The sequence below is a fragment of the Triticum aestivum genome, chromosome 6D (genome assembly GCF_018294505.1).
Source record: "Triticum aestivum cultivar Chinese Spring chromosome 6D, IWGSC CS RefSeq v2.1, whole genome shotgun sequence".
Taxonomy (NCBI): domain Eukaryota; kingdom Viridiplantae; phylum Streptophyta; class Magnoliopsida; order Poales; family Poaceae; genus Triticum; species Triticum aestivum.
The window spans coordinates 10,391,626-10,462,971 of record NC_057811.1 but is presented as its reverse complement, the minus strand read 5'-3'; the positions used below and the strand labels follow the sequence as shown (position 1 = coordinate 10,462,971).

The window sequence follows — 71,346 nt, the reverse complement described above, 5'->3', positions numbered from 1 at the left end:
ACCATGTACTGAGTAGTATCTGTGGTGTGTCCTATTCCTCGCGTAGGTCGCTGGATAGTGACCATGTACTTGTGTCACCAAGGAGGAGAGCCACTTGGCAAAGCTAGTGGTTGGTTTCATCCTAGGCGTGTGTGTGCATGTGTGTGTGAGTGTTTTCTTGAGATAAGAAGATAGAGAGAAACCACAAGAGAGTTGTGAGGGTAGAAGAGGAGCGGCACTGCGAGAGGTGCCGCCAACAACGAGTGCAGCTGGTATAGTAAAGATGGTTGAGATCTCGAGGGAGAGGAATCTGCAATGAACGATACATATAGAGGGTAGCACGTAGCTCGAGCCTGAAAACCCACACTCAATCTACAGGTCTTCGGAGGTCATGTATAGGTTGAGCCACCCCTTGGGGGGGGGGGGGGGGGGCATTGGCCCCCTTACCCCTAATGAAGCTCCACAAGTTCTCCAAGTGCATCAAATCATAAAGGCCGTAATTGAGATGGAGTTCTCGTCTTAGTGGCTAACAACTGTCCGTCAAACTAGAAGAACAAATATTTGTGCTTTCAATCATAATCCGTACAGCCCAGACGCATGTTTCCAAGTCGTGGACAATAAGCTTGTCCACTAACACAATATCTGCAGCAATCCAATTGTTAATCCAAAACGACAAGATTCGGTCATGCATTTTAGTTGTTAAGACAACAGCTGCAATATATTTTTATGGAATTTGATGATCAAATATGGCAACTGAGCAACAAATCCTATACTAAGAGTTGCTTTACTATACCTCCAAGTATTGTTACTTGTCTTCTCGTGTTCCTAATCGCTTGCAATGCAAAGCACAGACAACTCACCCTATAAATGGAGGTCTAGAAACTTTTAACCGGATAGGAAACCACAAGGTAATTAAACACGGCTGCAAGATCGGGATCTGCGATGGATCCTCGTCGTAAGGTGCTGGCTTAGGTACACCGCAGTGCTAATTAGCTCTACATACTCCACATAGATCTTGTGTAGCCCATCTGCTACGCCCCGCACCGCGGAGAGGAATCCGAGAGGTGGCATGCCCGCTTAGGGCATCTAAACTTTCATGCTTTGCGCAAGCTCGCGTCCCACAATATAGTTCGCAGCCTGCTGCACATTTCTTAGGTGGATCAATTGTGTGACGCATGCCTCGCCGGTAAGCAGCGCCGTACACCATTTTCCAAGGAGGCGAAGTGGCGTGATCCAAAGGTGCAGGACCTGGTACATGCTGATTTTTGCGGCCTGGTCACGCCACCGATACCCAGTGGGAAAAAGATGTTTCTCCACCTCGTCAATGATCACAGCCTCTTCACGTGGTTGCTGATGCTCGGGGCAAAAGACGAAGCTGCGATGGCCATTCGTGTAGATTCAAGGTTGGCATAAGAAGATGAAGCTACGCGCCCTGTGCACCGACCGAGGCGGCGAGTTCAACTCCAATGACTTCGCGGCCTATTGTGTGGAGACGGGTGTCAAGCGGCAACTCTATGTGCTCTACTCGCCACAGTACAACGGCAACGGCATTGGGGTGGCGGAACAAGACGATCATCTCCATGGCCCGGAGTAGGCTTAAACCCATGTCAATGCCGCCGTGTATCCGGTGTGAAGCAGTCGCTACGGTTTTCTCTTGAGCCGATCACCGACGAAAGCGCTCGACGGGCTAACATGGCATGAGGAGAAGCCGCCCGTCCACTTCCTGCGGGTCTTCGGTTACGTCGCCCACATGAATATCACAAAGCCACATGCCAAGAAGCTTGATGGTAGAAGCGTTCTGATGGTGTTTCTTGGGTATGAGGACAGCGGCAAGATTCCCCCGCGTCGACTGGAAAAACTGCTCTCCCTGCCCCCACGTCGCCTAACCTAGGCGACACGCGGGGGGGGGGGGGGGGGGGGGGGGCAGTCTGCAGCCGCCGGCCCCAAAGGCCTCCTCCCTCGTCCTCTCTCCCCTGCCGCCGCCGGAGGCCACACCCGTAGCCTAGCCAGTGATGGCGGCGGCGGGGCTCTCCCCCTCGCGTGGTAGCTGCGTCTTCCCCTGGCGGCGGCGGCACACGGAACTGCGAGGCACCGGCGGCGTGGAGCGGCGGGTTTCCGGCAGCGACTGTGACAGCGGCGGCAGCGCAGGCGCGATACCGCGGCAGAGGAGCCCCTGTGGCGGCGGCCCAGATCGCGGATCTAGCCGTACCCAGATGGGCTTCGGCGGGCCGACGGATCTGGTGAGCGTCTACAGGTGGGCCTGGTGACACCGGCCTAGGCACCATGGTGGGGGGGGCAATCTGCAGCCGCCGGCCCAAAGGCCTCCTCCCTCGTCCTCTCTCCCCTGCCGCCGCCGGAGGCCACACCCGTAGCCTAGCCAGTGATGGCGGCGGCGGGGCTCTCCCCCTCGTGTGGTGGCTGCGTCTTCCCCTGGCGGCGGCGGCACACGGAACTGCGGGGCACCGGCGGCGTGGAGCGGCGGGTTTCCGGCGGCGACTGTGACAGCGGCGTCAGCGCAGGCGCGATACCGCGGCAGAGGAGCCCCTGTGGCGGCGGCCCAGATCGCGGATCTAGCCGCCCAGATGGGCTTCGGCGGGCCGACGGATCTGGTGAGCGTCTACAGGTGGGCCTGGTGACACCGGCCTAGGCACCATGGTGGTGCCATAGCTGGTCAGGCGGCGGCGGCGGCCTGGATTCTCCATCCAGTCCCTAGCAGTGATGGCAGCGGTTCGTGTACAAGTTGCTTGATGGAGGTCCTCTGTTCAGACCCGGGTGAAAACCTAGCCAAGGCCGGCGGTGACGGCGCTGTGAGGCGGGCCAAGGAGAAGTTCAAGACAGCTATCTGCTATCTCCGGGGGAAACCCTAGATCAGTAGATCGGATGACGGCGGCGCTCTTGTGTCGTTTCCCCCTTGGGAGCGTCGTTCTTGGAGGTGTGCACGGGCTCGAGGGACCAATGAACCGCATCTTTGGTGGAGCGGTGCTTCATCCTACACATTGATGGCGACGGATCTCGACAGCGTGGCGCAGTGTAGATTCGGCGTCCGATGTGCAAGGATGGACTCGTGCAGGAGGACGACGCTGTCTGCTGTCATGGTGGCGTCGATGGCAGAGAGACCTAGCACGGTAGATGCAACAGTACAACGCTGAAGATGGTTTGGTGGCAAGTGGCTGCGGCGGCCTCATACCCGGCAAGCGTCCTGGTTGAGGAGTGCGCCGAACTGGTAGGTGGCCTATACCTGGCAGGCGTCCTGGTTGGGACCTAAGGTCTTAGATGTTTAGGTTTGGCTGCGAGGTCTGTTTGGTATTAGGCCCAGACTATCAGCATCCCTTCATCAACTGGATAGGAGTAGCGACATGTGTTGGCTAGACGGTGACTTTAGTCTTACTGTTGTATGACTTTATAAACTCTTGTGTGAACAGAGACCGGGGGTCCTCCTCCATTTCAAAAAATAAAAATGAGGACAGCGGCAAGATGTACAAGGTATTCGAGAACGTGTACGTGACAAGGGACGTCATCTTCGACGAAGAGCAGAGCTGGGACTAGGGCGCCTACGCGTACCACGACGTTTCGGGTGTGCTGGCAGTCTGGCACCTACACATGAGGTAGGAGGACATGGCATGCCGGCCATGCTGGTGACGCCACCTGCACCGGCCACGCTTGTCATGCCGCAGATGGTGTCCAGGCCAGTCGAAGCCTCTCGCTTCGTCAGGTGTAGAATTTGTCACTCCACCACCAGACGCCTCACGAACACCACCCGGAGACGCCTCGTCGGTAATCACTGGCGAATCTGTTTGACAACAGTGGCGAGGTGGAGCTCGAGGCTGGCAAACTCTACCTGGCGGTTGGCGACGAGCCGGTTAACTTCGCGGAGGCGGAGCCGCCTGATAGATGGTGGCGCGCGACTCTCAAGGAAATGACCTCGGTCAAGGAGTACTAGATCATGATGGACACGCGTTGCTGTGCCCGTCTATTTGTACGGTAATATAATATGAGTTTCCATAAATATATCAATGCATGAAAAATAAAAATTGATTTTAGGAAAAATTGTCCAAATATTTTTCACTATTACAAAACATAGATCATACAAATGTGATACTACAACATCTAAATGATAGCTTTTGCGTGTTATTTGTTATGACAGGAAACCATATATAAAACTGAAGAAGGAAAGTTATTTCTTAGTCGCCCTTCCATCATGGAAATATTTGCATATAAGGATGGCAACAACTAAGTGGTATTTAACATAGGATTAATGCGATAAATTGCAAACTAATTTAGAATAATAAAGATTCTTATATGGCAAAGGTGTGCAACTGGAAAATTACAAGGAAAAGGAGAAAAAGGAGGCTTGGAAAATCTTCACTTTGACTTGTCACTCTTGCTCATTCAAAGCTAACATTGCAGACGCCCCTTGAACAAAATTCGTTCTCACAACTTTTAAACGACGGTTTTGCTTTGGCTCAAATAATTTGAACTGTGGATGGCACTGAAAAGAATAGGAAAAAAACCAAGAGAGTCGTAACAGTGCCAAGACCATGCCAAAGCAAACAACCTGTGCATGTTGGAGATGGAGCTCACTGCTGATTAGCATGAACGATTCATCTGCATTGCCACCCACTGCAGTATACAGTGGATAAGAAGATTGGGTACTTAAATAATCAAAATAAAACAGTTAAACAAAGGCATGAACAGCTAAGAGCACACAGATAACTGTTGGTAAATAAACAAAGAGACTGATTCCCCATTGCATACAAAGGAAAGTACTGCAAGAATCTCTGTTGCAAAAATAAATCAGTAATATGTTGAGTAATATAGGAGGGTATTAAGTATTGAAGACTACAAATCATGTAGCTTGGGTTAGTAGCTTCCCAATATAACAAAACACATCAACTTGTTTTTTTTCCTTTGAAGGATCTTTTGCATAGAACATATGAGTACATCTAACTTGTGCGTTACAAAAAGAGGGTACAGTGGAAAACAATACCTGAACAAAAGTATCATGAAGAATAAAAATATAAACAACTTGTAAGACGTAGGTTTGGGAAACTGCTCGACACCCTAAACGGGGTGTGGCTATCTCATTATATAGAGGTACCAAGAGGTACAATACAATGTTACAACAGGTATACAGAGGCTACGTATATATACAGTCTAACACCCTCCCTCAATCTTAACTATGACCTGAAGTACAAAGCAAGTTAAGATTGCGCCTACAGCCTACAAACTGTGGTTGTGGAAAAGGCTTCGTGAAGATGTCAGCAAGTTGATCCTTTGACGAGATGAACTTGATACAAAGTAGCTTCTGTGCAACACGTTCCCGAACAAAATGATAGTCAACCTCAATGTGCTTCGTCCGAGCATGGAACACCGGATTAGATGAGAGATATGTAGCACCGATGTTATCACACCACAGAACTGGAGGACGGGCTGGAGAGACTCTCAGTTCCTTCAAGAGAGACTGTACCCATATGATCTCAGCAGTCGCATCAGCAACCGCTTTGTACTCAGCCTCAGTACTACTGCGAGACACCGTTGCTTGCTTGCGAGCATTCCAGGCGATCAAGTTAGAACCCAGGAATACCGCATAACCCCCCGTGGATCGCCTGTCATCAGGATTACCAGCCCAATCTGCATCTGAAAAAGCAGAGAGCTCACCAGATGGTGCAGGCTGAAGGAGCAAAACCATAGGAGGCAGTAAGACAGATGTACCGCAAAATACGCTTCACGGCTGACCAATGAGATGTCCTGGGTGCATGAAGGTACTGACACACACGGTTAACTGCATAGGAGATATCAGGCCTGGTAATAGTAAGATATTGCAGACCACCAACGAGACTGCGATACTCAGTAGCATCATCAGGTGAAAGAGATTCTCCATCAAGAGCAGACAATCGATCAGTGGCAGACATCGGAGTGATAGCATGTTTGCACTTCAGCATGCCAGCCCGACGTAACAAGTCCAAGGAGTACTTCTTCTGAGTAAGAGTCAACCCAGCAGAAGACCGTGAAACATCCAGACCAAGGAAAAAATGCAGAGCACCTAGGTCCTTGACAGCAAAATCACCACTCAATGCAGTCACAAGACGACCAGCAGTAGCATCAGAGGAACTGATGAGAATGATATCATCAACATAAACCAGGAGATACATCGTAACCTCGGGACGCTGAAGAAGAAACAGCGACGTGTCCGCGGTGGAGGGAGTAAACCCAAGTGCTCGAAGAACAGAGCCGAGGCGGGCATGCCATGCACGAGGAGCTTGTTTGAGTCCATACAGTGCCTTAACCAGACGACAGAGATGATGAGGACGTGCAGGATCAACAAAACCAGGTGGCTGACGCATATAAACCTCCTCCTCCAGAACTCCATGTAGGAAAGCATTCTGCACATCGAGCTGACGAAGAAACCATCCTCGAGTGACAGCAAGAGATAGCAGCAAACGAATAGTAGTAGGCTTGATGACGGGACTGAACGTGTCTTCATAATCAAGACCATACCTCTGTTTGAAGCCCTTGGCGACTAGGCGTGCTTTGTAGCGTTCTATAGAACCATCAGCATGTCTCTTGACTTTAAAAACCCACTTGGAATCAATGACGTTGACGCCAGACACTGGAGGAACAAGTTGCCAAGTATCATTTTTTTGTAGAGCCTGAAACTCATGTTCCATTGCAGCACGCCAATGAGGAATACTGAGCACGGCCTGAAAGTGACGAGGTTCTGCAGTGGGATCAGCAGCAGCATGAGCCATGCGACAGTCCCATCTTTGCGTTCCTTCAGACAAAAAATGCCAGATTGACTTCGTGTGCGAGGACGCAAGGTGATAGCAGGCTGTGCTGGTAACACCAAAGTGACAGGTGACGGTGATGAGGCCGAGGCACCCGACGAGCTCTCACCAGGACTCCCTGGCGTCAGAGAAGCAGGCGATGGCGCGTCGAGCGAAGGCAGCCCATCGGAGGCCGAAGCAAGGTCCGCTGGGGTTGCTGGGCCGGGCGAAGCTGCAGCCAGCCCAGTCGGAGTGGCCGCCAGGTCGGGCGAGACCACCACCGGGCCGGATGAGGCGGCAACTGGCCCAGGCGAGATGACCGCCAGGTCGGGCGACGCCGGAGTCCGCGGGCTAGGTGAGACCAGCGCTAGGGCGAGCGAGGCCGCCGTTGGCGGGCCGGACGAAGCCAGCGTCAGGGTGGGTGAGGCCGGCGCCCGCGCCTCGGCGAAGCAGCAGCGGGTTGGCGGGTGCCACCCGGTATGCATGGCCCATGCACGTGGGAGACGTCCCGATCGCGAGCGATATCCGGCGCTTGTTCCTCAAGGATCTCAAGACGTGCATCGCGTCCAATACCTGCAACATGATTAGGAAGCAACGTAGGGGCATATGCAACATCCACAAATTGATCAGGCGAAGGTATAGACATGTGCACCGGTGGCGTGAGAGTGGTAGAGTTTGTTGGAAGTGCACGAAAGGGAAACACATTTTCATCAAACACAACGTCACGAGATATGTAGACGCGATTTGTAGGAACATGTAGGCATTTGTACCCTTTGTGAAGAGAACTATACCAGAGAAAAACACACTTCTTAGACCTAAACTCTAGCTTACGCTTGTTATACGGATGTAAGTGAGGCCAACACGCACACCCAAACACCTTGAAGAATGTGTAGTCTGGAATTTCATTGAGCAAGAGTTCAAGCAGAGTTTGCATCTTCAGAAGTCGTGAGGGGAACCTATTTATCAAAAAACAGGCTGTGGAGAAAGCATCACTCCAGAACCGAAACGGAACGGATGCATGAGCTAGCAAAGTTAGGCCAGTTTCTACAAGATGACGATGCTTACGTTCGGCAGTTCCATTCTGCTGATGTGTATGAGGGCAAGACACACGATGCGAAATCCCAAGTTTGTTAAAATACGAGTTGAGGTTGTGGTATTCACCCCCCCCCCCAGTCGGATTGAACATGGATAATTTTATGCTTAAGGAGACGCTCAACATGTGCTTGAAACTGAATGAAAACATCAAACACATCAGACTTGCGCTTAATAAGATATAGCCAAGTAAACCGACTATAAGCATCAATAAAACTGACATAATAATTGTGGCCACTAAAAGATGTTTGGGCATGACCCCACACATCAGACAACACAAGCTCAAGAGGATGTTTCACAACACGACTAGACTCTGAAAACGGAAGTTGATGACTCTTGCCCTGCTGACAGGCATCACAGATAGTTTCAGCAGTTTTATTGGACAGAACTGGTAGTTCATGACGATGCAACACATGGTGAACTATAGGAGCTACAGGGTGACCAAGGCGCGCATGCCAGTGCGTAGGCGACACACGAACACCACTGAACGCCTGAGGAGAAAACTGCATGGGAGGGGTGCGCGGCGCGTCAAGTGCATATAGGCCATGGCGTAGACGACCGCTAAGCAGAACGGCCCTCGTCTCCCGATCCTTGATAAAGAAACGAAAAGGGTGAAATTCAGCAAGGACATTATTATCACGAGTAAGTTGAGAAATGGACAACAAACTACGCGTAGCAGAGGGAACTCAAAGGACACTGGAAAGATGCAGTTTGCGAAAATTGTGTGCAAGAAGAGAAGCATGACCAACATGTGAGATGCGCATACCTGCTCCACTGGCGGTGTGCACCTGATCATGACCACGATATGGCTCCTGAGTAGAAAGCTTGCCCATATCTCCGGTGAGGTGATTGGTAGCTCCGGTGTCCATATACCACGTAGGATCAATGGAGTAGGATGGAGTGCGGCCATGCTCATGACTCGTCACCGCGGCGGCAGCTTGCTTATCATTCCCTTTGCCATTGTTGCCCAGGCCCAGAAAGTCTTGCTTGAAGCGACGATGACAGCGGGAGGCAATGTGACGCTCAATGCCACATAGCTGGCAGGCCTGCTGAGCACCGCAGCAGGGACAGCAAGCAATGGGCTGGCTACCGCCAGTGATGGAGGGCGCCGCACCCCATGGAGCTGACTGAGACGAGGCCGCCGCTTTCCCACCAAGCGGCGCCGACTTCTGAGACTTGTCGCGAGGTTCGGCGTTGGCGGAGACAAACCCTGGAGAGGCTCGGCGCGCCTTGATGCGCTGTTCGCGGCCAAGGAGGCGCGCGTAGAGCTCGCGGGGTGGCAGTGGGGCCTCGCGACCATGCACATTCTCGATGAGGTTATCATAGTCATCATCCAGGCCGTTGAGTACTTGGGTGGTGAAATCTTCATCACCAAGCGGCTGACCGATTGAGGCCAACGTGTCTGCGAGACCAGTCATCTTGTTGAAGTAGTCCGTGATGCTGAGGCCATCAAGCTTGGTCTCCCCCAACTCGGTGCGTATAGAGTGAGCACGCGCCTGAGACTGAGAGGCAAAGCTGTTGTGAAGCGACGACCAAGCATCCTTAGACGTCGCGGCGAAGATGACTAGCGACGACATGCTCGGGGTCAGCGACGACTGTATGGCGGAGAGGATTGCCTGATCCTGGGCCACCCACACATGATAAGCCGGATGGTACGGCGGCGGGCACGGGATGGAGCTGTCGACGTAGCCCTCCAGGTAGCGGCTGCGGAGGATAGGAAGCACCTGAGCCCGCCATGACAGGTAATTCTCCGGCATGAGCTTCACCGGAAGGAGATGTGAGAAGTAGAACGGCGACGGCGGCGTAGCACGATCCTGTGTCGGTGGCGCGTAGAGACCCATAGACGGATCCGTCTCCTGAGGCGGCGCGATCGCCAAGGGTGCGCCATAGCCGGGGATAGCACCAGCATGTGGCGACGCCGGGTCCCCTGGTGACGGAGGAGGTGCGGCCTCGTAGGGCAGCGAAGGGGGCAGCGCCGCGTATGGTTGAAGACGCGTCGGCGCCGCATAGGGCTGCGGGGGCAGCGCGCGTAGGGGTGCATCGGCCAGGCGGACGGCGGTGGTGACGGGGCACCCTGAGTGGATGCAGGGGAGCCATACCACGGGGGGCCATAGGCCGGACCCGAAGCACCGTACGGGTGCAGGGTGGCGTACGGCGAGGCAGTGGCGGCGCCATAGGTCGGGGCAGGGGCGGTGCCGTACGCCGGCGGCTGACCCTGGAAGGACGGCGGCGCCGGCAGAGCACCCGTGGTGGTCGAGGGCGACGGGCCGCCAGAAGACGGCGGCGGAGGCAGGTCGCCGCGGCCGGCTCCCGATCCGATCTGGGAGCCCACGGGCGGTTGGGTGGTCCACCAGGCCGAGGCCGCGGCCAGGGGCTGGGAGGCCAGAAACGACGACGAGGGAGCGACGGCAGGGGCCGGCGCAGGGGGCGGCGCAGCAACGGTGGCGGCGGCGGCAGGGGCCGGCGCGACCGAGGCGGCGGGTGCAGCGGAAGACATCGTAACCCTAAACTGATACCATGTAAGACATAGGTTTGGGAAACTGCTCGACACCCTAAATGGGGTGTGGCTATCTTATTATATAGATGTACCAAGAGGTACAATACAACGTTACAACAGGTATACAGAGGCTACGTATATATACAGTCTAACACAACTAAGAGTTGGCAAACATGCTTTAAAAAAATAAGTTGACAAACATTAGATTGGAATAGACAGACAACAGGGCAGTTGTTCTCAACAAAATACAACACTTTCACTGTACAAAGCATCTAGAGAAATCTTAATATGAAATGATGAGGAAGTTAATAGAAGATATGTACAAGCAATAAAAACTATAGAGAAAATAGTATTCATCTGAACTTAAAGCATTAGCAAAAGTCTTCATTTCATCCCTATATCACCTAAAACAGTTAGTTCACAGTTAAAATGTCCTGACCATTCTGTGCCGCTCAGGTTCCTTGGTCCCTAGTCAGAAGACCAGCATCTGGTACAACATATACAACTCCAGAAGCGATAGAGTCAGAATCTAGCATACACGAGACTCAAGGACATTTTTCCTTCCTACTACCTGCCAATTCAGCTCTGTTAGTTCTGCTCTCTCAAAAAAGTGATCAAATTGGTTCGTAAAAAAGGTGCAATAAAAGCTAGATGTTTGACTGGCTTGATACAATGTTGTATCAGCAAACCAAGTAGAACCTAGCTTGAATTTATCCTCCTAAAGCACATGCATTCAGTTCAAGCTATATTAGTACATGACACACCTGCTCATATCAATCAGAAATACACAACAATCATACACTTTTTAAATACAGAAGCTAAATAACCATGGCTACTTTGTGAAAGAATATTGGAGCAAACAAGTAATCTCACACTATAGCTCCTTGAGCAACTCCACGATGTTGGTATTCAAGCATTGTACTCTTGGGCAACAAAATATTAAAGGTGAAAGCAGTTCATCACCTTCTAATGTAGCAGTAGCCAACCCAGTGAAACCACGGTCCACCCGGAGCTACAGAACCTGCATTCATTTGGGAGGGGCAAAGAAGTGCATCAGTACAAAAATAATCTATAAATCGTTGCAGAACTGTTGGGTAGGAAGGAGAGAACACTGCCTAAAGGGGAAGACGAATTAGTGACATCCGTGTCAACCATGGCCGCCCAAGGGAGTTTTGCGGAAGTAAGGAGAAGCTAGGCGATGGAGGTTATATATAAGCGCGTCGTAAAGGAGGAGCATGAATCGCAAGTGTAAATGACCTTCAGTTACCGGCGACTGGCGCACATCGATTACCATCAATGACTTGTAGCAATCGGGATTTACTTCTGAAACCGCCGGTGAAAGGAATTGAAACGATAGGGCACGATTCACTGCCCGCGCAACCCTGTCGCGGTGCTTCAGTCGGACACGACCTAGGTCGTCGTAGGTGTCAGACAAAGAGTAGGGAGGCGGAATGGCGGCAGCGGCGGTGGCGGTGGCAGATCAGGGAGAGGAGGACGGAGGAGTGCGATGCTGGAGGGGGATCACAGGGAAAGGAGGCCAGGCTAGCGATTGGGACTCGGTTATATACTGTCCTTAATTTGCACTGGTGGCGCGCTTGGAGTCTGCCCGTCTGTTGATCGTGCACACACACGCGCGCACACGTCCGAGCCCGCCGTGGCTAATTGCCCAACACACACCCTAAGCCACGGCCTAGAGGAGGCCGGGGGCCTCGGCGTCGACGTCCGAGCCTGCTCCGCCACCGCCTTCCGCGGCCTTGTGCAGTCGTGGCGAAAATGACCATGCTGCCCACAGTTGTAGCAGCGGCCGCGCCGGTTCTTGCCGTTGCCTGACGTCGTGCTGTTGCTGTCGTCATTGTCTAGTGCGACGCCATGCTGCCGCTCCCGCGCTGCCCACTGCGCCGCTGTCAGGAGCAACTGATCACCCCCGCGCTCGCCTCCGTCTTGCCCACGACGTCGCATCCGCTCATTGAACGCCCTCAGCCGCCTGAGCACCTCGTCGAACGCCATATCGTCGACGTTGCAGAACTGCTCGATCCCGGCGACGGCGGGGTACATGCAATCAGGGACGGTGTCCAAGATCTTCTTCATGAGCGTCGCGTCATCGAGCGTCGCCCCCAAGCTCGCGTAGAGCGTCGTCACCACACCCAATCTCCCGGCGTAGCTGTCCAGAGCCTCGCCGTCCACCATCCTCAGGCAGTCGAAGTCATGGTGCAGCGTTGCGAGCCGAGCCGCCCGCACCCGATCGGCGCCGATGAAACGCATCTTCAGGGATTCCCATACATCCCTGGCGGTGGGCTTCGTCGCCATCTGCAACAGAACATCCTTCGACAGCGCGCCGAGGACCATGGTGCGCGCCATCTTGCTCTTCCTTCCGTCGACTGCCGCATCGTCCGCATGGCCTATGCCTTGATCGCCCACACTGTATAGTTGTCCGGTGTGAGCATCGGCATCGCCATCGACATGGAGCTCCCGCCTGCGCCGTGCAGGACGATCGCCATGGCCGCCGGCACGATCCCTCTCACCTCGCTCTAATACCACTTGTTGGCGCAGCTGGACCTAGCACTCGACGACGATCACCGGAGACACGACCGGAGAGGGAGAAGACCAACACGGAGGATTTCCGGGCGCACAAACACCCTGCCACACAGACGGCTTTACTGTTTTTTCTCCTCAAGCACGAACTCGATCCGGGCAATGAATACACAGGAGGGGGAGGGGTATTATACCCCCCGCGCACTGACATGTCAGGCCGCGCTTCGACGCACCCTCTCACCCACTTGCCACGTCCCACGCGCGCCCGTCGCGCACGCACGCGATCGCCGCGGCCGATCCCTATGCCCGACGCGGTCACCTCTCCCTAGTCTTTCGCCAACTAACCCACGCACGCTCGCACACACCAGAGCCTACCACGAGCCGGACCCGACGCGCCCAGCGCGCGCACACACACGTGCACGCGTGCGAAACTGCCGTGGCTTATTGCCTAACAAATCCGAGCATGCTGTCTCTGTCCGGGGAGAGACAGCCTTGCTAATGGTTGGAGTAGATGTCAATCATTTGTTGATTATAAGCGCTCATCAAGGCGACGTTGATCGGTTCAAGCAGGAGATGCTCATGCTCTTCAAGATCCTCGGCAGGCTAAGCTTTTACGTTGGCATCAAGGTTCATCTAAGGCAATGGCTTCATCACCATGCATCAGGCTGTGTACGCTGCCAAGATCGTTCTAATTAAGGACAACGATGGAGGACTGCAACCCTGCCATACTCCCATGGAGGTGCGCTTGAAGCTCCACAGGTCAATCACCAGCCCGCCAGCAGATGCGGCGCTTTCCCGGAGCCTTGTTGGCATGCTCCACTACCTGGTGCGCACCCAGCCGGATATAGCATTCATGGTCGGGTACGTGGCAGGCACCCGCTTCCATGGCTGCCGGTACAAGGAGGCCAAGGCGAAGCCGAAGCTTCGTGGATTCAGTTCAGTGATGCAGATATGGGAGGAGACATAGATGACAGCAAGAGCACATCGGGAATGTTGTTCTTCTGCGGTTCCTCCCCAATCAGCTGGCAGCCAAACAGTTTGAGTACTCTCATGGTGCGACTCGGGGTTCATAGCTGTAGTGACCGCTGCGGCGTGTTTGGTTGCCTGCATGAGGCCAAACCGTGCCCGCGCAGGAAAGAAACAGGTTGTTTGGTTGGCTGCATACACTGTTGAGCCTGCATAGCACGGAACTTAAAGCATCTCTGGGCCTGGCTCGCTGGAAACGGTTAGATCCGCAGTTTTTTGCGAGCCAGGCCGAGGCGAGCGCAAGCGAGCGGGCCCTTGCACAAGTGGAGACGGGAGGGATGCGAGGTGATTACGTGAGGTCTTCTTCATCAGCTTCTCTCTAATCTCCTCTCTTCCTTGGCCCTTTGATCTACACAACGGTGCTTCGATTCGAGGTAAGCTCTACACGAAAAAGATGCACATCAATGCTACGGTTCCCTCCAGGCTCCGTTCGTAGTTTCGTCGGCCGGAAGTTCTTTATTTCGTGTTCCCGTTTGGAGCTATTCTGGACGAATTTTGTCAGATTCGTCGCGCACGATCGATCGTTTGAAATTTCCTTTGACCAGCAGCCTAATCTCGCAGTTCCGCACAACATTCGTGTTGTAAGTTTTTGGTTTCGACAATCGTAGCTTCATCTCTCCTTGAACAGCAGTCTAGTGCACTCGCGCCGCCATGTCAAGCTCCTCTGTCCTCTGCTCAGAGCCCTCCTATTTGTCCCTCTCGACGCCGACGCCCTTCCCCTTGATCTCCTTGCCCGCGTCCTACTACACTAGAGCCATTTCCGGCGTCGCTCATCTCGGCCTACTCTCTGTCGTCCTCCTACTACACTGACGCTGCAATGGCGCGCACACTGCTTTCTTGTGTCCTCTGCCTCCGTGCACATTGCCGTTCGCCACGCCGCCGACGAGGTCGATCATCTCGGCCTCCTCTCTCTCGTCCCACTACACTGGAGTCGTTTTCGGCGTCGATCATCTCGGCCTCCTCTCTCGTCCTACTGCATGGACGATACAATGGCGCGACCACTGCATTCTCCTCCTCTGTCCACTATCTTTGCGCGAGCACCGCAACTAGTTCACCGACGACGTCGCTCGCCATGCCGCCGACGGGGTCGCTCGCCCACGACTCCATGCTCGTCATGCCAGACACGGCACCACGGCCACTATCCACCGCAGTCGCCATGGTCCGACGCACGCTGCATTTCTTCTCCCCCTTCCTCTGCTAGCTCTTAACCCTGTGTGCTAAGTGCAAGTGCTAGCTCTTAATCATACCTCACGCGGGCAACCAAACAGCATGTACTTGTATGCGTCGAGACAATGCAGGCAACCAAACAACGTGCCAAAGTTGATCCCCTAATACAGAAAGTCCATATGCAGGCAACCAAACAACTTGCAGATGTCGCATATGAGGCTGTTTTTCCAGAGCCAGGCTGAGTGGAGAAGGGTATGCAACGCATGTATTGTAGCCGAAGGCAACCAAACACGCCCTTAGGGAGTTTGGATCGGCCGTCTTCTCGGTGATCTATTGAAGGAGGACCCTCTCTAGGCTAAACTTCGCGTCCACAACAAATCTGCCATACAACTTTGCAATAATCATTCAATAGATCACCGAGAAGATGGCCGATCCAATCCTCAAGTATATAATAGTGCATTTTTGGGAATATATAAAGTATATAAAGCATTTTTTTGACAGAATTTGCACACAATTTACAAAAAAACATGCTTTTCTATATTATGCAAGAATAGGTATATAATAGTGTATTTTTCGGGAAAAAGATGTTTCCTAAGAAAGAATGAATTAGTGGCATTGGTATTAGTAAACTTAAAAATGAATTAAATTTTTTACACATAATAAAAATAATTAAGTTTTGTAAGGAAGAATGAATGAGGGGCACTGGTATTACCCTTTAAGAGAAAACAAAACTTGTACATAACTTTGCATTGAAACTATACCTTTTGTATATGCAAAGAATAAGCATATAATTGCATTTTTACACTCTAGTATAATTTACACACATATTGTATTGTACTTGAGTGTATATATTCACACTCACCCAACATTCAAAAAATACCAACATAGAAGAAGAAAACCGAATGGAAAAGAAAACATAAACAAAAGAAAAACTAATACAAATAGAAAAAATAGGGAAGTAACGGGCTTCAAGGCCAATAGAGAAATCTTCAGCCATGGAAGCCATGAAAATTGACAAAAAAAAACAGCCCAAATCTTGACAAAAAATCAACGGTTAAAAAATTGACTTGCCCAATAAATTTCAGGCAACTTACATAGTATTCTTCTGAGATGTGCACAATATAGCAAAAAGAAACTACTGATCCAATCCTCAATGTTCTAGACTCCTAATTTTAATTTTATTTCATATTATATTTTTTGTGAAAGAGTAAAGTAAAAAATAGCAATATGTTCTTGGTCTTTTTCGGCTCTCATTACATGAAATACTTACAACTCCAAAAATCAAAACTGTACCCTGCAAGCCACTCAAAAAATGTAAAACAGCTCAGCGCTGCTGGGAACTTGGAGAGATTGCTATTAGTGCAACAACAAGCAGCTCCAGGTCCATCTCAGCGACAATTGCATGCCAGCGATGGGATCGTGTAAACAATTTTTTTCCTCGGCCTTTTCCTACACCGTACCCATTATTTCAATATATCATAGTGCACTCTGAAACCCATAAATCTTACAACAAAGGCACAATATCTATGCATACAACAATAGTGATTGCAATCTGAAAAGTAGGTAATCAAGCATACATCCAACATACTCCATTGTAGTCTTATATAGCATGATCCCATTTAAACTTGTTTTTGCGCAAGTGCTGGGACAAGAATAAGATTTTCCTTGCGACCCACTGTGACGCCGAAGGACTCTGTCATATTGATTTTTACTGTCCCTGCCGGTAGATCCCAGTTGAAGTGGAACATGAGGTTTGCCAACATTATCTCAACAGTGGCCATTCCAAAGTTCATACCTGGGCACACCCTTCGTCCAGTCCCAAAAGGCAAATAATGAAAATTGTTTCCCATGTAGTCAGGAATCATGGTGCTTCCAACATTTTCCATGAAGCGCTCGGGCATGAACTTCTCTGCGCTCTCCCAGTAGGCAGGGTCCCTTGCTAGAGCCCATCCATTGATGATCACACGGGTACCAGATGGTATGGTGTATCCCTCTATGTCGCAGTCGGCCATCGAGAGGTGAGGCACGAAGAGCGGCACAGGACTGTGTAGCCGGAGCGTCTCTTTGATAACACCCTTCAGGTAGATCATGCCACTCAGATCCTCTTCTTTAACCATTTCCTTCCCCTCTGCTACGCTCCTCACCTCAGCTTGGAGCTTGGTCAACACCTCTGGATTTTGGATTAGCTCAGCCATTGCACAATCCAGCACTATGAATGATGTGTCCGTCCCACCTATGAACATGTCCTGCAAAAATAGAGACCACCATTTTTACATGTCAGTATATCAGTTATGTTTAATTTATATGTATCCAAATATGCGGTTATTTAGTATGACATGCATACCACCAACACGGCCTTGACGTTTTCTCTCGTGAGGTTGTACTCTTGTTGAATGGAGAGCAACACATCGATGAAATCTGTCTCTCCGCCTTGTTTGATTTCATGGTCCAACATCGTGTTCTTGGCATGGTCGTTGATGATCTCATCAAGCAAGTCATCCCATTTCTTTTTTATTCTCTCCGCCCTAGCACACACCATCCTCCTTACCACGTCCAGCCTTGCCAACTTGGGGAAGTAATCCTCCAGGTTGAACCCACCTATGAGCATCGAGCTAGTCTCTACCAGCTCACGGAATAACTCGTTTCGACCGCCACCTCTGAAGGACTTGCCCGACACAGCATGGCAAACAATATCAGTGATGAACGAGCTAAGCAGCTTACTAAGGTCCACTTCAGCGCTCCTGGTGGCTGCCTCGCGGATCCTCGCCATGGCGTGTTGTACCTGTCGATCATTCAACCATGGATGAGTGGACGATCAATAGGGGTCAACGTATACCATGAATTGTGCTGCTTCCGCCCTAGCACCTATCGTTGGTTGTATCGGATGGTTGCTTTGTAATACAAAGCGGGGGAAACTCTTTTTCGTAGTAAAACGTATACCATGAATTGCAAATTTCCATACCGAAAAACGAAGTCAACACTACTTGGAGCTCAGTAACCACTAACCACCACAAGGTTTGCTAGTAGTAGCCTCTCTAGTCGACAATATATCAACGCGGAGTCAAACTTCTCTATGTTTGACAATTAATATATTGAAAACTCGCGACATATTGCAGAAAACTCGCGACATATTGCAGAAAACTCGCGACAATATATCAGCGCGGAGTCAAAACTCGTTATTAGTTTGTCTTGGAAGAAAAATACTTTCACGATATAAAAAATTTCTATCCATATTAATAGAAAAATCTTGTTCTTGGTGACATATTGCAGAAACTACTACTCAGAAACCAATTACCTCTTTTTCACGGGCGAGACGGTGGGAGCCAACTTTCTTGGAACTGAGAAGATGTGTTGCAACGATCTTTCTTATCTGGCGCCAGTGATCCCCGTATGGGGAGAAGGCCATATCAGTTGATCCATAGAAGAGGATGTCAGTCATGGCGGACTGTACCCGGGACGCAAACGCATGGTCGTGCGTGCGAAGAACTGCCATGGCTGCACGAGCGGACGACACAACGAGGCTGGGGACGGCGCCAAGGCGTAGAAGCATGACATCGGGGCCATGCTTCTCGGCGAGACTGCGGAGGGAAATGTGGGGCAGTGAGCCCACAAGGTGGAGGTGGCCGATGAGAGGGAGCTTGTAGGGAGGCGATGGGAGTCTGTGGAGCAGCTTGTCTGCTCTCCTTGTGGTTGTCGTGGACGTGGCAAACCGAAGGATGAGGAGGAGGAGGACAAGAGGGCATACGATGAGCACAAGGACTTCATGCTCATGGAAGCTGCGAAGAACTTGAGCCATGGCTAACTAGCCTGTTTAATGTATTGAGCAAACTTTCTAGCTAGCTAGTGCGATGGCTTGGTGTTTGATTTTCCCGGTAATTTATAGCCCAAGTGCTGCTACTATTTTATAGTTTTTCTTGAGAATTCGTAAAGTATCATTTCTGTTGTCCTCTGTGATGATTTCTCTAGTGGACGGGAACATCTCCTCTGTGATAAATTATAGCCCAAGTGATGCTACTATTTCTATAGTTTTTCTTGGTGTTTGATTTTGAGATAGACGAAGTGTCACACAGGCGTCTCGTAGTGGACTGGAACATCTTCTCCCACTGAACGGGCATCGTCGGAAAGTCTGAAATAAATTCAAAAAATATAAGCACCAATGTTAAGCCTAGAATTCAAACTCTGATGGGTTAGGGATACCGCTGTCCTCCTAATCTTTCAATCACGGATTAGCTCGCGAAATCAATTTGGAGTTGATTCCCTCCTTGTGCGTCACAGATTAATCCAATTTATGTATCGCACATGCGACGTCAGATCAGATGGTCTACCATTGATTGAATGCCTGGATGGAATCACAAAACATCGGATGCTTGAACATAGCTTTTTTTTTCTTTAGTGTACCACGTCTGTACTTCTGAGCTTCTTCCTTTGGATGCTTAGGTGCCCCAAAAAACAAATGAAGTCACAAGAAAGAACCTCTTCGCTCTAGCTTGTGCCCCAATCTGACTTCTCTTCCATCGGGCTAGCTCACCAAGACCGGCCATAGGCCCTGTTTGAATACTCTAACTTAACTAAAGATTAGAGTTAGTTTCTAACTCATGACTAACCCTAAACTAACTCTAGCCAAATAGGTGTTTGGATGATAGGGTTAGATTGACAATAAATGCAAAAAAAAAAACTAGCTCTAATTAGCACCACTCGGGTGGGATAGTTTTTTGGGTGGGATAGTTTTTTGGGTGGGATAGTTTTTTGCGTGGAGCCAACGAGAAACGCATGGCAGGTAGTGATCGCCGGCGAGGGCGGTGACTGGTGTCACGGGCGGCGAACCGGCGGTGTTGGAGGCGGTGCTTCGAGGTTGCACGTTCGCTCATTCATGGTGGGTGCCGGCGGGTCACCGCTCTCTTTTCCAGCTGGCACCGTCAGTTTTGTTTTTGAGAGATAAAACGACATGAGAAGCCCCGATCCAACGGCCATACGTGCATGCATCCAACGCCTGTGCGATGACGGGCCCAAATTTGGCCCGGCCGACAGGCGGCTAGCAATGGCATGTTAACAAACAATTCGTAACATGCTACTCCAAAACTAATGCAAACCATCGACCTTTCGACACTGCATGTTGTACGAGGATAGTGGCAGGGGAGGAGGCCATGCATAGTCTCAAACAAATTGATAAAATTTGATCGGTACCAGAAGCAGGCGTTAAGTTCCTATCAGCTACCTGCTACCTCGTCCACGAGTCAACGGTTGTCCAGCTCCAAATATACTACTCCTTCCATTTCACAATGTAATGCGTCCGCGTTTTTCGAGATTCAAGTTTGACCGTAAATTTAACTATCGAGACCGACTGCGGCGGGAGCAAAAATTATCCCACTGAATTCGTATTTTCCTATTTTCAATATGAACTCAGTGATTTTTTTCCTTCCGCCGCAGTCAGTCTCGTTGGTTAAATTTACGGTCAAACTTGAATCTTGGGAAGCGCAGGCACCCTATATTATGGAACAGGGGGAGTACTACGCTCCCCGTACGAATCTTTCGTGATATAGCTATATAACAAAGAGCGTATTAATGATGTAGCTATAATAATCTGTGCTCTGTTGTACGGGGAGATTCTTGTGCAAACCTTTACAAAATTCCTAGTACTAGACTACTAGTTTATACTAGACCTAGATGGCTACTGTGTCCACATGGTGGCCGATCAAATGCAGATCTCAAGAGACATGGGAGAATGCGTACATGATTTATGAGATCCACTCGGCATTATTTTATGCATGATTAAGTACACTAACATGTTACATGCATGTGTGGGGTGAGTATTAAGGATGGTTACATTAGACATTTGAAATGATAATGTCGACTGATAAATGATGTATGGAGTACTTGTTTCGTCATAGGTAATTTAATAAATTGATACGCTAATCTACCCAGTCAGTGTCATGGTTACTTAGCCAACTACTAAAACAAAAATACAAATTAATACATCCCTTGAAATATAATAGAAGGTGCCTTGGACATTAACATGGTCTACAAGGTTGTGTTTTGAACATTAGTTCTTACGGAAGTATGTTACATCAAATCAAAGTAAGTATGGACGGAGCTTTCTCGGGGGCAGATGGCTCAGCAGCGGCGGGGATGGTGCTGCGAAGAAGTGACGGTAGTGTCATCTTTGCAGCGTATCAGTGTATTTTTAACTGCAATGACGCCCTAGAAGCCGAACTACATGCTCTAATGCAAGGAATGGCCCTTGCTAATCAGCATTGTGAGGGGCCTGTCATTGTTCAAACCGACTCATCAGAAGCAATGTTGGCAATGAAGGGGGACAGTCTTTGTTTTTCTGCTTATGGATATTTGGTGGCTGAAATTCAGCATCATATGGGTGTAAGAGAGTTTATTCCGTCGAAAATTAAGCGTGAGCAAAATAGGGTAGCAGATCGATTGGCTTTGTATAGTCGTACGGAGAGTACTACTGCTGCATGGCTAGGTAGAGGTCCACCATGTGAGGAGGAACTTTTGCCTCTGGATTGTAACCCTGTGATTTTGGAATAAAATCCCTTTTACCCTTGCAAAAAAAAAAGTAAGCACAATAGCACATTAATCTTAGGTACCACTTCATTCGTGACTGTGTGAAGAATGGTATGATTGCAGTTGATTATATCAGTACACAGGAGCAGCCTCACAAAATCGTTCGGACATGCGTGCTTCTAGGAGCTGCACACGCAAATTGGCATCGTCGAGATCATGCAGTTTCACTGTTAAGTTTTAGTAACTCTAGCTGGTCATCTACTTTCGAGTCGAGTTTTCAGTTAAGTTCAATCAACCATCACGAGCTGACAGTCCTTCATCCGTAAATCACAGCTCACCTTGTCCAATCGTGTGTTCTTCTTCAGCACAGATGCCGGCTGCATTCAAAATTTTGCTCTTATAGTATCCAGTACACAACAAACATTAATACAGAAAAGAACTGAAAGTCCGTTCAATTTTTAAAAATATTCAAGAACAGCGGCACATCAGTAACGTGATTACATACTAATCACAGATTTCACATATTGCCTAGCTAGGTCTGTCTTTTCTCCGTTCAATGGACTAAACTATGGTAGTATAGAGAGGTTAACTATTTCTACACATATAAAACTGCAAGGAAAAACATGAGTGTATTATACTCCATATAAAGTATGTACACCATTTGTTTTGCGGTTGCGTAGTGTCATTGATCTGCCCACTTAGCTAGGAATCCATGCACTCGATGTCAGGGTGGACTGTACAAATCGGTCGAAATCAGGATATACATATGTATTAGAGGTAAAATAAGAAGATCATTTCGATTCTAAGAAGTAATTATGGGATTTTCAGTTATCCACATGTTTTTTTCTTCAAACTATTATGTTTCTTTGATACCATTTGTTGAATTCAAACCTATTATGTTTGTTTCACCATGTTGGTCACCAGCTCACCATGTGCACGAAAAAAGAAAATCAATTGTAAAAACAATAGCCTGATGTGAAACCTGCCCCTAACTAACACACATGGATCTAGGGCGACTTACATATCCGATTTTCGTTAGCAAAGTTCAGAATCTGGCAACATAAATTCTTTGTGACCAGCACATCCATTTTTCTGCTGTAAAATCAACAAGCTTGTGGATGTAAATGCAAGGGGAGAAACTATCTTCCTTCTCTTCTTTGAAAAATTAGCTACATAGTGTGATATCTAATCATGGGTAAATCTCGAGTTGACTTTGTTTGGATGTGAAGCTGGGAATGACAACGATAATCTACCTAAGACCGAGTAATTTAATCACTCTATGTCTTCAAATAAGGCTGGCATCTATGGAAGCCAAATTTTTAATTATTTTGAAGATTGTTAAACAATACTTACCGATAATTACTGTATCAAAACCAATCGATCTGTCATGACATATATTCTTTTAGCCCATACTTACTTTGATTTGATGTAGCATACTTCCCTAAGAATTAATGTTCAAAACACCCTTGTAGACCATGTTAATGTCCAAGGCACCTTATATAATATTTCAAGGGATGTATTAATTTGTATTTTTGTTTTAGTAGTTGTGCTAAGTAGCCATGACACTGACTGGGTAGATTAGTGTATCAATTTATTAAAATTACCTATGACGAAACAAGTACTCCATACATCAGTGGACATTATCATTTCACATGTATAATGTAAGCATTCTTAATACTCACCCAACACGTGCATGTAACATGTTAGTTTACTCAATCGTGCATAAAATAATGCCGAGTGGATTTCATAAACCATGTACGCATTCTCCAATGCCTCTTGAGATTTGCATTTGATCGGCCACCATGTGTACACAGTAGCCATCTAGGTCAAGATCAAATAGAACTAGTATAAACCAGTAGTCTAGCACTAGGAATTTTGTAAAGGTTTGCACAAGAATCTCCCCGTACAGCAGAGCACAGATTATTAATTATAGCTACATCACTAATAGGTTCTTTGTTATATAGCTATATCATACGAAAGATTCGTACGGGAGCTTGTAGTAGTATATTTGGAGCTGGCCAACTTTTGATTCCTGGACGAGGTAGCAGGTAGCTGATAGGAACTTAACGCTGTCTTCTGGTACCGATCAAATTTTATCAATTTGTTTGAGACTATGGCCTCCTCCCCTGCCAAAGGTTATCCTCGTACAACATGTGGTGTCGAAAGGTCTATGGTTTGCATTAGTTTTGGAGTAGCATGTTATGAATTGTTTCTTAATAGCCAGTGCTAGCCAACAGTCGGCCGGCCCAAATTTGTGCAGGTCACTGAGCAGGCATTGCATGCGTGCACGTATGGCGGGGTTTCTCATGTCGTTGTCTCTCCCAAAAACAAATCCGAGGACGCCATGGAGAAAAGGAGCAGCGGGGCCGCCGGCACTTGCCATGGACGACCGAACGACCAACCTCGAGGGACCGCTGGTTCGCCTGCCCGCGACACCGGTCACCGCCCTCGCAGGCGATCACTGCCTCCCATGTGTTTCTCGTTGGTTTCACGCATGCAACACCGAGCGCCAGCATGTTGCAGTCAATATGGCGACGGTCGCAACTCCGGTTAACGACGGGGCGCAGCTCTGATGGCGGTGGTCACCGGCCGCAGCACACATGGACGAGCTTGTAGTGTACCTCCCTCGGTTGCTGGTCGCAACAAAACCGTCTGCCGCTCGTAGCAAACACCGACAACGGTTGCAGCAAAAGGAGTCGTCATCGTTGGCCACCGCTCACCGCCTCAGCAACTCGGCTTGCCGGTTCCAGTAAAAAATCTCCTTCGTTGCTGAGCCACCAACACATGCTCTCTAAAAAAAACACGACACGTAGCCAGCCAGCCAGACCGTAGGATCTGCCTACATCCTACAGCGAGCGCTCAGCCGGCCGAAGCTTCGGCCGGCCAGCCGTATTTTGTCGTTTGCCTTCTTAACAAAACGATGGCCGGCCTTGGTGAGCTTTTTTGATAAAGGGCGATTTTATTATCTCATAATGTAGCATTAAGGGGATACAAAACATTATGAGTAACACCCGGCCTCTGCATAACTAAGATGCACATAGCCAAATTCAAAAGTCTGACAAAAAACATGAAATATAAACCGACATATCGGCAACAGTAGAGTCCTATAGACCGACACTATGCCTATGTCGAAGGTTGTGGTGGATCGATCCGGAGGTTATGCTGCCACCCATGTTGGGAAAAACCTCCGTAGCCACCTGCTCCAACCGCGTACACACCGTCTTGAACAGCGATTGGTGCTCCGATCGTTGTAGCATAGACCACGTATGAAACGAGTGCGTACAACGGAAAATAACATGCAGAGGAGAAGCATTTTCTCCATTAAAAACCAAATCGTTTCTACATAGCCAGAGCGACCAAATTAAGGCGTACGCTCCCATCCTTATAACCGCTTTAAACCTATTTGAAATACCGTCCCATCAGCGATCAAATATATTGGCAACACTTGTGGGCGGATATAAATTTGACGCTATTTGGATGATTGACCACGTAGAACGTGCAAACTTGCATTGGAAAAAGAGGTGTTTGATTGTCTCGTCGTGAGTACAAAAACAACACTTCTTACTCCCTGGCCAGTTGCGTCGTGCGAGGTTGTCTTTGGTCAACACAACTCCCTTACGAAGATACCACATGAAAATTTTCACTTTTAGTGGAATCTTGGACTTCCAAATTTTCTTGTTATTACTCACTGGTACCTCAGAATGTGTGAGCGCACGGTACATAGAGTCTACTGTAAAAGACCCTGATGTAGTAAGGTTCCAGCGAAACACATCCCGACCTTGTGTCAGGTTAATCGAATCCAACCGGGACAAAAGATTATGCCATGACAGAAGTCTGGGGCCAATCAAATCCCGCCTAAACGAAATGTTCGGCGGGGATGAACTGAGCACGTGCGCAATAGTGTTGTTCTTATCGCGAGCAATGTTATATAAGGCTGGATATTGTTCTCTGAGACTGGCATTGCCTAGCCAGATGTCTTCCCAGAATCGAATCTCCGACCCGTCTTTTATCGCGAAAGACCCAAAGCGAAAGAGATGTTTCTTTGCCGCCATTAGGCCAGCCCAGAAGTGCGAGTCACCAGGTTTCCAATATGCCTGGGACACCGCCTTTTGGCCTAGATACTTGTTGCGCAACATGGTTTGCCAAACACCATCCTCAGTAAGAAGTTTGAACAACCATTTACTGAGCAAGGCCTCATTCTTGACCTGTAGGTCATGAATTCCAAGGCCGCCTTGGTCTTTTGGCCTACAAACCATGCTCCATTTGGCCAACCGATATTTTTTCTTTTCTCCATCTCCTTGCCAAAAAAATCTGGATCTAAAATAATCCAATCTTTGCAGGACCCCTTTTGGGAGTTGGAAGAAAGAAAGCATATAGAGAACCATATTTGTGAGAACGGAGTTAATCAAAACCAGCCGTCCTCCAACTGAGAGCAGCTTGCCTTTCCAACTGCTCAATCGTTTCTCTAGACGCTCCTCTACATGCTTCCACTCTGTAATGGTGAGACGCCGATAGTGGATCGGTATTCCCAAATATTTAATCGGGAATTGGCCATGTGCGCAACCAAAGAGGTCAGCATAATCGGCAGCCGCCTCAACGGCTTCTCCAAAGCAGAAAAGTTCACTTTTATGGAAGTTAATTTTGAGACCCGACATTTGCTCAAACGCTGAGAGCAAGAGTTTTAGGTTTCGAGCCTTGTCTAGGTCATGTTCCATAAAAAGAATTGTGTCATCGGCGTATTGCAGAATAGAGAGGCCACCATCCACAAGATGTGGCACTACTCCTTCTATCTGGCCGTCCTGCTTAGCACGCTCAATCAGAATAGCCAACATGTCAGCAACAATGTTAAATAACATTGGAGACATGGAGTCACCCTGTCGTAGTCCTTTTTTTGTCTGAAAGTAATGGCCTACATCATCATTGACTTTGATGGCCACACTACCTCCAGTTACAAAATTTTGGATCCACTGACGCCATTTATCGGAGAAACCTTTCATTCTTAGGGCTTGTTGGAGGAAAGACCATTTGACCTTGTCATAGGCTTTTTCAAAGTCAATTTTGAAAACTACTCCACTCATGTTTTTCCGGTGCATCTCGTGAACGGTCTCATGCAAAATTACTACGCCATCGAGTATATTCCTTCCTTGCATGAACGCCGTTTGAGATGGCCGAACAACATGATCAGCTACCGAGTTTAACCTATTTGTGGCCACTTTGGTGAAAATCTTGAAGCTAACATTAAGGAGGCATATGGGTCTGAACTGTTGGATCCGTTCGGCCTCCTTAATCTTGGGCAACAAGACAATCTCGCCAAAATTAAGTCTAAATAGGTCTAGTCGGTCGGCATGAAGACAATTGAACAAATCCAAAAGGTCGGTCTTGATGATATCCCAAAAATTCTGATAGAATTCTGCGGGGAAACCATCTGGCCCTGGAGCTTTGTTATGTTCCATTTGGAACACCGCCGCTCTCACCTCCTCTTCCGAGAATGGTGCCGTTAGGATATCATTTTCTTCTGCCGTGACTTGTGGAATATCATCCGTTCGGGTCTCGTCAAGGGTGAAGTTCCCTTCAACTGACGCTCCAAACAGAGATTTGTAGTATTTGGTGATATACTTCTTGAGCTCCTCCTGTCCTTCGATCCGCCCCTCATCTTGTTGGAGACTGTAAATACATTTTTTCCTATGCCGCCCATTGGCGATCAATTGGAAGTATTTTGTATTACTATCACCCATCAAGATGAAGTCAGCTTTGGATCTCTGGTAGTATTTGATCTCCTCTTCTCGCAAAAGACGTGCAACCTTCTCGTTAGATTGATTTTTCAGCTCAATCTCTTGTTGAGATAAGGTGCGCGTCTCTGCAATTTTGTCGAGGTCATCAATAATGGTAGAGAGTCTTTGTTTTTCTTTTTTATATATCCCGTTGATGTGTTTCGCCCATCCAGTGAGGTGTTTCCTCATGGCCCTTATTTTAAAGTTCCATCTCTGAATAGGCGTACGACCAACAGCGGGCTTCTCCCAAACATTCTTGATTATGTCTACAAATCCATCCCGATGCAGCCATCCCAATTCAAATTTGAAAGGGCGACGGACGTTTGGCTTCGTAGAGTTAGAATCCAGAATTATGGGTGCATGATCCGATAACGCCTCGATACGCTCTAGGGCTCGCACGGTTACCAGAGGAAATTTTAGTTCCCATTCGGTGTCCATGAGTACCCTATCGAGTTTCTCGTATGTCGGCACAGATCGGTTATTAGCCCAGGTGAACTGCCGCCCCGACATACTGGCCTCCCGAAGATTCAAACTGTCTATCACAGCATTGAATATGAAAGGCCAATGAGTGTCGAAGCGGTCATTATTTTTCTCTTGCTGGTACCTAAGGATATTAAAGTCCCCTCCAATAAGCATTGGATATGGGTTATCCTTAACCAGGTTCACCAATTCACGAAGGAAGGCCGATTTATGCTCATCTTGGGCAGCCCCATAGACTGCGACCAGGCTCCATGTAAAATTATCAGCTCTGTTTCGTAAGTGAAATTTCATATGAAATTCACCAGTCGAAAAAGCCAACAAGTCCATGGTGGTGGTCTGTATCCCAAGAAGGATTCCTCCAGACCTTCCACGAGCTGGCAGACTATGCCACGTGTAGTCGAAACCACCTGATAGGTGATCAGGGACATGCGGGCGGAAGTCACATTTACCAGCCTCCGAAATTGCCACAAAATCCAACCCATGTTCGTGCACACAATCACCAACGTGTTTATGTTTAGCCAAGTCTGAGAGACCTCTGCTATTCCAAAACATGCCTCTCATGTGGAAACTCGGGTCGGTGTTGAACATTTCGCCTTCTTGGGCTGTTTTTGTTTCTTTTTAGAGGAATGCGATTTAGATTTTCGCGAAGACGCTGTGAAGTCACAGAACATGGACCTAGGTCTTGCGTCATCCAAACCAACCTCGGTAACCTCACCAACCAAGTGGGAGACAAGCGGACCATTATATTTGGCATCCGCTTCATCCTCATCCTCGGTTTCGGGGTTAGGTAGGGCGCTATTACACTTTGGAGAAACCTTTAGACGGTCAATCTCCATATGTTTAAGTGCTCCAACCGAAAGATTAATTTCATTATCATTCTTTCCCATGGATATACCAACATTTTTAAGGCTACAGGAAATGTTAGTAGTAATCTTGACATGCATAGATTGTTAGCCGCATGCATACAGGAGCGTGGATCACGGTCAGTTAGCCGGGCCATATTCAGTTGGTTGGCTGGCTTGATGTGTTCAGGTTGTTGGCTAGCTTTGTGCATGAAATTGTGAGTGGACTCGGTCATTAGAGGATAACCACCACGATGGAGTAGTGGCCGGTGTGTTGGCCGGATCGTGCGTGCATGGATGCATGCAAGTTAGTTGGATTAGTAGGAGTTAGCAGCCGAGTGGCGGCTGGCCAGTGCGTGTGTGACTCTTTTGTACTGGTATTTAAAGTGATCAGGTGAATGAGAAAGAGCGGCCGTGAGGGCTGGAGAAACAATGTAGCCACTGTGTGATCACCAAGGGAGCCTCTTGGCAAAGCTTGTGAGTTCTTCCTTGGTGCATGTGTGCGTGGGTGTGTGTGGAGTTTCTCCTTGTGTGAGGCAAGAGGTAGAAGAAGAGCGGCGTCGATGGAGGCGGCGCCAACAGGAAATACGAGTATCCAAAAATGAAAGAAAAGATTTAGCGGGCGAGATACCTGGCGTGGAGTCCAAATTCCTCGAGGCTTGGCGTCGCATTGCCTTAGCTAGTGAATGTTCATCTGTCGAAGAGGAACCATCTGCGGAGACGGCGTGACGGTTACTACGCCGAAGCGGCGAAGCCAGCCCTCCAGACATAGTACCCATCGGTGTCTTCGGTCGAGCCGTTGGTGTTGGTTGCTGCGAAATCGGCGGGCTCTGATCTGTCCCTAAGGTCGGTGAAGAGGGACGTGCCGCAGGTCCCACCGGCACGATCGCCACGGGTGCCGGGGCCGAGCCAATCGGACAATCCGCTAATGGACCGAGAGGAACCACGCCAACCGGAGCAGGAGCTGAAGAAGCCTCCACGGGTGACATCTTGGAACCTTGCGCGCGGACCGGAGCAGGATCGTCAACATGCACTGCTGGCGGTGCGCCCGTACCCACGACCGGCTGCACGAGCGCGGAAGATGCAGCACCGGCTGGCTGCACTACTGACGGTGCTCCCTCAACCATGGCCGGCAGCACTGCATGCAGGCCACTGTGCGCATGCACACATGCAGCCACACCTGGGTGTGCAGCCGCATCAAGCAGCAAGAGTGCTTCAATTCCCGTAATGGATGTAGTATCTCCCTGTTGGTCAACTCCAGTACCAGCCGCCACGGTGGTGTCCACATCGAGGTCAGCTCCTGCATCAGTCTACGAAGGAGCGTCCGATGCGTTCACAAAGCGATTATTGGACTGAGCAGCAGATGACGTATTGGACTGGGCAGCACCCCTTTCAGAATTTTTCCCATTTTTGTTCGCATCTTGATCAGGCAAAACATCATCTCGGTTAGCCCCGTGGTCTGGACCGTCATCATCGTGCTCCCAGATGCGAGGGATGAAATCATCTTCGGGTATGAAATCGTCCTCCTCAAGCACCAACCGAAGATTGTACCCGTTAAGCTTGACATAAACCCCAGCCGAGACCGAGGCAAGACCTGCACCATCTTCTTTTTTAAACATGTTTAAATTCAGAACCGCCACCTGGATGCGCACAATGCCACGACGGCGCAAGCATACCAAGTCAACATCCTGAGTAGCACCGATGACGGATCCCACTGCCCACAAACCAAGAAAGTGACGAAGTGGCGGTGGAACACCAGTTACATGTACCCAAACTGGCTTTAGCGGATTATAAGATGGTCTGACATCTGATTCTGATTTTCATTCACTGATAGCAATTACCACATCATGAGACTTGACTTTGAACTGAAAAGCAGCAGCTCTCTCTAGAACCTCCATAGATGGGAAAGCAACCAGGAATGCATCATTGCCATGGGGAACGGCCTCCCACTTCCAAGGAGTTAGGATCGAGGAAATTTTTGCAATCTCAGTCTCCACAACAGCAGCTGTGACCGAACCTCCAGATATCTTTACCAGACCAGTCGGTGAGGATGGTGGTGCAAGGTGTTCCCTGAAAACCGAGTCCGGCAGGTGCACAAACATAGCCTCATTAAGACCAACACCCCTGAAAGATGCCATTGGCTTCGGCTGCTTCAACACAGAACAACGATGCAGAGTGTGCTTATAGTTATTACAAATATAACAGTGGTGCGTAATGGTGCAATCTTTTGAGAGATGATCATCATTCCTGCACCTATAACACCACAAATTTGCTTTCTTTGCTACACGACCCAGCTCGGAAGTGTCCGCCTGAGACGCCGCCGCAACGGGGTTGTGCTGCATAGGCGGCACAGGTGCGGCGCTCGAAGGCGGAGCGAAGATCGGAGGCCCTGAGGTTGGCGGAGAACGAACCCTGTTACTCTTTCTCTTTTTCTTTTTCGTACGGCTGGACGAAGGTACAACAACCTGCTGCAGGGGCACTCCGAAGGCAAACGGCCCCGAGGAAACTGAGAGCAAGGCGGCCTGCCCGACCGCGATAGCCGAGCCTCCCACCTGCGGCGGCCCAGCCGAGCGGCCGAATCCGGCGAAACGCTGCTGAGGGTCCAGTGCGGCTGTGGCGTTAGGGTTCTGCGGAGGCACCTTGACAGGAGGCGGCCCTGAAGGCTGGCCGCCCTTGTGAGACGGAGATGGCCCAGAAGGCTGGCCACCCTTGGATGGCGGACGAGCCTGGCCGGCCATGGAGGCGGAGGTCGGGGCGCAGAGAACAGACGCGTACGAAGGCCTTGGCGGCGGACGGGAGCAGCGATCTGGAGGCGACTCGGAGACAGCAAGATGGTCCCATGCACCAACGGAGCCCGATCTATGGGAAAAGTCAGCACAACGGGGCCACTCCAGCTTCCTCATGGGACCACCTGTCATGGACGCATCCTGCATGGCCCTGGTTGTCGACGCCGTGATCGCGGCCTCCTTCGAAGAATGCGGATCGCGATCCGCCTCCGCAATCTCCTCCACCACGGCCGGAGAAGAGGCCACCGCCGGGATGAACGCACCCAGCGCGACGGGCTGCACCACGCGAGGGCGCGGGAGTGGCCCCTTCCAAGGCCTAATGTGCACCCCGCGGGCAGCCGTTCGAGGTGTCCCCGCCGTCGAGCCAGGTGCTTGGCGTTCCGGCGAACTTCTGCATGCAAACGACACACCATTACGTGAAACGGAACTGCCGCTCACCTGGTCATTAGATGCCTTCGGCGGTGAAGATCCACGCTGCTCCCAGACGCGCGAGGCCTGGGTCGGGAAGCCCACGTCCACCCAAAATTCCTGGACCAACTCTTCCTTCGTCTTCCTCCGTCTCGGCTGTACCGTAGACCAAGTGCCATCAGAATCTACGTTCTTCTCTCCGGCAAGAACTTCGTTCGCCGCCTGCACCGCGACGGGGCAGTCACCCGGCTGCACCGCGTCCTCGTTGACGGCAAGCATCTCGAAACGCGATCCAGATCCCGGGGATGCAATGGATAGCTCACCAGGTGCCAATGTTAGCCGCCGCTGCTTCGGGAACACGCGGTGGCCGACACGAACGACGCAATCCACCAGCACCATCTCGATCCCGAGCGAAATCCACTCCCCGCTGCGCAAGAGCCGCCCTTCTTCGATCTTACCATCAACATTTCTTAGGAAGAAAAAGTTGTGAGGTCGATCTAGGAAGAGAGAGCCAGGACGCCAATCAGATCTGCCGTCGAGGAACGCCGAGGAAAACGACGCCGGCCACTGTAGCGGAGGGGGCGCTTCCGGCGACCTGCGCGACATGGAGCCCACCCTATCGTCTTGCATGCTGGCTGCATGGGAATAACTTTGAACTAATTCCTCTCTCGGCCTTGGTGAGCTAACTAATTAACTTTTCTTTGAGCGGTAGCTAATTAATTAGATTGTAGGGACAAAGGTGCACAAGAGCGAATAGGTTCTTTCTTGTGGCTTTATTTGTTTTGGGGGCACGTAAGACATCGAAAGAAAGAAGCTAAAAGTTACATACTTGGTACACTAATTTTTTTTTACAGGCTAGGTTATCTTGTAAACTTGATTTCTCCCCATGTATGTTCAAGCATCCGATGTTTTGTGATGCCATCCAAGCATTCAATCAATGATAGACCATCTGATGTGATGTCGCATGTGCGATACATAAATTGAATTTCTGTGCACAAGGAGGGAATCAACTGTGAACAGATTTCATGAACCAAACTGTGGTTGGATAGTTAGGAGAACAGTGTTATCCCCAACCCATCAAAGTTCGAGTCCTAAACTTGACGTTGGTGCTTGCATTTTTCTGAATTTATTTCAGACTTTCCCGCGATGTTCGTTCAGTAGGAGGAGATGTCCCGTCGACTACGAGGCGTCTGTACTGACTTCGTCTATCTCAAGATGCTATGTCAGCTCAACCTCTCGGAGATGCTCATAGGGGTAGGGTGTGCGTGCGTGCATTCATAAAAATAAGTGTATGCTCGTATGTGTGAGCGATTTTAATTACTGTGTAAAAAAAACTCCAAACCGTTTCCACTAGAGAAATCATCACAGAGGACAACAGGAATGATATTTTGGGCTATAAATTACGAGGAAAATAGAACACCAAGCCATCGCACTAGGAAGTTTGCTCAATACATTGAACAAGCTAGTTAGCCATGGCTCAAGTTCTTCACAGCTTCCATGAGCATGCGTCTCCCCAAGTCCTTGTGCTCATCGTATGCCCTCTTGTCCTCCTCCTCCTCATCGTTCGGTTTGCCACATCCACGACAACCACAAGGAGAGCACACAAGCTGCTCGACAGACTCCCATCGCCTCCCTACAAGCTCCCTCTTATCGGCCACCTCCACCTCGTCGGCTCACTGCCCCACATTTCCCTCCGCAATCTCGCCGAGAAGCATGGCCCCGATGTCATGCTTCTACGCCTTGGCGCCGTCCCCAGCCTCGTTGTGTCGTCCGCTCACGCAGCCATGGCAGTTCTTCACACGCACGACCATGTGTGTGCGTCCCGGGTGCAGTCCGACGTGACTGATGTCATCTTCTATGGGTCAACTGATATGGCCTTCTCCCCATACGGGGATCACTGGCGCCAGATTAGAAAGATCGTCGCAACACATCTTCTTGGTTCGAAGAAAGTTGGCTCCTACCGTCTCGCCCGTGAAAAAGAGGTAATTGGTTTCTGAGTACTAATTTCTGCAATATGTCACTAAGAACAATATTTTTCTATTAATATGGACAGAAAAAGATTATATCATGAAAGTATTTTTTTTCAAGGCAAACTAATAACTAGTTTTGAATATATTAATCGTCAAATATAGAGAAGAAGTTTGTCTCCGGCTGGGGCTGATATATTGTGGCTAGTACTAACAAACTTTGTCTTTCTGTATGAAAATTTGTAATTCATGGTATACGATGATCCCTATTGATCGTCCACTCATCCATGGCTGAATGATCGACAGGTACAACATGTTATGGCGAGGATCCGCGAGGCAGCCACCAGGAGCACTGCAGTGGACCTTAGTAAGCTGCTTAGCTCATTCACCACTGATATTGTTTGCCATGCTGTGTCGGGCAAGTCCTTCAGAGGCGGCGCTCGAAACGAGTTGTTCCGCGAGCTGGTAGAGACTAGCTCGATGCTCATAGGTGGGTTCAACCTGGAGGACTACTTCCCCAAGTTGGCAAGGCTGGAGGTGGTAAGGAGGATGGTGTGTGCTAGGGCGGAGAGAATAAAGAAGAAATGGGATGACTTGCTTGATGAGATCATCAACGACCACGCCAAGAACACGATGTTGGACCATGAAATCAACCAAGACAGAGAGACAGATTTCATCGATGTTAGCTACTCTAGTCGCTGTAGTTTTTTCAGTTAGTTTGTTTTCGTCAGAAATAACGTAGCTAGGCGCACGAGCTCGCGAGTCGTTGTGCGAGCCGCGCATGTAGGCGATCTGGGCACGATCGTTGCCCGATCGATCGGGGTGGTCAGCCACGAAACCCACTCGTGGGATGGCGCGAGTTTTAGGGATCGTGGCACTAGGACCGGGCCACTCTTTCTCTTTGTAACAGAATAAGTAGAGGATATCAAGAAACAGAAAAAGGTTACAAGGTTGAACGTGACGCAAAACCTCCGGTCTCTCCTCTCTGTGTTTAGCGAGTTGTGAGAGATCGAGCGACCCTGACAATTGGCATCAGAGCCTGTTTCCGGCGATCCTGACGCCATGGCTGACACCGGAGTTCAGCCGGACCAGACGGCGGCGGCACCCCGCAACGACGGCGGGGATGGGAGCCGCTCGCGCACTCCACCACGGGGGCGCAGCCGTGGACGGAGCCGCGTACGGAGGGAGCAGCAGGTGGTGATCCACCAGGCGGCGGCCACGGAGCGCGCGCCGCTCGTGCCCAGCGCGGGCACCACGTTCCCGACGCTGACGTCCACGAACTACATCGAGTGGTCCCTCGTGATGAAGGTGCATCTGGAGTCTTGGGGGCTCTGGGACGCGATCCAGGGCAACGCACAACACGTGCGTGACGACAAGACGGCGCTCGACGTTCTGTTCCGGGCCGTCCCCCCGGAGATGCTCGGCGTCCTCGTCGTCAAGGAAACGGCGAAGGAGGCCTGGGACACGATCAAGGTCATGCGCATGGGGGTGCACCGTGTGCGCGAGGCGACCGCGCAGCGACTGCGCACGGAGTTCGAGCAGATCACCTTCCACGACGGCGAGACTCTCGACTCCTTCGGCATGCGGATCACAGCCCTTGTCAACCAGTTGCGTACGCTGGGGGACAACGTCGATGAGGTGCGTGATCCAGAAGATCCTTCGTGTCGTCCCCGCCCGCTACGCCCAGATCGCAGTCGCGATCAAGACGCTCCTTGACCTGACCACAATCTCGGTCGAGGAGCTGATCGGTCGACTGCGCACCGCAGAGGAGCGCTGTGGTGGCAGGGCGGCTCAGGCCAGCGGAGGCGGCCAGTTGGTCATGACGGAGCAGCACTGGGACGCGCGGCGCCGGGAGCGCGAGCAGGGCCAGGGGTCCGGCTCGAACGGCACCGGCAACGGGAACGGCAACGGGGGTGGCGGCAACCGCCGCCGTGGCAAGCCGCAGAACCAGAGGCGCGGCAACGACGCTCAAGGCCAAGGCGGCGGCAGCGGCCATGACAGCACCGGCAACGGCGGGCGCGACATGTCTAAGGTGAAGTGTTACAATTGCAATAAAAATGGCCACTTCTCCCGTGATTGCACCGAGCCCCGGCGGGAACGAAAGGAGCAGGCTCACCTGGCGCAAGGTGGGGCAGAGGAGAGCTCGCTCCTGCTCGCGACTGCGGACGTGTGGACCGTGGCCGAACCCACGCCGGAGCACGTACTGCTCAACGAAGAGCACTCCCAGGCGCGCGCAGCGGCAGACGGCCAACGCTGCGACCTAGCCTGGTACCTTGACACGGGTGCGAGCAACCACATGTCGGGCCGGCGAGAGATTTTCTCGGCGCTGGACACCGGCGTCCGCGGCGCCGTGAAACTTGTGGACGGCTCGGCGGTCCAGATCGAGGGGAGAGGGACGATCCTCTTCCAATGCCAGAACGGTGAGCACTTGGTACTATCTGATGTGTATTACATCCCAAAGCTCTGCAGCAACATCGTCAGCATCGGACAGTTGGACGAGATCGCCTACGAGACCCATATAAGTCTCGGCGTGCTCCAACTCCGTGATCCTGGTGGGCGTCTCCTCGCGCGAGTGCATCGGAACCAGGGGAGGTTGTACGTGCTGCAGCTCACGCCAGCCCAGCCAGTGTGCTTTGCGGCGCACGCTGGAGAGGACGCATGGCGTTGGCATGCGCGCTACGGCCACGTGAATTTCCGGGCTCTACGTCAACTTGCCCGGAACGAGCTGGTGCGCGGCCTCCCGCTATTCGACGAGGCGGATCGTGTCTGCGAAGCGTGCCTCGCCGGCAAGCAGCGCCGGGCACCCTTCCCTCAGCAGGCTCTCCGCAGGGCCGGCGAGGTCCTTGAGCCGGTGCACGCGGATCTTTGTGGTCCGATCTCCCCTCCAACGCCGGGAGGGAAGCGGTACTTCTTGTTGCTGGTAGATGATAAGAGCAGGCACATGTGGCTGTACCTGCTCGCGACCAAGGATGAGGCGCAGCCCGCTCTGAAGCAGTTCCAGGCCATGGCGGAGCTCGAGTCCGGGCGGCAGCTCAAGTCGCTGCGCAGGACCGCGGCGGGGAGTTCACCTCCGCCAGCCTCGGTGAGTACTACGCCGACCAGGGAGTCAAGCGCCAGCTCACGGCGCCCTACACGCCTCAGCAGAACGGCGTAGTCAAGCGCCGGAACCAGACCATCGTGGGCATGGCGCGCAGCCTGCTGAAGACAAAGGGCGTGCCGGCGCGGTTCTGGGGGGAGGCCGTAACGACGGCGGTCTACCTCCTGAACAGGTCTACAACCAAGAGCGTGGCGGGGTCGACCCCGCACGAGGCCTGGTGCGGGCGGCGCCCAAACGTCGAGCACCTGCGCGTGTTCGGGAGCGTCGCGCATGTCAAGGTGACATGTCCAAACCTGTCGAAACTTGATGACAGGTGCACCCATGGTATTCCTCGGCTATGAGCCAGGATCGGCGGCCTATCGCGTCTACCACCCGCCGTCAAACCGTGTCCTGGCCTCGAGGGATGTCGTGTTCGACGAGGAGGCTGCGTGGGACTGGTCTCAGGTCGCGGCGACAAGCAAGGAGCCGCAGTGGGACACCTTCTCCGTCGAGCTTTAACCGATGCCCTCCGAGGTGACCGGCGGCACCCCATCTGGCGCAACATCCCCTGAGGCGCCAAGCTCTCCTGCAACGCCGACATCGACGCGCACCAGTGCGCCCACAACGCAACCCGCGACGCCGATCTGGGCCACACCAAGCCCAGACCGCTCTCGCATGGAGTTCGTGTCTCCACCACCGGGGGCGTCGGTGCCGCCACCCGACAAGGAGGCGCCGCGGCGGTACCGCACGTTGGAGAACTTGTGGGACACCACTGAAGAAGGAGCAGGTGATAACAGTCAATACAGTTACCTGTGCCTCTTCGCAGGGGAGGAGCCAACCTCCTTCAACGAGGCGCGGAAGGAGGGAGGATGGAGGAATGCCATGAACGAGGAGATGCAGAGCATCGTCCACAACGACACATGGGAGCTGTGCGAGTTCCCGCCCGGGCACCGACCGATAGGCCTCAAGTGGGTCTACAAGCTCAAGAAGGACGCCCACGGCACGGTGGTGAAGCGCAAGGCGCGGCTGGTGGCAAAAGGATACGTCCATGTCCAAGGAGTGGACTTCGAGGACGTGTTCGCTCCGGTGGCGCCCATGGACTCGGTGCGCGTACTGGTCGCGCTCGCCGCGCATCACGCGTGGCCGGTTCATCACATGGACGTCAAGTCCGCCTTCTTGAACGGGGACTTGCAGGAGGAAGTCTACGTCGTTCAGCCGCCCGGGTACGTTACCCTCGGCGAGGAAGGGAAGGTGATGCGCCTGCACAAGGCGCTGTACGGGCTACGCCAAGCCCCGAGAGCTTGGAACGCCAAGCTGGACGAGAGTCTGCGCTCTCTGGGCTTTGAGCGTTGTCCCTCGGAGCACGCGGTCTACCGACGCGGGGAGGGCGACAAACTCCTGCTTGTCGGTGTGTACGTCGACGATCTTGTCATCACGGGCGCGGACAAGACGGAGATCGACGCATTCAAGCACCAGATGACCGCGCTCTTCCGCATGAGCGACCTCAGTAAGCTCAGCTACTACCTGGGCATTGAGGTGCGCCAGGAACGCGATCGCATCACGCTCTGTCAAGCAGCCTACGCGAAGAAGCTGGTGGAGCGCGCCGGGCTCGAGGAGTGCAACCCCGGCAACTGCCAATGGAAGCTCGACTGAAATTGAGCAGAGACAGCAAGGAGAGGCCGGTGGACAGCACGGAGTATCGCAGCATCATCGGAGGACTGCGCTACCTCGTGCACACAAGGCCGGACATCTCCTTCGCCGTCGGCTACCTGAGCCGCTTCATGGAGGCACCGGCTTCAGATCATTACGTGGTTGTGAAGCGCCTGCTAAGGTATGTAGCAGGCACGCTGGACTACGGCTGTGCCTACATCCGAGGCAAGGGCACGCCTGAGCTGCTGGGGTACAGCGACGCGGATCACGCCGGCGACATCGACGACAGGCGGAGCACAACGGGAGTGCTCTACTTCCTCGGCGGCAGCCCAGTGAGTTGGCAGTCGCATAAGCAAAGGGTGGTGGCGCTCTCCTCATGTGAGGCGGAGTACGTGGCCGCCACCACCGCCGCTTGTCAAGGGATTTGGCTGGCTCGGCTGATCGGAGAGATGCTGAACACCGACGTCCGGCCACCGCGACTTCTGGTCGACAACAAGTCAGCAATCTCTCTCTCCAAGAACCCCGTCTTCCATGATCGAAGCAAGCACATTGAGATACGATACCACTTCATTCGTGAGTGTGTGGAAGAAGGGCGGATCGACATCAACTACATCTGCACCAATGATCAGCTCGCCGACGTCCTCACAAAAGCACTCGGACGACTCAAGTTTCTGGAGCTTAGGGGGAGGATTGGCATGACAGAAATAATTCGGCAGCGACAAGATTAGAGGGGAGATTTGTTAGCTACTCTAGTCGCTGTAGTTTTTTCAGTTAGTTTGTTTTCGTCAGAAATAACGTAGCTAGGCGCACGAGCTCGCGAGTCGTTGTGCGAGCCGCGCATGTAGGCGATCTGGGCACGATCGTTGCCCGATCGATCGGGGTGGTCAGCCACGAAACCCACTCGTGGGATGGCGCCAGTTTTAGGGATCGTGGCACTAGGACCAGGCCACTCTTTCTCTTTGTAACAGAATAAGTAGAGGAGATCAAGAAACAGAAAAAGGTTACAAGGTTGAACGTGACGCAAAACCTCCGGTCTCTCCTATCTGTGTTTAGCGAGTTGTGAGAGATCGAGCGACCCTGACAATCGATGTGTTGCTATCCATTCAACAAGAGTACAACCTCACGAGAGAAAACGTCAAGGCCGTGTTGGTGGTATGCATATCATACTAAATAACAGCATATTTAGATACATATAAATTAAACATAACTAATATACTGACATGTAAAATATGGTGATCCCTATTTTCGCAGGACATGTTCATAGGTGGGACAGACACATCATTCATAGTGTTGGATTGTGCAATGGCTGAGCTAATCCAAAATCCAGAGGTGATGACCAAGCTCCAAGCTGAGGTGAGGAGCGTAGCAGAGGGGAAGGAAATGGTTACAGAAGAGGATCTGAATGGCATGATCTACCTGAAGGGTGTTATCAAAGAGACTCTCCGGCTACACAGTCCTGTGCCGCTATTCCTGCCCCACCTCTCCATGGCCGACTGCGAGATAGAGGGATACACCATACCATCTGGTACCCGTGTGATCATCAATGGATGGGCTCTAGCAAGGGACCCTGCCTACTGGGAGAGCGCAGAGGAGTTCATGCCCGAGCGCTTCATGGAAAATGTTGGAAGCACCATGATTCATGACTTCAAGGGAAGCAGTTTTCATTATTTGCCTTTTGGGACTGGGCGAAGGGTGTGCCCAGGTATGAACTTTGGAATGGCCACTGTTGAGATAATGTTGGCAAACCTCATGTACCACTTCAACTGGGATCTACCTGCAGCAACAGTAAAAATCAATATGACAGAGTCCTTCGGCGTCACAATGGGTCGCAAGGAAAATCTCATTCTTGTCCCAGCACTTGCGCAAAAACAAGTTTAATCGGGATCATGCTATATAAGACTGCAGTGTCCGTTGGATGTATGCTTGATTACCTACTTGTCAGATTGCAATCACTATTGTTGTATGCCTTTGTGGTAAGCATTCACTCGCAAAAAAAAAAGTTGTAAGCATTAACATATGGGTTTCAGAGTGCACTATGATATATTGAAATAATGGGTACGGTGTCGGAAAAGGCCGAGGAAAAAGTTGTTTACACGATCCCGTCACTGGCATGCAATCGTCGCTGAGATGGACCTGGAGCTGCTTGTTGTTGCACTAATAGCAATTAATCTCTCCAAGTTCCCAGCAGCCCTGAGTTGTTTTACATTATTTGTGTGGCTTGCAGGGTACAGTTTTGATTTTTGGAGTTATACGTACTTCATGTAATGAGAGCCGAAAAAGACCAAAAACATATTGCTATTTTTTACTTTTTACTTTACTCTTTTACAAAAAATATAATATGAAATAAAATTACGGGAAAATTTAGGAGTCTAAAACATTGAGGACTGGCTCAGTAGTTTCTATTTGCTATATTGTGCACATCTTAGAAGAATACTATGTAAGTTGCCTGAAATTTAAACTTGGGTAAGTAAATTTTTTAACCATTGATTCTTTTGTCAGGATTTGTGCTGTTTTATTCCTTTTGTCAATTTTCAGGGCTTCCGGGGCTGAAGATATTTCTATTGGGCTTGAAACCCGTTACTCATTGCCTATTTTTTTCTATTTGTATTAGTTTTTCTTTCGGTTATGTTTTCTTTTCCATTCGGTTTTATTTTTCTATGTTGATATTTTTGGGATGTTGGGTGTGTGTGAATATATACACACAAGTACTATACAATAGGAGTACATGTGTAAATTATACTAGAGTGTGAAAATTTAATATTATATGCTTATTCTTTGCATATAACAAAAGGTACAATTTCAATGCAAAGCTGTGTGCAAGTTCTTTTTCTCTTGAAGGGTAATACCAGTGCCCCTAATTCATTCATGAAAAATCCAGTATTATATATTCTTGCATAATATAGAAAAGCACATTTTTTGTGTAAATTGTGTGCAAATATTTTCATTTTTTTTCTTCTTAAAGGGTAATACCAATGTCACTAATTCATTCTTTCTTAGAAAATTTTATTATTTTGATTTTTTAAAGTTTTTGTTTCATTTCCTTTTTTCTTGAAGAGTAATACCAATGCCACTAATTCATTCTTTCTTATTTTGTAAAACTTCTACTAGTGTATGCTTATTCTTGCATATTATTAAAAAAACATAGTTTCTATGTAAATTTTGTGTAATACCAATGTCACTAATTCATGCAGTCTTTCTTTATCATTACTTGTTTGATTTATTTATCTTTGTTCTTAAAGGGAAATACCAATGCCACAAATTTATTCTTTCTTAGACAGCTTCTTATTTTTATTTTTCCTTAGTTTTATTCATTTTCTTGTTCTTTAATGGTAATGCCAATACTAATTCATTCCTTCTTAAGAAACTCCTTTTTGGTAAAAAAAATCCACTATAATATACTTATTTTGCATATTTAAAGAAAGTGTAATTTCTTTGTAAATTGTGTGTAAAAAATTTTTATTATTTTTTTATTTTTCATTTTCTTTCTTCTTAAAGCGTAATACCAATGTCAGTAATTCATTCATTCGTACTCCCTCTGTTTCTAAATATAAGTTTTTTACAGATTTCCCTGGGGACTACATAAGGATGTATATACACATATTTTAGAGTGTAGATTCACTCACTTTGCTCCGCATGTAGTCCATATTGGAATCTCTAAAAAGACTTAAATTTACGAACCGAGGGAGTAGAATTTTTTTGTCATTATTTATTATTATTATTTTCCTTCGTCTTAAAGGATAATACCAATGCCACTAATTCATTCTTACTTAGAAAATTTTATTATTTGATTTTGTTTTACCTTTTATTTAATTTTTCTTCCTATAGAAAACTACACACATTATAGGCATGCCTACTCCTTTCATCATGCTCATGCGAAGATTAACTGAACTCTAACTTTGTATATATATGCAGACCTCGTAACACAATTAAGTTCCATTGGATCGGTCGATCAAAACTCACACATACATGATATATGTATTAACTCCAACACTTTTGTGTAGTTTCCAAGATCTGTTCAACAAAATATACTACTATAGTTAGCTAGCGTGTGCACTGGAGTACTATTTTGCATGGAGACAAGTTTTGGATGGAAATTTGATGTTGAAAATGATACATTCTTGAAGGTTTTTCAGGGTTTTTTTTTTTTTTTGAATTCGCACGTATCAAAGGACCAGGCTCAAAGTGAGAGTATGCATTTATGCATGTGTGTCGACCGGCCAGAAAGAGAAAGCCCTTGGACAGAGTACGCGCGAGGAAAAAAAAAAGGGACACGCTTATGGAGGAGACGGTCGCATGTGGGGAGCACCCTGCCATCTAGCTCCTGTGCAGGTGTGAACGTGTGTGTTGATCCGACGGGGGACTTTCCAGCGTGGTTGATCGAACGGTCGGGAAAGAATTCTGCTAATGAGAAAAGTGACTGGCCTAAATATTAATTTCGGTCAGTTGATCCCTTAGGAGATAACATTGGAGATGCCCTTAGGGCATGGAACCTGCTGCCCGCAGGACAACGTAGGATGGGAGCCATGTTAAAACTAAAAGCTATAACTACAGCCTGCAGGTTGTGGTTTAGCATGCAAAAGAGCCGACCTCTTCAGATGTGAAAGCTGGTAGAAAGGAGATAAGGATTAAAATTCAAAGAGTTGAAGAACTGGATTTATTTTTTTTTGGAAATCTAAGACGCTCAAGGTTCCACGTGCATGTAAAACTCCGTGACGAGATGACATGCAGCAACATGAGTGAATCTGCACTCTAAAATGCATCTACATATATCCATATGTGGTCCATAGTGAAATTTCTGCAAAGACTTATAGGAGTATTTAGTAACGGAGGGAGTAGAAAAGAGTCCAATGCTCTTTGAAACCATTTTCTGAGCCCTGGTATTTTAATATAGAGTTCCCCGATGTCATATCGCCGTGAAACTTTTCACACCTAAAACACAGTATCCTGGAACATAGGAGGGCATCAATGCCTACTTTACCCTACCAGTCGTGTCCCACTCTGGGGCTGAGTAGCGCTTGTTGCGCTGGGTTTGTCGACGCGGCCATTCTAGTCCAGTGGCTGGGCCATCAGTGATGGCAGTAGGTGGGGCCCGAGGGGCAGGGATCGTAATAATACTCCAGCCAACACCTGGCTGTTCAATGCTGACCATTAGATTAACTTATTACTTCCCATCATATTGTGTAGTATGATGTACCATAAAAAATCTCTATCTATAAGCTATTCTTTCCAAAATAATTGGTGTACACATGTCCTTAACTTGATCCACGTGTAACGCCCAACATGCTGCTCTAGCCCAATCAAGTTGTGAACTCCAGATAAGGGTAGAAACGCATATCGGAGCCACTAAACAAGGTGGACATCATTACAAAATACCATCAACTGAATAGAAAAGAATACAAGGTATAAGTTGGCTTACACTTGCCACAAGCTACAACATGAATATCTTAAAAATACATCAATACATCTCAATCATCATCTAGAAGACAGGATCTGACTACGGATGAAACCAAACGAAAGAAAAATGACGTCCACCCTGCTAATCCTAGGCTGCCAACCGGACCCTTGTGCAGAAATAATACAACGCTTTCTACCATAATTTTTGCAACAAAGCTCGTTCTGCAGAAAAGCTTTTGCAACAGAATACTAGTTGCAGAAACATTGTCGCGACGTTCGGCAAGCTCGTTGGAGAAGTACGCCGCTGCGCCCTTCCTCTTCCTTCCTTCCCTCCTCTGCCTCCTCAACTTCATCAGTCTCTCCACCCTCTCTCTCTCTGTGCACGCTGTGAAGAACGTGGCCTGCACGTCGGTGTGCTTGCTGGCGGCGAGCACTGGTGATGGCGGTCGGAGCAGCGCGGGGAGGCGACTTCTCTCAAAGGATCTAGATGAAAATTCTGCAACACACTAGTTGTTGCGGTGAGGGAGATTGTAACAATGACTCAGTTGCAAAACCTAGTCTAGATAATACTTTGCTACTGAGCCATTTGATTATAATCAGATGCGATGGCCGCGGAGGCGGCAGACGCACGCATCATTATCATTCAGGTGATTTGAATTGTTTCCCATTTTAAAAAGGAGCCACATGTCTAAAGATTACATTTACACCTCAAGTAATCGGATGTTTAAGAGCACTTGCACCCCAGCCCTGCTATCCTAACTCTTCAATATCGCTTTAAGATCCGTGCGATACAACTAACTTTCTATATGAGATTTTTTCCTTTTTTGTTTTTCCCACATAGAACATATCTTGAAGTTCAAAACTATGCAGCATGGCAAAGCATTCTAACTAGAATCTAGGATAAATCTTTCAGAATTTTTTGTCCGACATAAATACTAAAAATATGAGCCACCCTTCATATATCCATCCTTAACTCTTACCTAGCATCCACCAAACATTCTGAAAGCACAATTGTTGCAACCGCTGCGATTATTATACTCCCTCCGTCCCAAATTACTTGTCGTGAAGATAGATATAAATGTATGTATCTAGAACTAAGTACATCATATATCCATTTCTGCAACAAGTAATTCCGGACAAAGAGAGTATTACTGTTACTTCTGAGAAATTTAACTTCATACATCTCTGACTAGCGTATTAGAAAGAAGCCCCAAACTGGACCGGAGGCAACTACATTTTCCACTTTACAAGACGTTCCAAATATGATTCACACAATTTCTTGAAACCCCAATTCACGCAATATTTCACATAGTACTAGAATGCACATTATCTGACAGCCAGTGGTACTCTTCAGTTTTCGGATTCCCAAACAAGTCTTAAATAAATCAGCAAGATGTAGACATCAAACACCAAGTATTACAAAAAGGAAAGAACCCACCCACACACTCGAGAATATCATGATCCCAGGGGCACACGAAATAGATGGCCTTGCTTTTTTTTTAATTTACAACATCGCGTCTATGGTGTAAATAAGAACAATAAATCCGAGTTAGCCCGCTTCAGACTCGAACACTGTCGCAGAAGGAACAACGGTGATCTTCGTCCTGGCGACAAAACACACATGGTTGAAGTCAGAGGCCATCGCCAGTTCTTTTCCCGCCTAGCGGCGCATCGGCCTGGTTAGCATCCCGCCAATGGGGATTTCACTGCAGAGTTCCACATTGCAGCGTAACAAAATCAATCTACCTAGAAGTTCCTTCCTCTGTATTGCTGCTGCTGCATCTCCTGCAAAACAGATTAAGAAGACACGATTAGAACGGGCAGTTTGCGTCTCCAGCTTAAACAGAGCTGGGGTGTACAACATTTCATTTCAAAAGAGGCATGTATTGGCTTACAGGTGCATAATAATAGACAGGGCGGGTCTGTCCCATCATCATTTGCTGCCCATACTGCAGATAAGAAAACAAAGTTACTTAGCACGATATGCAATTAGTCAGTAATTCAGCATCCAGGCATTAGACCTGAGGGGAAATGAATGACTACTCCCTCCGTCCGAAAATACTTGTCATCAAAATAGATAAAAAGAGATGTATCTCGAACTAAAATACGTCTAGATACATCCCCTTTTATCCATTTTGATGACAAGTATTTCCGGACGGAGGGAGTACTATATAACAGCATGGAATGGCAAACTCATGGTCCAAACAAAGGCAATTAAAACACCACTGTGTAACATCAACATAAGTAATAACTATATAATCCAAGAGAACCCAGCATAGTGAAGAATGCATAGTGAAGTTCATTTCACGTAAGCTGTCTCACCTGTTGCCCAGAAGGATGCATGTAACCCTGGGGAGAAGATCCAGGCTGAGCATTGTAAACAACAGGCTGTCCACCATACGCCTGTGGGAACTGCAATATAATTACCATAGTGAGGTACAGCAATTACAGGCATAGTTAGCACAAGAAAAAGTTACAGCAATCACTGCCGATGCATCAGAAGTTAGTACAGCCTTTTTACAAGGGGACACAAAATAGAATGTACAATGTTCAAGAACCACCACATAATTAATAGATAAAATGTAATCGCATCATTTTACAATATATACATATTGGTTCAACTGAAAGCACACTTGGAAACATAACCTAGATATTCTTTTCTACAACCAAGCACACACATCACCTAGAGCCTATGTGCGCCTTGGAAAGCATGGACTACTGCATTTTAAGACCTTGGAAAATAGTGAAGGGCCACAGCAATTAAGAAAAGCTTATCAATAAAATCTACTGATAAGCTTTGGTGCCAGATTAACTGTTTGGCTGATTAGCCTGTGAACTTTTCACTGCAACCATTCACAATTTTTTGGGGGCAAAAACCAACAAATATGTTCATAACTGAGACAACTATACGACTCCAGTAATCGCATCACAATGCACACTGATATTAGGTATATAAATTGCACGCTGATATTTGGTAAGATATTAATTGCACGTTGATACTCACTCCGTCCCGAATTACTTGTCACAGAAATGGATAAAAATGGATGTATCTAGAACTAAAATACGTCTAGATACATCCATTTCTGAGACAAGTAATTTCAGACGGAGGGAGTATTAGGTAAAATATTAATTGAATGCTGATATTTGGCAGAATATTAATTGTGTGGCAGATTTCATAGGATGGTGTTAAGTCTAAACTTGTTTATAACCAGTGACAGTGGTGAGTAACTAGAGCATTAAACAAGTTTGGTGCTAAACATTGGGGTGATGTAGACCATCGGATCAGCACGGTTCGATGGCCGAGATGGTTTTGGTTCTCCGGCCTTCGTGCTTTTATAGGTGTAGAAGATGCATCCATTTGAATTCAAATATTGCAACCATTTTACACAAATAGTAAGTAACTTGGCAACTATCAAAAGTAGAAACTCACCCCCATGCCAACTGGCAAACCAGGTCCAGTAGCCCCCATGTTATTAGGATAATAGTATGTTGCATCAGGCGCTGGAGGGTGATGTGGCCTCGGAGAAGTCAAGGGAGTGAAACTCTTAGCATTAGGGTTCAATTTGAATTCCTGGTACGGAAAACCAATAGTCAGTGCACTTGGCACAGGCGACCAACAAAACACCCAAGCAAAAAAACATGGCCAGATATGATACACATATCTACATTACATCCTGACCTTAGCGTTTGGGTTCAAACTTGATTTGTCTGAGCTAAGAGATCCCATCGAAGAACTTGGTGATAAGCCTGGAGCAGCACTCGCAGCTGAGTTCGCAGCAACACGCTCGGATGTTAATGGTGTAGAACTGCCAGGTCTTTGAGAAGAATTCGCATATTCAGGCGCAGAAGGAAGTTTGCTGGGTAGAGTCGAATCTTGTGCCAAACCATCTGATGGCTTGTTTCCTTGGCCAGAAGATGAAGGCTCAGACGCACGCGACCTTGAAGGTGCTCCTTCCAAATCTGTCACAAGATCACAAAAGTATCATACACTCTGCTGCTGAAAACAATTCATGGAATTTAGAATGTTGAAGCTGAAAGAAACTAAAACTAATAAGGCCACAAATTTTTTCCATTAAAAAACATGAGTTTATGATTTCATGGTAAAGGGAATCAAGGGTTGCAATTGGTATTATGTCGTTGTTGAAAAAATAAAATTGAACTATAAATAAAAAAATGAAAAGATCAACAACAACAATAAATAGTGGATCTAAATCTCCTCCCTCCATCGCAAAATGTGCATGCAATCAAAGAAGCTCCGACATTTGCAGCTGCCAGAAGTATAATCCACCTGGCATGCTCTAGTGAAGAAATGATTCCATTTAAATTGTAGTACTACTTGTTACATAAAATGACTGGATCAAACTTATGTACTGACTGACAGGACACTATCTATCACTGGTCGATACAACACAACAGACAATACGTTTTGATATTTTCTTGGCCCATTCAACTACATCTCACAAGAGCCCAAAAGTACCACACCAGACGCGTAAAATCAAGAATAACCAGACCTAGCAGCTAACACATGAAACCGATGTGACAACAATACATTTTAAACAGGTAAAGAATGAATTTATTAAACTTCCAAGTAAGGCATAATTTACTGCTCACCTTCAGAAATCAGCGGCCTGCCCCCTTCAGGTAACTGTTGAAATGAGCAAGAAAATCCAAATTCAGGCACGAAAAGAACGGCTTTGCACAGTTATATAAATAAAAGATGACTGGATTCAGGTACGAGCAGTGCTTTAATAATTATATTGGCAAAAGGGAGGCTTACAGTATTCTCGGGTTGCAAGATCCTGTTGTCTTTGTCACCGCTACTATCTTTACTTCTCTTACCATCCAACCTAGGGTTCATAGTAAATGTGTCAATCACTATATTACAAATCAATATATTTAAACTGAAGTCCACTATCCTAGAATGTTCGTGCTAATGATGTCGACAGTCATGATAACGAACATCACATTAGCAATAGTGAGCAGGAATATTGAAAATTAAAGTGTCAAAAACAATAAAAATGGAACTCATAGACAAAGGAAGCATCAGAGAGACAATGATGATAGGCTTCTAGCAGTGTTCCTGGGGACAAGGGAACGTAAATAACTCCCTAAAAGATGTAGATTGAAGATTAACAAGAGAAGTGTCAAAAACGATAAAACTGGAACTCGTAGACAAAGGAAGCATCAGAGAGGAAGTGATGATAGGCAGCAGTGTTTCTGTACCATACCAAGGATGGATAAAAGCACTAACATGGTAGTGCCTGCTTCTTTAGCTTCCACTTGAAATAAGTTTGCAGTATAGCTAGCGTATATCCTAAACCAGCTTATTCCAAGACATATCATATGGTTACCCAAACAAAACTTGAAGAACATTTTGCTTGAGTAAGAAACAGAACTAGGCTCAAACTTAGTTGGACAAAATCCCAAATAGGTCAAATCACAGAAACAGAAACAAAAGTAGTTTCACAGGAACAGTACACAGAAGTAGTGTGTTCAGTCTGACACAGGCTGCCACACAAGGTTGAGTTGAACCAAATTCGATGTGCCACCAAATCGGTAGCCACGAGTTTCACCAAGTTTGGCTAGATTTCAGTATATGACTGCTGGGCTAGGGTGCCTACACGGTTTGAAGAGAGACCTACACTAACTGTTAGAGAAAAGGGAAAGTACATCCCTAGTGATCCAGCTAAGGAGTGTGAGGCCGGTAGTTGGGCATATGGGATTGGTTAAGATTGCATCCTTCGAACTGGAGACAGTATTACTTAGGGATCAAGTCTTCCACATATAAGGAGATGTGACCATGATGAATCAACTAATGCGCAAACCAGGCAAACGCCCACCATGAGGATTGCTAACTTGCCACGTATGCAAAAGATATTTACCTGTTGGCATCAGCAGGCAAAAGCTTGTTTGACTGGTATTCAGCAGTGGCAGACAAATGAGTACCACCAGATATATGGGAAGATGATTTGTCATCCTACAATTCAAAAATACGAACTGATATTAAACACTTGACGGTATTTAAATGAAATGGTCATAAATTAGTGCATTAGAATATTTATCCTTTCATAAATATATCATTTTACAAAAAGGTGCTGCTGAATAAATGAAAAGGTCTACTTCTTAAACATTAAATTCTTGAACACAGCGGCCAGCAGTTGGGAAATCCCAGATAATGAAAACCTCTCACAAATTAGAAATTTAATAAACCTAGCAGCAAGGAAACAGATGTATTTATTATGAGACAAGGCAAAAGATACACCAAACCTATACCACTTAAAACAATGACAAAGGCATACAACCATACTTGTAACTATGACTTAAGTAGTAGAACACATGAAGACGCATTAGTTGATTCATTATGTGGGAAAATACTATTCTGTAAGATATCTTCTTCTAAGGAAATTCCATGCAGCTCCTTAAGACTTAAATTGGTGTAATAGTGTTCGAATCAAATCTCTGGGTCTAATACATAACAGCTCCTTAACTTACAGTCAAATCCTTGGACCTGAGAATTGGACATTTAGTTCCCAAAAGTAGTGTAGTTGAGTGAGTGACATCTTGTTCCCATCATAAGTAGTGTAGTTGAGTATGTAAAGGACCAAAGTATGTCTATTTAGAGATGGCATGCCAACTTAGTTCAATCTAAATCATGCTTGATTGTTGGATACACTCATGAAATGTAAGACCACGGTCCATATTACCTTTTTTCTATTTTCACTACTCCCCCGTTCACAAATATAAGATGTTCTGGATATTTCAAATATGGACTACATACGGACTGAAATGAGTGAACAAGCAAACTAAAATGTGTCTATACATTCGATTCAGAAAAAAGGTTAAAACATCTTCTACTTGTGAACGGAGGGAGTAACATATACATCACATCAATTATCATGCCAAATGGTGTAAATACAGCATATGTAACATCGCTTCATTTCCATACCATTGTTGATGAACACACTGGCAAATCCTTGGTATCAATGCTAACGGGCCTGCTTGGGACATTTGTGAAGGGTTTAACTGTGGTATCAGTATCCCTCCGAACTGCAGAATATTTGATCTCTTCATCATGCTCCAAATCTTCATCCAAGTATAAACCTCTTTCCTGCATAAGTAACCTCAGCATTTCAAACATTTTGTCTAAATTATTGTGCATGTGTTTGTCTGTTATATTTTTATGCAGTCTGTCAACACTTGATGTCCGTCCATCAAGCGCACCACAAGTGGAAGTGGGAGTAGTGAAAAAATTGTGAAACTAACAAGCACCTTCACCATAAACATTTGTAGCCATAAGTGCAGAGAAGCCTACCTCAGCAAGATGAAGATCTTCTGTATCTTCACCCTCTATTTCTCGTGCTATCCTTGAAGCATGCTTTTCAAGCTCTCTCATATGAGGACCTCGCTCAAGCTTTGTGGTATAAAGATCTTCATTGAAAGTACTCTTTACCCCAAACAAAGCTGCATTTGTCTCAAACTGGTCCCAGCTCCTACAAACATACTGACTATTAATCATCATGATGACAAAATCGATATAACAAGAAAAACATGTATAACGCCAGCACTGTCATGATAATAAAGAAGCATCATTTCCATAAAGGTATGTTCAAGAAATGTAACCAAAAAAATCATGCCAACAGGTTTAGCAATAGAAAACAATTTCTGCATAAACTTATTCGTTTGCTTAGTTCATTGTTCCTAATAAGTAATAATGATGTGATCACGGTTGACAGAGAGATTTCCATCTAAAACAGTAAATTTATGCAAGAAGTTTGGTAGAGCATTAACCTAAACAAAAAAATGCCTAACTATCGGCAGGCAAAGCAATATACTGACATAGCACGTGAATATTTTTCATAGCTTGGCAAGGCGTTTTTAAAAATAAAGAATATTTGTCTTCATTTTTACAAAACCAAAATATACATCACATCAACATGAAAAGGATGAACAAGGAAGATATACATGCAATGACTACTCGCAAGAAAGAATTCCAGGTATCTCAAGTAAATTAATTACCACTTCCATAACCATTTGAATCACAATGAGAAGATTGAATGTTACCAACAAACATCAAGATAAGCCTTCACTTAGCTTTTCATTACCTATGTCCCTTTCTGTCAAATTTTTCCAATTCAATGCAGTCTGAATCCCCTTCATCTGGTGCCCAGCGTTCAAGCTCCCTCTCTTCAGGGAAATGAGAACGAGAGATGGCAGAATCTATCATCAAGTCTTTCCTTTTGTCATGGACAGGGCCTTTTGGCAGTTCATCACCGCCTAGTGTTACGTCCTAGTAATTTATCAAGAGATAGACATTACACAAGAATGCAAAAAAAATAAAAAATAGGGCAACAATTCATGGAAGATGCAAGTCAAGTCCAAAGTAACATCCATGGTGCCCATATAAACCAACAATGAAGTCAGCTAAGAATTATAACCATGGTCAAGTGAATTGTTGTTTGTTTGTTTGCTAGGAGAACAAACCTTGGCAAAAACTTGAACAAGCTCCCGTGCTGGTATTATCATAGTCTCCGGCTTTCTTACAACATCAGAGGTATTAATTTGTCCTCCCACAGAAGTATCCTTTATCGGCTGTGCCATTTTTAAGATAATTCCTGCAACAGGGTTTGATTCTAAGTACATGCAGATTGCAAGGAAAATACAATCTAAGGGAAATGTCACCAAGGGATAAGTAAATAAGTGCTAAAAAGGTTTAAACAAAGCATAAAGATAGATCAGGGGGAAAAGAGAGAGAGGTGGTACCAAAGTCTTTATCGGTGTTTGTTGCATGGAAGATTCCAGAGATAACAGATCCATTTTTGACATGCACATCCACATGATGCCCAATAATTTGTGTCATAACATAGACTAGTCGATCCCGTGAAGGGTTTGCATGCCCAAGTTTGCCTCCATTTTCTAAACCCAGAAAGAACCTTATCAACAGCAGTTCTTTCACAGTAATACCGCATAAAAAGAGATGAGATATTCACCTGCACTGGTAAAACCACCAGATGAAGATCTCATCAGGTGTGATTTACTATCATGCCTTCCACTACCCTCCCTATCAAGCTTCCGGTGGGGGGCTCCGTTGGCTGAAGTCCTAAGAGGTGCATGCTGCTGTTGGCGACTCATCATGCCTGTATGCACAACATAAGAAGCTCAGCATTACTGCTAAATATAAGCATGATAAGAAACTTGGAACTAAAAGCGGAGGCAAATATAAAACACACAGGTGCATAGATCCCAAACACAAATAGTGTTATTATTTACTTATTATTGTAGATTGACTAGATGCCGGCCATCATACCTTAACATGCATATAAGCTACCAAAATGATTACCTAGCATTGCAATTGCGTCTGGAGATCACTATGCTTACTACACAAGCTTCTGCTATCAAAAGCACACAAGGCAGAGGTTCTGATTTCAACAACCGAATTGAGATACTACAAGCAGATAGAGAGGGCGCTAATGAAAAGGGAAACTGTGGTCGACTCATTTGGCAAGGCAAGACTGGCCTTACCAAGAGATCTTCACATAAAGCTAAACAATACAATGGTGGCACCATGTGACGATGAACAATGTGCAACACGCCTGCAAACAATAACCGTAAATACTCGTCTCCAATCCTAGATGAACTAGCGTTGGCTTCTACTGCTGCTCCACAAAATTATGATAAACACTTAATGACGCGCTAAGCTAACCAGCAAATCAGTAGTGACCCATGATAGCTAATCTGACCTAAAGCATTTAGGAAAACCCAGATTGTTCCTAGTAACGGTTTCTGTCTGTGATCCTTGCAGACCAAGTAGACGAACGTGGCCCACTGGGCTCTACAGTGAGTTCTTCCACCGTGCTACTTGGGCACTAGCCGGAGCTGAACTGTACGGCAACGCAAGCACAAGGCCTAGCTACGCCGGTCACGGGGAAGAACACAAATCGTCCCGTACGCAGAGGCTACGCAGCGAAACCAGCTCGCGGAAGCCGGGGGCAGACGAAATCCGGCCGGAGCGACGGCCCCCTCCGCGGATCCCGGCGGATCGCTCCCCGGATCCCGCAGATCTAGACCCTCGCGGGGGGGCGAGGAGGGGGGGCAGCATACCTGCCGCGGCGGGGCGGAGACCTCGGCGCCGGGGGAGCGGGGGGGCCGATCTGCCGCGGGGCGTGGGGGCGGGCGGGCGGATCCGCGGCGGCCGGAACCCTAGCTGCGGGCGGCGGCGGCGGCGGCGAGGGGAGGCGTGGGGCGAGCGGGCAGGCAGAGAGAGACCGAATGGATCGATGGTCTCCGCGGGTGCGGAGCCGCGGGGTTTTGGCTGGCGCGGCGTGAGCCGAGCCGACCCGGGACGGAGGGAGCCAAGCTGGCCTACCCCGGGGTGGGGCCTACCGCCGCTGGAACCTTCGCGGGTCCAGTCAACGACGGTCGTCGCCGTCTGGCCGCTACCGCGCCGTCACCGTTACCGTTAGCCTGCCCTGCGCGACGTGCCGGCACGCGTGGCGTCCGCTCGATGTCTGTTGTAGTTTTTTTTTCTCTCAAGTTGTGTTTCCCGGGAGGCTTATCCAGCGGACGACCGTCGGCAAGCGACGCCCTGGGCCCTGCGAAATTTCGATTTCTTTTTGCCTCGTGCGACGTGCCGTTACCGTCAGCCTTGCGCGACGTGCCAGCGGCCCGGCGTATCTGATGTCCGCTCGATTTCTCACTGTTTTCTTCTCTTCTCTTTTTTTTTTTTGAGGGTTTCTCACTGTTTTCTTGGCAGCCACACGCAGCATCACTTTTTTTTTCTCTTGTTTCCCTGTTATACTTTTCCAATAAGGCATTTTTTGCGAGAATAACTCCAGATTAAATTGGTACAGCGCAACTGCAGAAAAATAAAATGAAAATACAAATAGCACCTTGAGGAACCACTCTAGCCACATCACCAACGGGGGATGAGGGCGCGTCGCCGCCGCTTCCTGCTGGAGCCGGCGAAACCCTTGGTTGTGCGCACGGATTAAAGACGATGAGAAGTCACCATCCTCACTCCCAGAGAGACAGTGGCGGAGCTAGCCAAAAATCACTCGAGGGCAAAACGCAAATCATCAATATTTTGGAGAGCCAAATGTTAAAAAAATCTAATCTAAGCCTTCCTAAAAAAATATCTTTAGAAAATGATCCGGGGCTGGGGGCAACGCCCCCCCCCCCCCCCCCCCGGCCCTAACATAACTCGACCACTGCCTGAGGACCAGCACGCCGAAGATAAGCCGGATTGGAACTGCGCCGCCACTTGCGCGAACTTGTTGAGCGACGATGATGAAGCGCCAGCACCGACGAGAACCTGCTAATCTGGAGTCACCGCGCTCCTACAAAAGCTCCATGGTCTCATGTTGACGCCGGAGCGCGCGTCGTCACGACGGCGGGGCCAGGGCATAAAATCCACTTCGAGATCGGCACTGCCACCGCACCAGCCTCGATTGGTTAACCTGCTACCAGATCCGTCGACGACCACCTCACAGCGACCCACCGGAATCGAATCCGCGCAAATTTATTCCATGCCGCCATCACCATAAACCGTCAAAGACAGAAACGGTGGAAGGACGACGAGCACACATTGCCATCAACTCAGAGGCGCCGCCGTGAAGGTCATCACCAGTGTGGGAATAGAGTTGAGGCAGATTTATTCGTCCGTACGCCACTCCCACCACCACGAGCAGACAAACCCTAACCTTAGCGCCCTCGCTGGCCAAGATCAGGGATGGGAATTGGTCGACGCCTGTCTCCCGAGAGAAGAGGCAGGGTGAAAACTGTTCAAGGCTCCCTCAAGGAGATAGTTGTTCCTATTTTTCCAATAAGACATGGATTGTAATACCGCATCATAATAAAATTTACATCAAGGTCCCTGGATCGCAAAACGATCCATATCACCGTCAGGGTTAGCCGTCGACATGCCTCCGTCGGCACTCCCGTACCGAAGCCGGCCTAACCTTATCGATGACAAGAGGGAAGTCCCCGTCTTCAAAAGGAAGACCTTCAAATTTTGTCCGGAGTCGAATGGTGTATAGTTTGACCATGTTTGCGAGAAACCATCGACAACTACAATACTAAAGAGATATAATATGAAAACATATTTTGTTGTGTATTTGATTATGTTAATTTGGAATCGTACTTCCTGATAGTTTTTGTTACAAACTTGGTTAAGCTTTGCACTGTTTGACTTTAGACAAAATTTAATAGGCCTTATTTTTGGGACAGAGGGAGTGACAGTTGGATACGGTCAATTCCCGACACCCCCAAATGATGTCGGTGCAATACACCTCTCCCTCTCCGATGTGTGGTGTTCAGAAATAATGAACTTACAAAATTACAAGAACTATAAGTACATCAAAATAGGAACTCTGGGGAAAAGAACATATTTGCCCCTACCTCCTTCGTGGCGTAAAATAAGATAGTGTGGCAGCTGATTCAACCCTAGGCCATGGCGGCAACAAAACGCTGGACAAAATCTAGGTTTGAGGGGTGGCCTGATCCTAGGTCTCAATGGCAGCCATGACAATGAGATCCAGCCGCATGGTTACTTAAGTGTTGTTTTATTATCACTAACTAATTAGTTTAACATAAGAAAAATGTGTAGGTACCAGTTCATGCATGCCTACTACCTCCGTCTTTGAAAGAGTGTACTTCCAACTTTGTTGAAAAGTCAAACTTTTTTATGTTTGACCGTATTTATACAATAATAAACCAACATTTATGTCATCAAATTAGTACCATTAGATTCATGATAAAATATATTTTCGTTATATACCTATTTAGTTTCATAAGCATTGATATATTTTTGCACAGTCAAACTTTGAGATAGTTTGACCCTCCAACAAAGTTGGAAGTATACTCTTTCAAGAACGGAGGGAGTAAAAGCCATATAGCCTGCAGCTTATTAGTTCCAGATAGAATCAATACTTGTAGTGCTTTTTATAACATTCCAAAGATATTACTCCATTGAAAAATATGTGCTGCAAACTACGAGTTATATGAAATATTTTGAAATTGCATAGTTGCACTGTGTGGGTATTGGTAGATGTTTTGCCGGAAAAAAAAGGTATTGGTAGATGTTGTATCTTAGGATGTACTCCCTCCATTCCTAAATATTTGTCTTTTTGGAGATTTCAAATGGACTACCACATACGGATGTATATAGACATATTTTAGAGTGTAGATTCACTCATTTTGCTCCGTATGTAATTACTTGTTGGAATCTCTAGAAAGACAAATATTTAGAAACGGAGGGAGTAATTAGACAGTTTTCTATCCATGTAGAATAGGAATAGCTTGTCTGTTGAACTTTGATGTGGCACTTTCATCTAACAACACTGCACTGAAATGATTCTTTTTCATCTTATTACTAGCACTTTTATGTTTTTCCGTAAAAGATTGGTTTCGTTCTTCTGACCACTCTTCTCATTGCTTGGTTTTGTAGGAAGGGATGTTATTTTTGTTTCGGATGAGTTTGGGAGCTCCAAAGTGGCTAACAATGCACAGTTGCATTCGCTTGGGCTACTGAGCTAAATTTGTGGATCACTTCAGGTAATCGTCACTCTAAAGTGCATGAAGAAACAGATGCAGTATGTTAACTGCTACCCTGTCCCAGAGTCTTAACAGAGCAAGAATCCTTGTTCATAAAAAATACAGAGCAAGAATAAACTTTTATTACATGATCCACCCAACCAAACTAATGTCGAGGCGACGCACTTGTTCCTTCTGATGGAAACGAGGCATTGCAAAAACGTAAAAATGCAAAACAAATGTTTTTGACGGCTACATCATCTTTAGCTTCGACGACAAAGCATGGCCGACGTGGCAATCCGGGGTCACATGAAAACCCTTTCAACTATGCCTAAAACCCTGGAAAGCATGAGAACCTATGAAAGAGTGGAGATGGCAGATCAACCAATCGTCTCAACAGTTCAACGCTACGCTTCTACAGGAACAAGTTTTGCCACCTTCTAAATGCTCTAGCCTGTAACGAATTAAGCAGTGGCAGTGGCAGTGGCAGTGGCAGCGGCTGGCGTCTCAGCTGCGGGGATATCCTGCACCGTCTTCTGCGATGCCTTTATGTACTTCCAACCACGCTTGTTCACTCCGCTGAGTTTTATCGGAGCGTCAGCAACTTGCACACCTGCAAGAGAAACATAGATCAGCTAAAGTGAGGAATCCCTCACCTGGTGAAAATAATCCTGACATCGGTTACTTATTCAACTATGCTAAGTGTCTGTGTGTGTGGCAGCCTGGCAGGTTTCTACATGGTTTGGGAACATGGGTATGCCTTCTGACCCAGTAAGCCTAACGCCGTGGCAGGTTTCTACATGTGCAAACAGCAACATGGAAACATGATCAAAGGGCAGTTAATAACACCTTCTATCTATCTGATCTTGACATATATGAAAAGGAAAAGAGAATAGCTTGGGGTAACTGGGGCAGCAAACAACTGAATATTTGGCACGGCACTGAACATGAGACGGAGCAAACTTTTTTTCTTCCTTTTGGAGGCCATATCAACTGCCTGTCTAATTCAAAGAAGAAGTCGGTGTAGAATCTTCCATGTTAATGAAAGAGAGGCACATACGACATGAAGTTCCATATTAATCAGAATTTATATAACATCTAGGCTAGTGGAGGAATCATATCATCCCTGTAACATTAACACGGTAGTAGTTAGTTACTCGTCAGGAATGATTTGTTTGCGATGTTGAAAATTGTCGATTGTAAGTCATGGATCCATTAAGACCTGATTAAACTGGCATTCATGCTAGCTTTTGTGTCGTCGAGTATCTTCATACAATTGCTACTTGGTAAGGCATTACGATGCCCCAGGAAATGTACCATACACTACAGTCTACAGTATGCACAGCTAGGAATTGTCAGTCACATTGCATATCCACATCAAGTATTTGAGCAAGGAAATATATTGTTACCTTACCTAAAGCCCTAAACTCACTCCACTGCATAAATATCAAACTAACTAATCAAGACAACAACTACAAACCACTGTAACAATGTCATCCGGAATCAGAATGATCAAGCATAACCAAATTAAATCGACGAAGACAAGCTGCAAACAACCAGAATCAGATACTAGTGCACACAACTGCACATATTGACGCGCAGCATAAGTAGTTTTCCATCCAGGGGCCAAACTACCATTCCACCCTGCGACCTTGTCGAATCTCTTAACACTCGACCAAACTACCAATTAACGGGCATCATTCATTCAAGAACAGCACAGCGACATCGATCTTCAACTTCCGCATTGCCTTACAAATCAATCAGGGGGGCAACATTAAGCAGGGGAGAGCAGAGACTCACCGGCCTTGTGCCGAATCCCCCACGCCTTCCCGTGGCGGCCATCCTACACAGATCAACGAACCACAACAAAGTTATGGAGATGGATACAAGAGATTAATTTCGTGTGGATGAGCGAGAAGGATGCTGACCTTGTAGAGGTTGATCTTGGTGATCTGGTAGGAGACGTCGCGCCAGGTGGTCTTGGCGACCTTGTAGCCGACGCCCCAGTCCGGCAGGAACTGCACCACGTCGAACAGGTTCTTCTTCTTGCTCCTCTTCGCCTTGGCAGCCGCGGCCTCTCCCTCCGCCGCCGCGGCCGGCGCCGCGGCGCTGGTGCTCAGCGCCCTCGGGGCCGCCGGCGGCGCGAGCCCGAGGGACCGCCGGAGAAGCGCGCCCGCCGCCCTCTGCGCCATGGCTGCCGGTGTCGCGAGGTGGAGGAGGCGAGCCCGGCGGGTGGAGTGTGGACGGGAGAGGGGCGGCGGCGGCCGGCGGGGCTAGCTAGGGTTCCGCGCGGAGCTTGCCGGAGGAGAATGCCGTCGAGTGGGCTGGCTGGCTTCGGTTGATCTGGGCCGCGCGCTACACTCTGGTTTGCAAAGAACGCTAGTGCTGTTCTAAAAAAAAAGGAACAGTCCCAATTTTGAAACAACTTTGGCTTTGAATAATTTTCACTAAATCCTTCCATAAATAGTACTCCCTCCGATCCAAAATAAGTGTCGTGGTTTTAGTTCAAATTTGATTTTATGCTAAATCATTTGAGTATACTAATTTTTTGCATAAACCATTGAGTTCTAATTCAATTTGAGTTTATTTAACAGTAATAGTCATCTGGGTTCAAATACAATTTGAATTTATTTTAATACATATTATATTACTTTACACAGAGAGTAAATTTTAAGAGTAACGGTCATTTATTTTTTTCTAATGAACATTTTTTTTCTTCTGAAATGACACGAATACAATTGAGTTCAAATTCAATTTGAGTTTTAAGAGTAATAGTCATTTGAGTTCAGATACAATTTGACTTTATTTTAATACGTCTTATATTACTTTACGGAGGGAGTAAATTTTAAGAGTAACAGTCATTTGAGTATTTCTAATGAATTTTTTTCCGCAATGACACAAATACATTTGAGATTAAAAAAAACAACAGTTGACTACACAAAGTACCATCGGGAATAGTAATCAATAAATTAAAGGCCGGGCTACACGTCGGCCGGCGGATCTTTTTTAAGAGCCGTCCGATCTGACGCAATTTCCTAGCCAAGCGTCGTCGTCACTTTTGCAATAGAAGTCCTGTTGGGAGAATCCTTTTGCAGCACAAGTCTCATTGCAGAAACATTTGAAACAAAGGTTATGTTGCAGATTTTTTTTTGCAGTAAAGCTCTTGTTGCAAAGCTTTTTGCAACAGATGTCTTGTTGTAGAAAATCACCGTGTTGCATTGCTTGCAGTCATGGCCTTGAGCAGGAGCTCGGTCTAGTTGGGGAAGTGAGGAGGGGTGTTGCGTATGCGATGATGATCGTGGTGGAGGCGATGCAACATGGGGCTAGAGCGGGATAACTAGGTGAATCCGCTCCGGCTTGCGTGCTCGAGTGGCCATGGCCACTGGTTGCGAGCGGACACAGGGACATGGGGAGAGGCGACTTTGTCTGCATGCTTTCCGGTGACCTATTCGGCGTGTTGTCGGCGTCGAGCAGCGGTGGTGACAGTCGGAGCAGCGCATGGAGGTGTCAGCTTGTCCGGGAGCTCGGGAGAGCACGGGATGCGACTGCTCACCAGGGAATCCAGATTCAGATCCCGCAGCACATCACTTGTTGTAGTGAGGGAGATTGCAACAATGGCTCACTTGCAAAATCTAGTCTAGGTAAAAAAGTTGCGCGTGAGCCATTTGATTAAAATCTAATCCGACGGGCACGGAGCCGGTGGACATACGCGTCGTTCTCAGTGATTTGAATCATTTCCGATAAATTAATCTAGTTTTGCTCGATTGTCTTACCAAGTGAAAGTTCTTTTACTTTTTCAACAAAGGGAATATGTTAATATCGCGCAAATACCAATTACACTCAGTCACTGTATCACCAAGATGTCCAAGGACATCAAGGATACACATAAGCAAACAAGAAAAAAGAAAGAATAGAAGGATACACACAACCAACAAGACCCCGCCACGGTGATCAATCACTAGCATCAACAACACTCTAACCACCGCCGAAGACAACACCCAGATTACAAAAGAGGTTCTCCAAAAGCAACACCTCCAAGAAGGAAACAATGCACAAGCGTTGTCGTTGCCCGATTGAAGATCTTAGGTTTTCACTCTGAAGAAAGTCTGAGTTCACCCAAAAAATGATGCCTTCAACAAGGTCATTGTCAGGTACAACCAATAAAGGCCAGACCTTGGGTTTTCATCATGGGAATCAAGACTCGGTACTCGAGGAGAACCACCAAAAATGTAGTCCTCTAGTGCTTCCATCCCGCTTGTTGAGGCCGCTATTGCAAGTCAGCAAACACCTGGCACACATTCTTCATCGCATTCAAAACACCCTTCCACCAAAGCTTCAAAACCTCCAATCGCAGCCGCCATGACTTTATCCACATCTATCAATGCCTGAGAATCTTGACTTAGACATGTCCCATTACACCAATAAGAAAGTGAAGCTTCACGCGCGCGCCCTCTCGAGGCCGTGTTGGCTGATAATATGAGCGCACACGACCGGAGCCTTTCCGATGGGGAAGACCGAAACTTGTCAACGACCAGATCCAAGAGGTCGACATCTGGCAGAAAGACGACTTGACGGAAGAAGAGCGCTAAGGCCAAACCACTAGTATTAGTTGTACTAGAGTATAGTGATGGCGTGCATCTAATCTCTTGTCGTTAAAATATGATTGCTGCTTGGGACAGTTCATGATACTATTTGTTTTGAAGCGCAAATTTGTGTTTTTGAAACTATGTTTTTTTAAACCATGTTTTTCCAAGTTTGGATTTTAGGACCTTCTCCAAGTTCATAATGTAAAAATACTAAAGGTTCGATTCAACCAACCCGCTCGGGCTAGTGCATGTGTGACCTGCCACGCTAAGGCCCAAGGTGAAAACCCCTCTTATGTCTTCATATGGTCCTCCATTCATTACATATGTGATGCTTCATTTGTTCGCAACATCAAACGTGTGCTTTGGCAACGAAACTATCAAAGTCACTTACAAAAAAATTGTCGCAATGTTTGACGATGATGTGTCACCCGATTAAGGTCACACATGTCGTCGGCCCAACAACCGTGGCCTGACGGATGACTCAGACCCACCTCCCAAACGGCTGTTGTGAGTTTTAAGGGAGAAGGCAGTAGGTGGCTAATTCAATCATCATTGGTCCAATGTGACATTGCGACTCAAGCGGCACCATGTAACACATGGTATAAATACTTTGAACATATAAGTGATGCGACTGAAGGGCAACGCCTACGGTGCAATGTGGGGCCCATGAGGCATGGTGGCACATCCCAGCACACAGGTCCCTTGTGGGGCCATAGCCCTTGTTTTGCGCGGTTCTTGCTCATATCCTAGCGCTCATTGATACTTGGAGGTTTTTAATCGAATCAAATAGGAACCAATGTTATTTTGGATCGTACTTAATGTGAATAAATGGATAAGGATGAACTCAAAGTTTCGGGTTACAGCCATTTTCTTTCTATATATAAGGAGAGTTCCTCTCCTCATACCTCCAAGTGACCTATATTCAGCCAACAACACTAGTAAAATCTAGCTTTGTGTGTCTAAAGCTTGACACTTGTAGTACTGAGTCCTTCAATTGTCCATTTGAGAATACCGAGGAGGGAGAGGCGGTGGGTGTAAGTTACATTGAGAATTTGAACCAACCATTTCGCCGATTGGAGAAGGTGATGTTCTGCTCATTGTCGTTCTCGATGTAACTTACACCTGACCGCGTCTCCCTCTTCAGCATTCGCAAAAGCTAGATGTGGTAAGCCAATGGGTACATTTATTGATTAGGATTGCATGATCAAGTGCATACTTTTTTGCCCATGATGTTCATTACATAATATCACTTAAGAACATGTGGCAGGGTCATGCTCGAGATTCTTTTAGAAAAATAATTGTACATGGAGCATTATGATCAGGATCGGTATTTCTCAAAGTGCTGATATGGAAGTCGGATCTGCAACATCTGGATTACGCAGAGAATATATATTTTTGTGGGGATTATTTTTGCGTTGGTTTCTTTCTCGTTATTCTTGTACGATTTATTGGGAGGGGGATCTCATTCCTCCGTTCTGGCATAGTAGGTAGGGTTATGGTTTGTCTGCCGTGATGTGTCGTTGGGGTGGTGGGGGCTGCGTCCGGGCAAATAAATCTGCCTCAACTCTATTTCCACACCGGCGGCGACCTTCATGGTGGCGCCTCGGAGTTTATGGCAATGTGTGCTTGTCGTCCTTCCACCGTTGTTATCTTGATGGTTATGGTGGTGGTGGCGTGGAATAAATTTTCTTCAGATTCGATTCTGGTGGGTCGTTGTGAGGCGGTTGTTGGTAGATCTGGTAGCAGGCTAACCAATCGAGACTAGTGCTATGATGATGCCGAATTTGAGGCGGATTTTATGCCCTGACCCCGCCATTGTGATAACACGTGCTTTGGTGTCGACATGGGGGCATGGAGCTTTTGTAGGAGCGTGGTGACTCTGGATTTGTAGGTTCTCGTCAGTGGTGGCGCTTTCATCGTCGTCCTTCAACAACCCGACGCAAGTAGCGACGCAGTTCCAATCTGACCTATCTTTGGCATGTTGGCCCTCCTGGACTGAGGATGACTTCTCATTGTCTTTAATCTGTGCGCACAACCAAGGGTTTCGCTGGCAGGGAGCGGCGGTGCGCCCTCATTCCGCGTTGGTGGTGTGGCTAGATTGGTTCCCCGTGGTGCTATTTGTAATTTCTTATTTTTCTAGGGTGGCATTGTACTAGTATTTATTTTCAATATAATTTGGGGTTCTCCTTGCAAAAAAAAACTAATAGCTAGCCTTACTTTTCCTGGGTTTTTCTTAAAATTCAAAAAGGTAGAAGATCTGATACTATAGCATGGTCAACAAATGAATGTTCTATATCATTTACATCTATCATGGATCGTCAGAAAATAAGCCATTGGAGAAACCTTAACCAATCTTAATGTATGTTTCTACTACTCAATGTTTGCATATGTGATGACCTATCTGTTAAGAATATCAAATGTGTACTCTGGAATGAAACGGCCAAATCACTTACAATAATATTGTAGTAATGCTTGACGAGGATATAGGATCACATAGGCCAAATGCCAGACAAAATGACTTGCGCCGGGTGGATGACCCGGACCCATCATCATATGGGTGTTGCGGCTGTTTCAAAGGAGAAGGCAGGCAACCGGTTGATTCAACCACCATCGGCCAGGCAAGACGTGGCGGCTCACGCGCCACCATGTAAACATGACATAAAAGTATTTTGAACATATAAGGGAAATGCCGAGGGCACCATGCGGGGCCCATGAGGCATATTGTCACACCCTATGGCATGGGGCTCGCCATAGGTCCCTTGTTCCGCGCGGCTTCATGCTCATATCTTATTGCTCACTGAATACTTGGAGGTTTTTAATCGATTCAAATAGGAGTCGATGTATTTTTAGATCTTACTTAGTGTGAATAAATGGATAAGGATGAACTTGATGTTTCTGGTTACAACCATTTTCCTTCTATATAAGGGGAGTTCATCTCCTCACCTCATACCTCCAGTAACCTATATCCAGCCAACAACACTAGTAAAATATAAATTTTTGGTGTGTCTCTAAAGCTTTCAACTTGTAGTAATTAGTCTTCAATTTTCTACACGAGAATCTAAAGTTTGAATTGAAAAAACTTTATATCGAATTGTCTCCCACACGAGAATCTATGTTCAATTTTTTTCACAAGGGTTTGGTGAGGCGAGAAAACAATTGTCTACCGCGTGAGAATCTAAGTTTGAATTATTTTCATGTGTTCAAAAGAGAAGAATTGTTTTCATGAATTTGCCTCTTGAAAAGAAGTAAAAGCCAAAAGCCAACCCTCGTCCTCTCCCTCCCGTCCCTATGACGACCCTAGGCCGGGCTAACGTGTGGCCCCGCATCCCGTACATAACAGAACAACGACCCCCGCCCATCTCCATCCATCTCCACCTCCCTCCCCCACATCCGAAATAGGCTTTCGCCCTGCTTTATAAATAAAGCAACGATCCATACAATCCAAATCTAAACATCACCAAAGAAATGACGGCTGGGGCCACAACACAATCACGCCCAAGAAAATATAAGAGAAATAAGAAAAAAGGCACCTAGTGACGAGTGCCAGCGGGTACTATGCCGATGATAAGCGACGTGCCGAAGCCAAGAGCGCATCCAACATGAGGCCGAAAATCTATCAAGTTCAAAAGAAGCACGCTCTCTCGCTAGGATGTGAGGCCCTTCATTAGTTGATCTTCTCACCTAGGGTACTTTAACACCATCAAAACCCAGCAGTTGTTTCTCTGTGTACTCAACGATTGGCCCTATCACCGACATGTTCTTTGTCTTCTTCGTTCAACATCACTACTAGCTCCTTATTATCTACTTCCACATGAACCTTTGTGGCACCAACTTGAGCCGCCATCAGCACTACAAGACGGTAGGCCAAGGCTTCGGCTACCTCTGGATTGGATACACTTGGAAAAGCATATGACGCCCGTCCCCTGAAAGATCCAGAATGATCCCTGAGAACCACACCTCCTCCTCCTCTGTCTGCATGCTTCGACAGTGCCCCATCCGCGCTCACTTTAAGCCATCATTGCTCCGGTGCTCCCCACCTCTCCATATGTCTTCATACGGTTCGACATGCATTTATATATGTGATGCTTTGTTTGTTCACAACATCAAACGTGTACTTTGCCAACAAAACTATCAAAAACACTTTAAAAAATTGTAGCAATGTTTGACAATGATGTGGCACTCGAGTAGGGTCACACATGTTAAATGTTGGCCCAATAACCATGACTTGGGTCTGGTGGATGAATCGAGCCCACCTCCCATATGGACGTGGCAGTCGTCTTAAGGGAGAAGGAAGGCAGGCGGCTAATTCAACCATTGTCGATCCAACACGACATGATAGCTCACGCGGCACCATGTAAACATGGAATAACTTTTTTGAACATATAAGTGATGCGACTCAAGGGCAACACCGAGGGTGCAATGTGGGGCCCATGAGGCATGGTGGAACATCCCATGACATGGGTCCCTTGTGGGTATGGCCCCTGTCATGCGCGACTCATGCTCATATCTTAGTGCTAGTTGATATTTGGAGGCTTTTAATCGAATCAAATAGGAACCAATGTAATTTTGGATCGCACTTAATGTGAATGAATGGATAAGGATGAACTCAACGTTTTGGGTTACAACCCTTTTCCATCTATAAAAGGGGAGTTCCTCTCCTCATACCTCCAAGTGACCTGTATTCAGCCAACAACACTAGTAAAATCTAGCTTTTGGTGTGTCAAGCTTGACACTTGTAGCAATAAGTCCATCAATTGTCCATTTGAGAATACCGAGGAGGGAGAGGTGGTGGGTGTAAGTTACATTGAGAATTTGAACCAACCATTAGACAGATTGGTGAAGGTGATGGTTTACTCATTGTCATTCTCGATGTATCTTACACCTGACCGCTTCTTCCTCTTCAGCATTCACAAAAGCTAGATGCGGTGAGCTGGTTGGTAAATTTATTGATTAGGATTGCATGATCAAGTGCATACTTTTTTTGCCCATGCTGAGCATTACATAAGATTGAACACATGTGGCAGGGGTCATGTTCGAGATTCTTTTGGATAAACAATTGTATGTAGAGCAGATTAGTACCGATATTTCTCTAAATGCTGATATGGAAGTTCGATCTGCAACATCTCGATTACGCATCGAATATACATTACTGTGGGGATTATTTTTCTGCCTTGGTTTGTTTCTCGTCATTCTTATAAGATTTATTATCTTTGTTCCTAAATCTAATAACCATCCTTACTTTTCCTGGATTTTTCTTAAAATACAAAAAGGTAAAAGATCCAATACTATATCATGGCCAACAAATGAATTGTCCTATATCATTTACATCTATCATGAATCGTCAGAAATAAGCCATTGGAGAAACCTTATTCAATCTTAATATATTTTCCTACTACTCAGTGCTTGCATCTGTGATGCCCTCGGGCCAGGCGGATGACTCAGGCCCACCCTCACATGATGGGTGTTGCGGTTGTCTCAAGCGAGAAGGCATGCAACCGGTTGATTCAACCACGCTCAAGCAGGCGCAACGTGTCAACTGATGCATCCACATGTAAACATGACATAAAAGTATTTTGAACATACAAGTGATGAGACTGAAGAGAAACGCCGAGGGCACCATGTGGGGCCATGAGGCATATTGGCACACCCCAGGGCGTGTGGCTCGTCTTGGGCATGGGTTGTGATTGTTGCTTGGAACGATTCATGATACTATTTCTTTTGAATGCGCATCTTCATGATTTTGAAACTATTATTTTTTATATGAAACCATGTTTTTCCAACTTTGAATTTTAGGACCTACTTCAAGTTTAGAATGTCAAAATACTAAAGGTTCGGTTCGACCAGCCCACTCGGTCTATCGCGTGTGTGGCCCAGCATGCTAAGGCCCAAGGTGCAAACCCCTCCTTATGTCTTTTTTATAGAATTAGTCAACCTTTATTAATCATCCCATACTTGGGATCTCATCTGAGATAATATGCAAAATACAATCTGGTTGCTCTTGAAGCCAAAATCTATCAAGTTCAAAAGAAGCACCCTCTCTCGCCAGGATGTGAGGCCCTTTATTAGTTGATCTTCTCACCCAGGATACTTTAACACCATCAAAAGCCAACAGTTGTTTCGTTGTGTACTCAACGTTTGGCCCTATCACCGACATGTTATTTGTCTTCTTCGTTCAACATCACTCGTAGCTCCTTGTTATCTACTTCCACATGAACCTTTGTGGCACCAACTTGAGCCGCCATCAGCACTGCAAGACGGTAGGCCAAGGCTTCGGCTACCTCTGGACCGGATACACTTGGAAAAGCATATGACATCCGTCCCCTGAAAGCTCCAGAATGATCCGTGAGAACCACACCTCCTCCTCCTCTGTCTGCATGCTTCGACAGTGCCCCATCCGCGTTCACTTTAAGCCATCCTTGCTCCGGTGCTCTCCACCTCTCCATATGTCTTCATACGGTTCGACATGCATTTATATATGTGATGCTTTGTTTGTTCACAACATCAAACATGTACTTTGCCAACGAAACTATCAAAAAACACTTAAAAAATTGTAGCAATGTTTGACAATGATGTGGCACTCGAGTAGGGTCACACATGTTAAATGTCGGCCCAATAACCACGACTTGGGTCTAGTGGATGAATCGAGCCCACCTCCCATATGGATGTGGCAGTCGTCTTAAGGGAGAAGGCAGGCAGGCGGCTAATTCAACCATCGTCAGTCCAACACGACCTGCGGCTCATGCGGCACCATGTAAACATGGAATAATTTTTTTGGACATATAAGTGATGCGACTCAAGGGCAACACCGAGGGTGCCATGTGGGGCCCATGAGGCATGGTGGCACATCCCATGCCATGGGTCCCTTGTGGGTATGGCCCCTGTCATGTGCGACTCATGCTCATATCTTAATGATAGTTGATATTTGGAGGCTTTTAATCGAATCAAATAGGAACCAACGTAATTTTGGATCGTACTTAATGTGAATGAATGGATAAGGATGAACTCAACGTTTCGGGTTACAACCCTTTTCCATCTATAAAAGGGGAGTTCCTCTCCTCATACCTCCAAGTGACCTGTATTCAGCCAACAACACTAGTAAAATCTAGCTTTTGGTGTGTCAAGCTTGACACTTGTAGCAATAAGTCCTTCAATTGTCCATTTGAGAATACCGAGGAGGGAGAGGTGGTGGGTGTATGTTACATTGAGAATTTGAACCAACCATTACACAGATTGGTGAAGGTGATGGTTTACTCATTGTCGTTCTCGATGTATCTTACACCTGACCGCTTCTCCCTCTTCAGCATTCACAAAAGCTAGATGTGGTGAGCTGGTTGGTAAATTTATTGATTAGGATTGCATGATCAAGTGCATACTTTTTTTGCCCATGCTGAGCATTACATAAGATTGAACACATCTGTCAGGGGTCATGTTCGAGATTATTTTGGATAAACAATTGTATGTAGAGCATTATGATTAGTACCGATATTTCTCTAAATGCTAATATGGAAGTTCGATCTGCAACATCTAGATTACGCATCGAATATATATTTCTGTGGGGATTTTTTTTCCTTGGTTTCTTTCTCGTTATTCTTATATGATTTATTATCTTTGTTCCTAAATCTAATAACCATCCTTACTTTTCCTGGATTTTTCTTAAAATACAAAAAGGTAAAAGATCCAATACTATATCATGGTCAACAAATGAATTGTTCTATATCATTTACATCTATCATGAATCGTGAGAAATAAGCCATTGGAGAAACCTTATTCAATCTTAATATATTTTCCTACTACTCAGTACTTGCATCTGTGATGCCCTCGGGCCGGGCGGATGACTCGGGCCCACCCTCAGATGACGGGTGTTGTGGTTGTCTCAAGGAAGAAGGCATGCAACCTGTTGATTCAACCACTCTTAAGCAGGCGCAACGTGTAAACTGATGCATCACCATGTAAACATGACATAAAAGTATTTTGAACATACAAGTGATGAGACTGAAGAGAAACGCCGAGGGCACCATGTGGGGCCATGAGGCATATTGGCACACCCCAGGGCATGGGGCTCGTCTTGGGCATGGGTTGTGATTTTTGCTTGGAACGATTCATGATACTATTTCTTTTGAATGCGCATCTTCGTGATTTTGAAACTATTATTTTTTATATGAAACCATGTTTTTCCAACTTTTAATTTTAGGACCTTCTTCAAGTTTAGAATGTCAAAATACTAAAGGTCCGGTTCGACCAGCCCACTCGGTCTATCGCGTGTGTGGCCCACCACGCTAAGGCCCAAGGTGCAAACCCCTCCTTATGTCTTTTTTATAGAATTAGTCAACCTTTATTAATCATCCCATACTTGGGATCTCATTTGAGATAATACGCAAAATACAATCTGGTTGCTCTTGAAGCCAAAATCTATCAAGTTCAAAAGAAGCACCCTCTCTCGCGAGGATGTGAGGCCCTTTATTAGTTGATCTTCTCACCCAGGATACTTTAACACCATCAAAACCCAACAGTTGTTTCTCTGTGTACTCAATGATTGTCCCTATCACCGACATGTTGTTTGTCTTCTTCGTTCAACATCACTCGTAGCTTGATACGTCTCCAACGTAGCTACAATTTTTTATCGTTCCATGCTATTATATTATCTGTTTTGGATGTTTAATGGGCTTTAATATGCTCTTTTATATTATTTTTTGGGACTAACCTATTAACCGGAGGCCCAGTGCCAGTTGCTATTTTTTTTGCCTATTTCAGTGTTTCGCAGAAAAGGAATATCAAACAGAATCCAAACGGAACGAAACCTTCGCGAGGATCTTTATTGGAACGAACGCAATCCAGGAGACTTGGAGTGGAATTCAGAGACGTAACGAGGCAGGAGGGCGCACCCAGGGGGTAAGCGCGCCCCCACCCTCGTGAGCCCCTCGTAGCTCCACCGACCTACTTCTTTCGCCTATATATACTCTTATACCCTGAAAACATCCAGGGGAGCCACGAAACCACTTTTCCACCGCCGCAACCTTCTATACCTGTGAGATCCCATCTTGGGGCCTTTTTCGGCGATTTGCCGGAGGGCGATTCGATCACGGAGGGCTTCTACATCAACACCATAGCCTCTCCGATGATGCGTGAGTAGTTTACCACAGACCTTCGGGTCCATAGTTATTAGCTAGATGGCTTCTTCTATCTCTTTGGTTCTCAATACAAAGTTCTCCTCGATGTTCTTGGAGATCTATTCGATGTAATACTTTTTGCGGTGTGTTTGCCGAGATCCGATGAATTGTGGGTTTAT

General features: G+C 47.3%; 4 protein-coding genes across 4 annotated transcripts; 1 reads left to right on the top strand and 3 right to left on the bottom strand.

Annotated features, from left to right (window-relative positions):
* Window positions 1–16,300: 16,300 nt before the first annotated feature.
* Window positions 16,301–18,892, bottom strand: LOC123140735 (indole-2-monooxygenase-like). The gene is made up of 3 exons (XM_044560018.1): window positions 18,353–18,892; window positions 17,402–17,839; window positions 16,301–17,303 (listed from the first exon to the last, which is right to left on the bottom strand). Exons 1-3 carry the CDS (start codon window positions 18,851–18,853, stop codon window positions 16,677–16,679), a joined length of 1,566 nt encoding a protein of 521 aa, XP_044415953.1. The 5' UTR covers window positions 18,854–18,892; the 3' UTR covers window positions 16,301–16,676.
* Window positions 18,893–33,332: 14,440 nt separating this feature from the next.
* LOC123140734 (indole-2-monooxygenase-like) lies at window positions 33,333–40,431 on the top strand. Its single transcript, XM_044560017.1, has 4 exons — window positions 33,333–33,842; window positions 34,134–34,502; window positions 39,637–39,705; window positions 39,805–40,431. Exons 1-4 carry the CDS (start codon window positions 33,333–33,335, stop codon window positions 40,429–40,431), a joined length of 1,575 nt encoding a protein of 524 aa, XP_044415952.1.
* A 4,870-nt stretch (window positions 40,432–45,301) lies between these two features.
* Window positions 45,302–54,195, bottom strand: LOC123143038 (polyadenylate-binding protein-interacting protein 4). The gene is made up of 15 exons (XM_044561800.1): window positions 54,046–54,195; window positions 52,935–53,081; window positions 52,708–52,860; window positions 52,429–52,559; window positions 52,050–52,234; window positions 51,260–51,437; window positions 50,894–51,055; window positions 49,830–49,924; window positions 48,725–48,794; window positions 48,559–48,592; window positions 47,627–47,907; window positions 47,378–47,518; window positions 46,270–46,359; window positions 45,843–45,896; window positions 45,302–45,732 (listed from the first exon to the last, which is right to left on the bottom strand). Exons 2-15 carry the CDS (start codon window positions 53,077–53,079, stop codon window positions 45,694–45,696), a joined length of 1,758 nt encoding a protein of 585 aa, XP_044417735.1. The 5' UTR covers window positions 53,080–53,081; window positions 54,046–54,195; the 3' UTR covers window positions 45,302–45,693.
* Window positions 54,196–57,595: 3,400 nt separating this feature from the next.
* On the bottom strand, window positions 57,596–59,830 carry LOC123143037 (uncharacterized). The gene is made up of 3 exons (XM_044561799.1): window positions 59,403–59,830; window positions 59,275–59,317; window positions 57,596–58,087 (listed from the first exon to the last, which is right to left on the bottom strand). Exons 1-3 carry the CDS (start codon window positions 59,664–59,666, stop codon window positions 57,939–57,941), a joined length of 456 nt encoding a protein of 151 aa, XP_044417734.1. The 5' UTR covers window positions 59,667–59,830; the 3' UTR covers window positions 57,596–57,938.
* Window positions 59,831–71,346: the final 11,516 nt, after the last annotated feature.

Coding starts and splice junctions, on each gene's coding strand:
- LOC123140735 (XM_044560018.1), bottom strand. CDS start 18,853: ATGGCTCAAGTTCTTCGCAGCTTCCATGAGCATGAAGTCCTTGTGCTC. Junction 17,840..18,352: donor GTCTCGCCCGTGAAAAAGAG/GTAATTGGTTTC, acceptor AATGATCGACAG/GTACAACACGCCATGGCGAG. Junction 17,304..17,401: donor ACGTCAAGGCCGTGTTGGTG/GTATGCATGTCA, acceptor CTATTTTTGCAG/GACATGTTCATAGGTGGGAC.
- LOC123143037 (XM_044561799.1), bottom strand. CDS start 59,666: ATGGCGCAGAGGGCGGCGGGCGCGCTTCTCCGGCGGTCCCTCGGGCTC. Junction 59,318..59,402: donor CCAAGATCAACCTCTACAAG/GTCAGCATCCTT, acceptor TGATCTGTGTAG/GATGGCCGCCACGGGAAGGC. Junction 58,088..59,274: donor GGGGATTCGGCACAAGGCCG/GTGAGTCTCTGC, acceptor TTTCTCTTGCAG/GTGTGCAAGTTGCTGACGCT.
- LOC123140734 (XM_044560017.1), top strand. CDS start 33,333: ATGGCTCAAGTTCTTCACAGCTTCCATGAGCATGCGTCTCCCCAAGTC. Junction 33,843..34,133: donor GTCTCGCCCGTGAAAAAGAG/GTAATTGGTTTC, acceptor AATGATCGACAG/GTACAACATGTTATGGCGAG. Junction 34,503..39,636: donor AAGACAGAGAGACAGATTTC/ATCGATGTTAGC, acceptor GCGACCCTGACA/ATCGATGTGTTGCTATCCAT.
- LOC123143038 (XM_044561800.1), bottom strand. CDS start 53,079: ATGATGAGTCGCCAACAGCAGCATGCACCTCTTAGGACTTCAGCCAAC. Junction 51,056..51,259: donor AAGATCTTCATCTTGCTGAG/GTAGGCTTCTCT, acceptor TTACTTATGCAG/GAAAGAGGTTTATACTTGGA. Junction 46,360..47,377: donor GTTTGCCAGTTGGCATGGGG/GTGAGTTTCTAC, acceptor ATTATATTGCAG/TTCCCACAGGCGTATGGTGG.